A 72,089-nucleotide genomic window follows, 5' to 3' on the forward strand; every position below is an offset into this window, starting at 1 on the left:
GGTGACATCTCTTTATGAGTGAAAAATGTTAAACAACATACAATCAATCAATCAGTCAGTCAATAAAATGTGACGTCAATGGAAGACTGAAAAAATGTAAATTTATAAATGAAGTCTTTCGACAAGACATGGAGAGGGTTTTTTTTGCATTTAAATAGAATCTGTACATATGAAAGCATCGTTTTGTCTTTTTGTTGCATTAATTTGGGACTCTCGGCTCTCCCAGACCAAAATACTATCCAAAATAGCAAGGTTCACATATTCAAATATTTATCTGCCTGTACATACATGTACCTACACCAGTTTTCCATAAAAAATTGAGATCATCGCAATTCATACTGCATACATTCTGGCTTTTTTTTCCACAAAGAAAGAATAGAAAAGTCTCATACATTTATAATACGTGATATTGTCCATTGTTATCCGTTATATACAACTATTGAAGCGATGCGTTTCTATCACTGTGATCGATACAGATTCTTCACCTACCTACCGGTTTATTGTTATGTCAGAGGAATACTCTCCTGTGTAATTTTTTGAAAATTCATAGCAACGTTGAAAATGCAATGTGAATGCTGATTGAAATGTTTAGGCATATTTACTTTCACATATGATGTCTGTTCTACTCCATTTCCCATTCCACAAGCATTTTACTTTGTTGTCCCCCTTCTCTGTGTAGCCGTCTACACACGAAAGCTCATGGGAGCTTCCGAAGTCCAATGCTATGTTTGATCGGAAAGGCTTGATACCACTAGAGATGATTAAATCTTTCGGATGGCAGTCTGAAAAAAAAAAAAAAAACAATTATGATGATCATATTTTATATCCAGTATTCTGTTTGTATTTGATAGTTATACAAAAGATCCAAAAACATAACTTTTCTTTGCATCAATATTTAATAAAGCTATTATTTTATAAATATTACATGTATTTTGAAATCCAAAGATTCATTTTAATATCGAGATCCTTATAACTTTGTATATGTGACAATATCTACTTCAATAATTTTGCAGGCATCTCAAATTAAAGTAAATGAAGAAAAGTGAAGAAAAAAAAACTCACGAGAAACGTTGCAAATGCTTTCTCCAAAGGCTTTCCTTTCACATTTTTCATTCAATGCACATTTCGTATCTTTGCAAATACCCACCAAATCCTATCCATATAATGATAAAACAAAAATCTTTTATGGTTTTAACATATCGCTGACTTCTTTTGATTTTTTTTTTTTTGATAACTTGCGAGAGATTATGGCCATGGAGATACGTAATTTTACATGTACTTAGGGGTGATGCTATATTTTATTGCTTATTAGATACCAATGGAATAAATAGATGTTTCGGCTTCAAAATCTACGATATAATAGAAAAATCATGAAATTTATATGTACAGTAACAAGATAAAAGAAAAAAAAAACTATATTGTTGATGCTTTAACTTATTGTGTTTGGTTACTCTTAGTTAAGTCTTTCGACATTGTGTAATCTTGACGAATGCATATATTGTACATACAAAGTATGCATGTGTTCATCCAGGGATTGTGGTTACTTACTCATGAACAGCATTTAAACAAGTAATGAGTATATTCAGAGTTTTACATGGGCCGATTAACGTGCACTTGGCAGCCCCGCTATAGTTAAATTCCTTTGCACCATTAGTTAAAAAACTAGGTGCTGTCACAATTGAGTAATACCCGCACTTTGGTGTTTACCGCTTTCTGCACTCTTGTTCATTATTGGATAGAATTCTATAATTTTGTGTAAATTCTATAAGTTACACAAAATATAGACATGTATTGTCAAATCGAGCATAAGATGCTCATTTGAACGTGGGGCCCATGGGCCTCTTATGTAAGCATTCCATACACTAAATTCATTACCAGTGAGAAATTACAGAAATTAATGTTGTTAATTCTGTTAAAAAGAGAGCTTTAGACAGAAGACTGTTAAAAAATTAAAAAAGAAATTGTTTGTGAAACATTCATGCCCCTAAATGGCCACAAATTGCGAAGGTAAAAGTTTCTTAAATGCAAATTAAAATCCAAGATTAAAAATGTTGGTACCCAAATAAAGGAATACACCTGTTAAATATGAAAGCCCTAGCACCAACGGCTCAAAAGTTATTGCCAAGGTTATGTTTTTCAAAAGTAGGCCAAACTCGAAAGTGAAGGTCAAGGGGTCAAAATTAAATGTGCCCTAAGGAAGGTCTTTTACAAGAAATACACATGTGAAATATGAAAGCACTTGCACCATCCATTCAAATGTTATGGTTAATGTTAAAGTTTTCAAAAACAGTCCAAACTCAAAGGTAGAGAACAAAAGGTCAAATATGTTGGTTTGGTACCCAAGGGATGGTCTTGTCACAAGAATACACATGTGAAGAAGGGTAAGTTCTGACCCCCAGGATGAAAATGAAAATTCCGAAACCTTATATATTGCACATTTACTGGACATCGCCAATCATCTTCCAAAAGATGATTTGGCTACTGGGTAAAATGTAGGAGGAGTTAAGGGAGCCATGTTGTTGTAGAAAAAACATCTTTTTTTTTACCCCCATTTTGTCCAAGGATAAAATTGAAAATTCCAAGACGTTATTCCACAGGACACCATCTATTATATTCCAAAAGAATACTTGGCTACTGCTTAAAATAAGAAAAGGAGTTTGGGGAAGAAAAAAGTGTGACAGACGGGCGGACAAGGGTAACAACAGTATACCCGAACTTTCTTTAGAAAGTGCACGTTTAATCAGCGCAAGTGTACCGCTATAGTGAAATATTAGCGCCACAGTAAGATTGTCGTCGATAAATGATCTCAAATTGAACATCCAAATTATGTACTTTTTTCTGTTTCTAATGAAAATCGTTAATTTACTTTAAAAAACGACCATTGTTTCGATTGCACAATCATTTATCCAATAAACCCTTTTGGACTTTACGCATGAATAAAAAGAAACTACCCATTTAAAAAAAAAATTGATGTCTTTCACCTATTCCCATTTTTTTTTTAAAATCTCAATTCCACCTATTCCCTCTTCAAATTAACAATAGGTGTTTTGATAGCTTTAAAATTTGTTTTCATAGCAATTTGGTTGATTGCATCTGACCTTTTATTAAATTGTATTTTGTTCACTTAAGACAACAAATAGATTAATTAAATTTAAGCATTTTAGAAATTAAAATAAATGGATTTCGGAATTTTATAAAATTAAATACTTGGGTTTTTTTTTTAATTTTTGGTCGATGAATAAAGAATTCGATTTTTTGCGGCATTAAAAGCGACCCTCCCTTTCTTTGGATTAACTCTTAGTAAGATACGGGGAATTAGAAGGCGTATACATGTATGTCTTTCGCATCGAAAAATACTCATACTGTAACGATTTACAAATGATTACTAATTGGGTTCGCTTAGGTTTCCTTCCTAAGAATCACGCTTAAAATGTAAAATCAAAACAAACTTCAATAATATTAATGACACTAAAAGAACAACTGACTGAAATCCACTATATATACTTTTTCCTTGTTCCTATCTGGATAATGATTGTCAAAGTAAACAGAAACGAACTATAACAACGAATAGCCTATAATCAAATCAACCAAAGATGCCAACCTAACTACATATTTATTAACTGATCCCTGAAGCTGCAGACTGAGTGGTTTAACCAACTAGCTAGTCACCAGGACACTATATTACTTTTGTTACAGACACAAGCTAAATTCACCGAGACATTATACTAGTCACAAAGACACTAGGGAACTAGGTCCCTGAGCTGAGTGGTCTAACTAACAATTCTGTTGTTTCCCAACACAGCCCAGGAACCCAACCCAAGTCACCTAACTCCAACAATGAGTTACCAAAAGTAAACAAACGCTAGATTGATCCCTGTATTTATACTATTTTACATCTGCTCAGTAAGTACTGATTTGTTAATAATTCTAAACATTTAGTTGGCTGAAATATCAACTTTGAATGGCTACATATGTACATACAAACTAATTCGATTGGATGATTCAAAACCCATTTCAATCCACTATACTAATTCTATTTCATTACAATACTTTATATATTTAATTTACGAATACTAGCAAATATTACACGCGCTTGGAGACCTGATGGACTTGATTCGACTCGGAGATACTTTATACATTTACTTGCAGGTGCCCCTGCCCCATGGTATATTTGAGAATGACGCTAGCGAGAAACAATAACATGCTATATATGCAAAGCACTTAAAACGGTATTTCGAAAGATGTAGACAAATATCTTCTTTAAGTAAAAGTGGGTCCCATACCTACGTTGTGATTGCTACGTATTCACTTGAGTCATTTTAAACAATTTAACTGTTTCAAATCAGATTTGAGTCCAATATTCAAATTATTTAAAGCGAGATTTTTTTTATTATACCTTCACATATCAATATAATATTTATGTCAGTAGTTTGATATAACATTAACGAGGAAAACTCTTTAAAGATAATTAAAATAATCCACACACTTATTGATAGCTATTTTTAACTTCCTACCTGCATTATCTCTTAATTTCTTTGAAACTTTCATTATAGAGTTGTTTTATGAAAAGAAGAAGAAATTTTACAAACAAGTTTATCAGCCTTTCGAACAAGTTTGAAAAATATTAATACTCTAAACAGTCATTTTCCCCCTTTTCCTTCTTAACGACTAATCAGATCCCGACACCTACACTGTAAATACTTGTACTCTTTTTTGTTTCCAGCGGGACAATACCGCCGGTATTTTTTTTTTTTATTTTATTTTATTAAGAAATAAATCTTTGAAACAAAAATTGGAAATGGCAGTTTTTGAAGAAAATTCTGACCCGTGAAGTTCATTTTAAATTAATTTTCAAGGACACAATTTTAAGAACAGTGGAGATTCTCTTTATCAAAAGCACAAAATAAATCAAGATATTTTGCTATGTGACTATCTTACATTTCAGTTAATCATACATTATTGAAACTGATTGAAGCTTCCAATTCTAATACATTGCGTGATATATACCGTACATTATGTCTGAATAAAAATTGTTTTACATTAAATTGATCGCTCTAAATAACTTCAAGAAAAATAGCAAAGGAAGCGCAACACATTTTTGTTTATAATAAATTTAAAAAAAATTAAAGAATTATATGTTCAAACCATAGGCCAGGTTTCCCTCAGACTGAATATCCAACCTGAATCCTCGCTCAGTTGTGCGTCTGTGTTGCTGTTATTTTTGTAATTTAGTTCGCAAAATATTGCAGCTCTTCTGTAGTTAAATGATAAACAACCCGGGCGAATTAAACATTCCTCAGCACAATCCAACGGACTGATCTGTGTAATGGTGGTCAGTAGTCCTCCAATAAGTCGCTTACCCCACTGCAAATTATCATATCCGCTTTTAAGGGATCCAAATGTTAAACCAAAATAAATAACTATAATAGCGTTGCGGCAGAATCTGAACATAATACCAAATAAAATTTCAGAAAATACTGAAATATGCAGCTATAATTTTTAATCTAAAGTGTATATAGGGCTGTGTAAATGACGATAACAACAACTGTGTTAGATCATGATAAAAAAGTGCCACAATTTGATAATATGACCAAATTTAACGAAACACCTGTCAATAAGTTAATATTTAATGGAAGTAATGACTGTTCTGTCGGTTAACAAATAAACAGAAATAGGGATGACAGATACTTTTGAATTTTTAATGTGCAATATTATTTTTCTTGGAAAAAATGGCATTAAAACCTAATATACAAAAGACGAAAAGTATCTGTATGCATGATTAAAGGTACTAGCCTCATACTTTGGATAAGACATATCCCTTATTTCTGTTTACTCAAACATTCCATAGGTTTAGATCACTAAAACTTTCGAACGTGCACTTATGCAAGCTTTTCAGGATTTTTCATAAGATGAATTTAGCTATATTCTTTAGTTAAAATTTAGAAATTTCATTTTCAAGAGATTCTCAGTAATGCGCGATGAATGATATACGGTATCCGAAACACCCTTGACTTTCACTTCCTATCCCGGGTGCTTGGCGAAGGAGTAGTCACTACCTATGCTTACGTCATAGGTTTGACGCAACAAGCCGAACAAGAATCGAACCCGGGCTTCCCGATCACGAAGCGAGTGTCCTACCACTAGGCTATTTGAAATTCTTTTCAAAGTGCGTTAAATTGGGACAAATGCAACGCATTTTGATTTTTTTTTCAAAGTGCGTGAGACATCTCTATGTGAGTGAAAATTCTCGAAAGGGACATAAAACAACATACAATCAATCAAAGTGCGTTTAGAGTGTACATCAACATTTTTACCATGGAGACACTTAACGCATTTTGAAAGAATATGACACGTATAACATGAAAATTCTGGACTTAGACTTTAGTAAAAGACAGCCTTATATTTTGTTATATATCTTTCGAAAATCTTATGAAATGATCTACCCTCATCGAAAACGAGGAGAAAATGGGTAGAAGGTCAATCAGCCCAACTCTTAATCTTTCCTACCCAAATATATGTTTTTGCACTGATTTACTTCCTCTCAATAAACTTGAGTTAACGTAAAATAGATGAAAATATTGAGATCAGCTTTCCTAAAAAAAAATAATAATAATGCACCCTATTATGTTAAAGAAGAGAGGCTCAGGAGCCATATCGCTAATCTAAGCAACGATAGCCAACTGACTGTACTTTGGCGAAGATATCTTTACAAAATCAAATACATTACAAATAAAAAAAAATTGTATAAAATGCATAAATATTCTTTTGAATACTTTTTAATACTAATCAAATAACTGTAAAAAAAAAGAAAAAAAAAAAGAGGAGGGGGGGGGGGGCTATCATACTGTGCGGGAATATACAATCCTTTCATACTTCTAAATATCAAATCAATCGAAAAATCATGATGCTCTCTTTTCCCTAAAAAAAAAATACTAAGCTTTAAGTCACTTACCGACCCCTATCTACGGTAGCTGAACTTATTGCAGACTGAAAAAAAATTGAAAAAAAAAAACAAAAACTAACAAACAAACGAAATTTTAACAAAGTATTGGATTAGCTTAAAAAAATCTGTTAAAACAATTTCAATTTGCTACAACTACATGTAATTAAAAAATATGTTTTAACATTTTAACTTTGACTTCGCTAGCATTGTAATAAGAAAAAGAATGTTTGTTACACAAAATTAATGTATTTTTAACAATTTTAACATCAGGATAAATTTGATATGATGACAAAATTGTTAATCTAAGATTTTTAGGGGTGCCAAGTGACGTCATTACATATTTCACGGGTCACCGGCATAGCGCAGTGGTAAGAGCGTTTCTCTAGAGTCGCAGCGTAAACAGTTGATCCTTACTTAACGGGTTCGAATCCCACTGCGGAACGGGGAAACTGGTCCTTTGGATGAGACCGTATAAATCGAGGTCCCATGTCGCAGTAGGTGCTGGCACAAAAAGATCCTTCACTGCTCAAATGCCATAAGTGCTGAGTACAGGTGTAAATTTGCAGCCCTCCGGCAGCAAGTGATGGCGTCTCAATATAAGTAGAAATTCTCGAAGGGACGTTAAACAACTCATTGCATATTTCTCGGAGTATTTCTCTCTATGATTAATCAAAAATTAAAAAGGTGAAGATAATGAAAAGTGATCCATCTCAAAAAAATCTAAAATAATACAATTTTGTGAAGAGGGCCTAAAGCACAGAGCCCTGGAAATTTCATAGGTTGGATCAGGTGCCTAGGAGGAGTAAGCATCCCCTGATGACGGGTCATACCCACCCTATGTATTGATCAGGTTGAAGGAACATTTGTAGTCAAATTCAGTATAAAAACAAAGTCCTAACAATCGGTATGAAAAAAGCCGAAATACGACCAAATGATAGGTTATATTTGCTAACAAGGTCATTTTAACGACCATAAAATTTACGAAATGCTGACTTCAAACGAGGTTGTTAAAATTCCTGTAACATCAACTTATCTGTCAGTAGCCTGCCTAGATTTAAAAAATGATTGTACTTGGAGCATGCTCTTGAATATCAAATAAGTCGGGAGATGTAAACACCATATACAGGTAATAGCATGATATAACTACATTAATATGGAAAGTTGACGATGGAAAAGTTGAAAACATCTCATTTGTCATACAATTTAGTTGATAGTTGGACCTTATTGTCTATAGTCAGTACAACATCCAAATATTAACCAGATGTGGTAGAGTCCGTGGTGTATTTTATTTCAAGTTCACTGGAATATATCGAATCGAAATATGAATGATGTACCTATTGCTAATTTATAATACATCGTCAATAAATCTAAAGGTTGAGTTGAAGGCCACAGCAAGTGTTTTCCTCTTCTCATGTAGAAATTTTTGAAGAAATTCTGCTTCACAGGAATATAAAAACAGATCGGCTAATAAAGAAGCACAATTATTGCCCATCGGTTTTCCAGCAGTTTGTTGGAAGACCTGGTCTCTAAACGCTACATAAATGTTGTCAATGAGGAACTCCAGCATCCTTTTAATATCAACTTCAGAGTACGTGTGTGTAGAATCCGATTGATTTTTAACAAGGTAAATTTGTTGATGACTTGATGACCAATCACAAGATAGTAAAATTACTGACTTTAATTTTGTGATTTTCACCACTTCTAGAATATTCTTTAGCACAGTACGTCTGAAGTTTCTCCTTAGCAGCAGTTGATAAATAGTTGTTTAAATACAATTTTGTACTGCATGATTTTTAAAAATCATAGAAAAATTATATTGTTATATTTTACCAAACGAGAACTAAATGAAGAGTATCACTTAAAGAGGCTGGGGGGTTGTGGCCATTTTTAGACTATATTGATCTCCTTTAGAAGAAGAGCTCCATATGAAGATACAGAAAATGATCAAATTTTAAAACTAAAATTTTTGAAATTTTTCTTTGCCAAATGATAGTTGACAGCTTAAGATATCATATCTAAAAAATTAAGTTAAATCTGGTGGTTAATTTATGGTTAATTTGTTGACCCCCCAGCCTCCTTAACAGCAACTTTTTTTACATTAGACACAAGTATCAAAATTTAATCACTGTCATTTGTGATTAAGTTGTTATTTCAAACCATTTGAATATTGAATCAATATTCTATATCAATCATTCATAGAGTTGGAAGCTGGTAAATGGTGGGTTTTGTGTCATATCAAATAAAAAATAAAATCGAATTCCATTACGCGGAATATGTTTGATACATGTAACATAATAGCATTGATTTTTTTCTCATAAAAAGAAATTACTTTTAAAATTCTGCTACAAATATGACATTCTCAATGGAAGTGTTTAAAGCAGCTCACCTTTTTCTCTCTACTTGTAAAGTAATGGGAGGTTCACTTTATAATAATAAGATATCGACAAAAGCACTAAACAAGTTCATTCAGCTTTGTTAAAGCGAAGTTGAGATCATCTGTAACGGAGGTAACTTTCTGTTTAACTACATCTATATAGATAGAACAGATCACAGCATCAAGGGTCGCCCGCGTGGTGCAGTGGTTAGAGCGTTCGCTCTAGAGTCGCGGAGTAAGGAGTTGATCCTTACGTGGCTGGTTCGAATCCCACTGTGAGACGTGGAGACCGGTCCTTCGGATGAGAATATAAACTGAGGTCCCGTGTCTCAGTAGGTGCTGGCACTAAAAAGATCCCTCACTGCTCAGTTGCCCTGAGTGCCCAGTATAAGTCAAAATTTGCAGCTCTCCAGAATGTGTTGCACTTCTCCATTTGATGGAATAAGCCATTTGTAAGGGACATGATTACTTGTGTCATGACTTCAATCTCTACCACGAGTAATTAAGGAACTGTAACCGCCACCAATGGAGTGCCAAGAACCATGGCAGCACCTCAACCCAAATGGACACCGTCGACCAGTACCTGCACATTCACCAATACAAACATAACACAAGTAAATTACTTGTCAAATACAAATCAATGCAAAGAGCATGCAAAGAAACCAAACAAATATCAATTTCCATCGAAATTTAGCTATTCAAGCTATAATGCTTTTAACAATTAAATACCAAAATGCACGAGCTATCGTAATCAACAATTCCTAAAATTATGGACACTTGTCTTCCCCGTTCCGTTGTTTAGATTTATCGTATTGCTTACCTCTTAGGCTGTTAAACTTTTTTGGCTTTTTATTGCCGTTACACTATTAAATAACTCCAGCAATCACACGTTGCTATGCTTGATCAAATTAATTTCGAGATTTTGATAAGTTTAAATATCTTCGTAAATGTTTGTTACAGTCTTACCCGGTATTAAAAATTTGGACTGAATCAGGACTAGTAATTCTAATAAGGAGACATTGTTGAAAACTGAATTTTTGCAAGTTGATTAATTGTTCTAATAATATGGGAATTTAGAGAACAAGATAGGACAAGTAATGATGGATGGCCCCCAAAGGCTGAGTGCACTTAAGCTATGAGAGCTGGGTCCCAGTGTTTTGCGCAAAATAAAATTCCAAAGTTCATAAACTTCATGTTTTATAGGTATTAAACAATGTCTTAAGAGCAGGTTTTGGTATATTATACTACATGAAAGTATTAAATAATGCCGAGCGACACTAGCTTTTGAGACGGGGGTCTAACAGTTTTGTCACATTTCTATTGTTATTCATATGCATACAAGTTTTCAACGACATTGTTTACATCGAGCCGCAACTTGTCCATTGGTCTCATTTGCACAGAATGTGTATTTTGATTTAAACTTCAACATATCCAAAGGACAATGTTGGACAAATTGCGGCTCATATCTAATTTTTTGAAAAAGTCTCCAAACTACGGTCGAATTAGCCACTAAATTAACAGTTCACCGAGTGTCAACGATTGATATTATAATCACTTTACTCACGTGAAATTCCACTGTTCGATACGCTAAGGCTTTCATTGAGCATTTCATTGTGTTTGTTATTGAAAGTTTCTATTGTGACAGTATCTATCGTACTTCCAACTTCAAACTATGGAAGATTTTTGCGCAAATTTTAATAGGGTTTGAAGATTATATGTCTCTTATTTTACTTTGTATTTTTCATTACGGGTGTTTTGAAAGAATTCTGGTATTGACAGTGTGATTAGTAAGTACATGTACAGGCTCATGTCGCCTCTGTATAATGGTCTGCAGGACGAGACATCTTCCCCATCCCTAAACACTAGAATCATTTATTATTTGTGCACCATAAAACTACACAATCTCTCTCTTCTCCATTTAAATTCGCAGTGCGAAAAAAAATCATATATGTGCTAATGTTTACATTCCACATCCATGCGATTTAAATGACTCCGCCTATTTGCGGATACCTTAAATTCGTAAGTGGTCCCGTTCAAATTTCCGGAATTTAAGGTTTGTATATGTTCTTTTCAATGACATTGTCTGTAATTATAGAAATATGTATGACAAAAAAATTCAAGGAATAAATATCAAAAGAATATGCTTGCACAATAATCATAGATTAATTAAGCTATATATTGTAATGTAAAGCTTAAAATGGGTAGCCGAAAAGGTTCCAAATGACGTACTAAAGTGCACTCATTCTTTCTTAATTAGTAAATAACATGCAAACAAAAAATTCATTTATTTTTCTGAAGGTTAGGAACAAGTACTTATTTAAAAACATATTGGATTTCTTATCCTCTGTTTGTAAATCAAATTTCAGTTGACTTAAAATCTGTATCATCGCTCGCTGAAAATAGTCAGAAAACAGGGTATTTCCAACATTCTTGCGTTCGAAAAAATAAGAGCGACTAAAAGTACCACAAAGATATTCCGTCACTTGTGGGCTTTAGATGTGTACTTTCTTCGTGTAAAATATCTTTATGGTACTCTTAGTCGCTCATGTTTAAATTTTAACAAAACCGAAAAATGTGTGGAAATTTATAAAATCAGTCTGGCTCGATCGGCGTCACTTTTTCCGGATGATCAACGTTACCAACGTTACGGGTTTGCAGATATGACTTGCATTTAGCAGCTATAGGCTATTTGATAAGTACATGTATATATGCAGAGTGTATGTCACTTTTAAAAAAATATCATTAGATTTGCATATATCTGTAAATTTACTAAATTTTCTGCAGTGTTACTGTTTATGAAGTTTCCCCTTCAAATGTGTACTACGTATACTCTAGTCTACTCTACGGTAACCGCGTAACGTAAACTGACAGATGAAAATATAAGGCTAAGGTGTAGCCTAATCGTTTCATACCATAGTCATATTTCGTAAAAAAATATGATCTAATAATCAATTGTCGGATAGTTATTATGTTATAAGAAATCACTGATATTTTTATTTTAGCTTGCAAATTATCGTTGTAAATTTTATGCGTTTAACCGACGACTGTCGCCTGCTGTGGTACTTACCAGAATATACAATGTAGCAGCAGATCAGCACTCAACAATTCATTACCCAGAATTTTATTGTAAGAACTATCATTTTTCATCTTTAATGAAATAATAACGACTAATCCCTGTTAATTTGGATTAAACCTCCCTAAAATCTTTCTATCTATTTTTAGATCAGTGGAAAAACCCACTTTCATTGTTTACATACATAGTATTATATTGAGACAGAGAGAAAGAGGTACAATTGCTACAATCTAATTTTTAAGGTGTTAATCACCTTCTTAATTTAACTTGTTTTTTTATTTGATTTTTGATTTTTTTAGGGAAACATCGCACTTGTGTACTTAATGAAGACTCAACTGACTGAAAATGCAAGGTAGGTGGCTGCATATACAAGCTACTTAACTAGTATATGTATAGGAAAAGTATATAAGAACATTATTATTTTTTTTTTTTTTTTTTGCTTGTAGCGTCCATGAGCACTTTTTTTTCACCTCAGATCAGAAAAAGTCAATATTCCAGAGACTGATCATATCAATTTGGTTAGATTAAAATCTTTTGAATTCTGATTTTAAATGTTCGTCGAGAATCTTTAAAATTAGATAAAAACTTAGCATTTACTACCTTGAGTTTGTACAAGAATATATCTATTGTAATTTTTATCAGAAAAAGTATAATACTGAAATTGAATCACCTGTATGATAGTCTTTATAACTGTAAAGTGTGTGTTCTGGCTTTTTTTTTTTAGTAAATAGGCATATATATGTATAGGTGGATGCTAAACAGAGAGAAAAAAAGCAAGGAGACCTGTTATTAGCATTTTCAATAATTTATCTTTCTTCAGCATAGCTATCTATTTACTCAGGTTTAAAGAATGTGGGAAAAATGATGCAGATGTATTAATTATTACTACATTTAATTTTTGTTTACGAATACAAGAGTACACTTTTAAAAATAATTTAAAATAAAAGTACAACTATCAATTGTTATTTTTTCTTAAACTGATCAGATGTGAAACTTTAATTAGTGATCACTGTCCAAGAGTTTCATATGAGTCTCAAGCAAGGCTTAATTATATTTGTAGTGAAAATTCAGCAGTATCACTCTACATGGGTGACGTAAAGAGTAAAGACCAATGTGTTTCTTGATCAGATGTTCCCACCTCCCTATGGCATAGGTGGGTGGGTCAAAAGCTGTCAAAATCTTCAAAAATCTTCTTCTTTACTCTTTAATGTCAATTAATCATATTGTTGGCATGATAATAATATGCATTGAGCCCTCTACCAAAATTGTAAATAATTGTTGTCCAATTCATTGCATGGTCAGGGGCTCTTGTGTTAAATATGGTGGGGTTCAATTGATCCTATAGTCAGTGAAAATGCATAAAGTACTTAAAATCTTCTATCCATCTGCATACTTAGCAGATAAACTAAATGCATGGAGTTCCTCTACCTATAAGTTGTTAAATTCATGGAATGCAATCATCCTCAGTTAATGCAGGTACAGATTTGTTCAAATCATGGCCCTCATGGATAGGTTGGGGTTACAGTAGGCGGTCATTATTAAGAACATATAGGAAAACATATCTTCTAAAATCTTTCTCCAAGAAAATATGGGCCATGATTTAATAGGATAAAATGCAAGCATCCTCAAGTAGTGCAGATTCAAGTTAATTTGTTCAGGGACCATTTACACCCATGTTAGTAATATTATTACTGAAGCTTTCTTGGATGTGTTACTGAAGCTTTCCCAGGGGCTAGGGTGGGGCCACAATATGTGGTAGAAATTTTTCACATGAATAAAAGTGGTTTTTTATGTCCCCGTAATCAAAGATTTGGGGGCATATAGTTTTTGTCCTGTTCGTCTGTCTGTAAAAACTTTTACCTTGCCCATAACTTTTGATTGATTGGAACTATGGCTTTCATATTTCACATGTGTATTCCTTGTGATAAGACCATTCTTTGGGTATCAACATATTTGATCTCTTGACCTTGGAATTTGACCTACTTTTGCAACGTTTTGCCAAACTTTAACCTTGGCAATAACTTTTGAAAAGTTGGTGCTAGGGCTTTCATACTTCACGCCTGTATTACTTGTGATTAGACCTTTCTTTGGGAATAAATTTTACTTTTAGACCTTGATCTTGCACTTTGAACGACTTTGAAAAACTTTAATCTTAGCAATAACTTTTGAAAGGTGAGTACTAAGGCTTTCATATTTCACAGGTGTATTCCTTCAAGACCTTCCATTGGATACCAACAATTTTGACCTTGACTTTGGAGTTTGACATACTTATGAAAAACGTAATCCTTGGTCATAACTTTTGAACAGTTGGCACTAGGGCTTTCATATATCACAGGTCTATTCCTTGTAACAGGGCATTCCCTTGGATACCAACAGTTATGACTCTTTGACCTTGACCTTGGAGATTGACCTACTTTTAAAATAAACTATAACTTTGACTTTAATTTTGAACGGATGGTGCTAGCTAGGGCTTTCATATTTCAGTTACATTCTCCGAGACAAGACCTTTCTTTGGGTAACAACAATTTTTTTTATCTCGAGACCTTGACCTTTGAGTTTGATGCATTTGAAAAACTTTAACCTTCCCCATAAGCTGACAAATGGGAGCACTAGTATTTCACAAACACATCTTGTTTTATATTGTGGTGTATGAAAGGAGGGCCAAGGGGACTTGGGGGGGTTGGCATTTTGGCCCATAGGCCTCCTGTATAAATATGTTTTTAGCTCACTTGAGCTGAAAGCTCAAGTGAGCTTTTCTGATCACCCATTGTCCGTCGTCCGTCCATCTGTCTGTCTGTCCGTCCATCCGTCTGTAAACTTTTCACACTTTCAACTTCTTCTCAAGAACCACTGAGCCAATTTTAACCAAAAACATCCTTGGGTGAAGGGAAAGTTAAATTGTTAAAATGAAGGGCCAAGCCCCCTTACAAGAGGAGATAATCAAGAAAAGGTAAAAATAGGGTGGGGTCATTAAAAAATCTTCTTCTCAAGAACCACTTGGACAGAAAAGCTGAAACTTAGGTGGAAGCATCCTGGGGTAGTGTAATTTCTAAATTGTTAAAATCATGACCCCCGGGGGTAGGTGGGGCCACAATAAGGAATCGAAGTTTTACATTGAAATATATACGAAAAATCTTTAAGAATCTTCTTCTAAAGAACCACTGGGCCTGAAAAGCTGAAACTTATGTGAAAGCATCTTGGGGTAGTGTAGATTCTAAATTGTTAAAAACATGACCCCCGGGGTTGGTAGGGGACACAATAGGGAATCCATTATTTACATTGAAATATATATGAAAAATCTTTAAGAATCTTCTTCTAAAGAACCACTGGGCCAGAAAAGCTGAAACTTATATGGAAGTATCCTGGGGTAGTGTAGATTTTAAATTGTTTAAATCATGATCCCCTGGGATAGGATGGGACCACAATTGGTGTATCACATGGGGGAAAGTCTAGTGAAGAACAACAGGGCCAAACTTACTGAGGTGAGTGTTGCGGCCATGGGTCTCTTTTATGTAAACATAGTTATTTAGAATTATCCATATGAAAACATAATTTTCCAAAATATTAAGTGTGTCTCCAATATCTGATTACAGATGCCAAAAGAATACAAGTGCTTTTTATGTGGAAAATATCACATAAAGATCAGACGTCCAATTAGGCAGTCTCTTTAAGAAAATATGCTTCAACACTCTCAGGACGAGATCCTGGGAATGATGACATTATCTGCAATAACTGCAGAAAGGATTATTATAATTCACTGAAGAAACATTCATCTGCCTCCTTAACATTAGATAATGACAGTGACAGTGATTTTTGCTTGTCTGAAGGTGAACATTTAGACAACAGCTTTAAAGAATGCAGTCCAAAAAATATTCATTTGAACATCCCTTCTACACATTCCTCACACAAATTCTGTGTAGTATGTAAGAAGAAGAGCAGTCAACGTGTAAAATGAATGCCAGAACACAAGCTTTTATACACAGTGGAATTTTCATCAAATCGTCAGCTCGATGTTGTTCGTCACATTTAGAGGGAAAAAATCTGCTGCAAAGCTCTCTGACAAAATTACAAGCAAAGTATGCCAAGTCATTCTTCAATCGCACTGATTTATTTAATCTGTTGGAAAATGTTCGCCTAACTTTGAAAAAATCATCTATTTTGGACTTTGACAATCCCAACCACTTATCTACTGAAGAATATTATAATCTAACAGGCTTAACAAAAGAACAGTTTCAAGATTTGTCGTGCTATGCAACATCAATTCGCCCATCGGCAGTGCGTTCAGTAAGAACATGTTTGGCCATTTTGATGACAAAATTACGAACTGGACTACCTAACCATATCCTTGGAACCATATTTTCTTTAAAGAAATGTCAGATTCAAAGGAGTATACATAGTGCCAGAATGTCTCTCAAGGATTTTGTCTCTCAGAATGTTGGATTTGACCACATTAGTCATGAAGACTTTGTAAATAAGCACACAACTCCTATTGCCAAAAAACTATTTTGTGACAATGAAGATAATACTGCAATCATAGTCTTAAATGGGACCTACATTTTTATACAAAAAAGTTCTGATTACAAGTTTCAGCGTCAGTCCTACAATCTTTATAAACATAGGCCACTTGTGAAGCCCATGGTTGAGGTGGGGACAGACGGATACATTTTATCAGTCCAAGGCCCTTACTTGTCAAATGCAAGAAATAATGATGCAGCTATAACGAAGCATATGGTGACTGTAAACTCTGAGGGAATGAATGATTGGCTTCAGAACAATGATTTGTGTATTGTAGACAGGGGCTTTCGTGATGTAGTTCAGTTTCTTGAAGAAAAAGGTCTATCTGTTCAAATTCCAGTATATTTGAGGAAAGGTTCCAATAGCATACTACTGAAGATGCAAACACCAGTCAACTCATTACAAAGATTAGGTGGATAGTTGAAAGCATTAATGGAAAATTGAAACAGTGGCGGTTTTTTTTGATAAAGTAGTACCAAACCATTATATCCCGCATCTTGGAGAGTTTCTGCGAATAGTAGCCGCAATTTGCAACAGGTACCATTCTCCACCTGCTAGTAAGCAATGTGATATCCAGCTTGCTGAAGAAATGTTGGAGAAGAGTAGGCAAGGAAACCTTGTGCAAACCATAGTAGAAAATGAGGCGTTGTTGAAAAAGAGAACCATTTACACAGAGATAGCTCATCTTACATTTTAAATGATTTTTCAGTGTTGACAGAAGACAAACTGAGAGAGATAACACTTGGGGTTTACCAGCTTAAACAGGCACCACTTTATGCAAAAGAACAAATTAATAATGAAAATGAACACCAGCTTCAAGTGTGCAAAATAAAAGAAAACCTTCTAAACCTTCTGAAGATACGAATTCAATCTCGCCACTGTAGCAATGTTTTGCACACATCTTTCATACAATACACTACAGATGGACAGATAAGTGGATGGTATTGTACCTGTAAGGTAGGTGCCAGGGTGGTAGGCTGCTGTGCACACGTTGCCAGCATTATCTGGTACCTAGGGTACCAGCGATTCCAGCAGCATAGTTCAGAAAGGTTTAATTTCTGTGACTCTGTATTAGATGCTTATGATATTTCTGACTCTGAGTGCAGTTCATCTGTAGAGGAGTAGCTAAGTTCATATATTATTGACATGTACGCAGCACTGTTAAGGCGTACTTCGAAGAAATCAACAGAATATAAACGTGTATAAATACATACCTTTTTAAAATGAATTTTAATTTTGTAAAGGTACTATTTTATCTTATGACTTTAACATTCTTTGAAATAACATTGTATACCTCGCTCTGTACTGAATTTGGTTTGGTCACGTTATTTGAAAGTCACGTGATAAATGCATGTAATGTGTACTGTATGTAGGTCACAAACAAATTTCAATATCGCAAGGGCATGCCCTAGTTAAAATTAAAAATTAAAGTAATAGATTGTTTCTACATAACTTGTAGTTTATGAAAAGTGCTGCTGCTTTAAATAGAATTCGCATTTTATTAGTTTAAATTTTATGTTATCTTGCTAATGTCGAAATATGTGTGACCTTTACCAAGCATTTTATGTATTTATTAAGTTATGCTATCGATTTCAGGAAAGCAGCAGCACTTTTCAAGTTAAGGAATATGTCCATTATATGTATTTAAAAAATAGTCAAGATCTATTAAGTGTATGCCCTTGCGAAAAGGCGATTTAATGAGGCACCTCGGCGTGAAACATGGACACCCTGTAGACAAAAACACGGTAGAATTAATTCTATACATTCTCTCGATAGTTTTTAAATAATGACACTAAACAAATGTTTCAGATTTGTATTAATGGTCTACCTAAGATTTTCAAATAATATTCTGTTTAATAATAAAATGCATTTTTCACTGTTAAAAAATTACTTGATCCGCCTCTCACTGCACATAAAATGCGTCAAACTTTACCATGATGACGTCATGTCGACAAGTGCATTGCGATCAGTGACTTGTTTATATCTTGCTGTGTGGGATTTAACTAGCGACAAAAATGAATGAAGTGGTTAGTTTTGATGCAGTTCAGTACTCTTATGCAGTTTAGATTCGCAAATTATTTCACTGTCTGTTATTGTAAGGAATTGCTATATTTGTGTGATGTCACAGTAAACTTTTCCCGTATAAATTAGGCCCCGCCCCCTTTATGCAGCCTTAACAGAGCTGCGTACCATATATCTGTATCAATTGTACATTCTGATTTAAACATTTATCAAATATTTTATTCATAACATCAAGATCTGTTAGAGATATTGCAGTTGATAATTAAGGTACTTGTCATATGCATATGGCCCACATTCTCATCCTCAAATGCCATAACATAGACAGTTTTTTATATTCATACTAAGACTATTTTATCAAGTTAAATCAAACTTGCTTTGAACCATTTATTGACATGTACTTCTGTTTATATATAATATACTGAATTTGTAAAAAAAAAAAAAGGTGGTGACCTATACAATTTTTGTGATAATTAATTATATCTAACTATATAAAGTGGAAATTAATGCTATTTTTCTACTTTTACACATAAAATATCTGAGGATGGAGGCACCTTAAAATTTATAAGAAAAAAAAAAGAGTGCTTAAAATGACCTAATTCTAAATAATAGAGTTGTGAATTGTCATTTGACATCTTTCCTGCAAAAAGTATACATGTATGTGTAAATGGACAATGGAAAGTTTTTTTTCCTCTTTTTTTCTTTTTTTTTTCTTTTTTTGCTGTTGTCAAACTGTTACTGAATTTTGTTTGTACCACATGCTATGTTGTCTTTAGAAAAACATTGAATTTTTCCGAACAAACAATTGCAGTTACATAAAATTGCCATTGTAATCACCAAGATTTTAATTCTATCTCTTATCAACTCTTTTTCAGTCTTTAACTGTTCATATGTACAGTTTAGTCATTGTAGAAACAGGTGTAGAAACAGAAATATTTGTACATATTCTGATGCTCATGGTTTCAATGTAGTTGAAACATGTGATAGATATTATGAGTATACTGACATTGAACGGTTCTTAATTGTTGTTAAGTATATATATATATATATATATATATATATATATATATATATATATATATATATATATATATATATATATATATATATATATATATATATATATATATATATATATTAAATCATTCTGTTGCTCAAAATGAATTCAGGTTGATTTCTTAAATATTAAGAAATCTGGAGTATATTCTGTGTAGATATATATGTATATGTACATGGTTGTGTTTTAGTTGCTAAGGATTTATTTGGTACCCATTGAGATGAAATGCTGTAGTTAAGCTAAATATCAAATGTAAATGCACCCATATTGAAATAACTTATAATATAAAACTTATATTCTGATATTCATTACAATGAGTTCAATTATGTATACAAATCTAGTTTCAATATCCATGTGTAGTGAGGCCGTTGCTAGGGACCTATTTGGTTACCTCAGCTATAAAATTGGGTATTTTGCTATTTATTTAGGAAAATGTCCATGAATTCATCATTTTTATTGTGATGTGTATAAAATTGATCGTTCTTTATCTCATTTTAATGAATAAATGATGGTAATAGTGACTTAAAATTCAAATCATGGTTGTTGTGTTTTATGTGTTGTTAGGCAACAGAGGGGGCCAGAAATGGCTCTAGACCTATCTTGTTCTTTCCTCTTTTATAGTGTCAGTATGAAGATCAAAACACAAAGGAAAGTTGTAGGCGTTACTCTTATCCTAGTGAGATACCTGACCAATATAAAGTTCACATATCTCTGTTAATCTAGCTGCCTTTCACCGTTTTTTATTATAATGCCCTAACTAAATATCGAAATGAAATTGTTTAAATAATGATATACAAATTTGATTCCTGACCTTATCATAGTATTTCAAAAACGGCAAGAACATTTAAAATATGTTCCATAAGCTTGTTTATAAAAAAAAGTCAAACACTTGTCAGAGCTTCTGAGACACAATATATTGACTGACTTTCAAACACCCGGTGACAATTAGCTTGATTAACTTTATTCAAAAATATTCAATTTTGGTTGCAAAGCGTCATTTAATTGGATAAAAATATTTATTTCATATAACCTGTGTTGCCTACGTCACGATGACGTGTAAATCCGCTTGACGTTACTTTTAAAATATGTTCAATTTGAAGGCATTTTTGAAGAGTAAATTGTCCTATTTTGTACACCTGATGAAAAGTTGAATTATGAGGAAAAAATTCAATACGTACCCTAATTATACTGGTATAACATGGATTGGAACAGTTTCCTCTTTTTTATAAACCGCTTCCCGGTTTGTAAATCGAAAACTGCCCCAACCCAGGCTATTAAATTCATTCCTTAATTCATCAATTTTCAATATTTCACATATTTCACAACCGTAAAAATTTACAAATGTGTATTTTTACAGGTCTACTACTTTCTTTATTTTTTTCTCACTTCTGAATAACTGAAGACAGAAGAATAGATGGTTTTCATATTGCCCATCAGCCGTTTACAGCGATATTTAAACATCCATCTTACACATCTTATGCCCATGCTAACAAAATGTAAAAGTGTTCTCTTTCATATATCTGACCAACATTCTTACATGGTTTTTGACATATTTTATAATATATATGAAAATTTGACGACAGTTTTAAGATCGGGCTTACCTAAAATTTGGCCCTGTTAAAATAAGAAGTTAAAGGTTTTCATTATTAACAAAATAAAAATTTAAAACTTGAATAAATGTTGCGTTCCAAAACTTGTAGCTATATTAGCTGTATATTTTATAAATAACCACTAGAGGTAAGAAAAAAAAATTCCATATAGTTGTAACATTTGGAGTAAATGTACTTGCGCATTTTGTCGCCCGCGTGGCGCAGTGATAGAGCGTCTGCTCTAGAGTCGCGAAACAAGGAATTGATCCTTACATCGCGGGTTCGAATTCCACTGTGGGATGTGGAGACCGGTCTTTCGGATGAGACCGTATAAACCGAGGTCCCGTGTCGCAGTAGGTGCTGGCACGATAAAGATCCCTCACTGCTCAATGGCCGTAAATGCCGAGCATAGAACAAAATTTGCAGCTCTCCACCGGCAAGTGATGGCGTCTCCATATGAGTGAAAAATTCTAGAGAGGGGCGTTAAACAACATACAAACAAAACTTGCGCATTTTTATCAAATATGGAATTCCAATTAGCATGCCTTCTTACCAATTTCATCAGTTTTCTTCTCTTGCATAAAATTGAAATCTCAAATCATTTTAATTTTTTTTTTCAAAAATAGGGCGTAGGTGTAAATGTAAGCGTGGTAATAAGATGATGTATATATTGTAAACATGCATAAGTAAGTTCTGAAATATAAATGCAATAGTCCTATCCAGCTGATAAGCGGAATCATAAATACGTAAAGCTATTTAGAACAGGGTCTTTATAGAAATTATATATCTGTTTTATTCATATTTAAGCATATACGTGAATTAATAGATAAAAAGCAGAGCAAAAGGTGTTAAAATTTGATGTTCTCTAATGTGTACGATGACAGTTTACATGTATATGTATATTTTTACCAATCCGCTTTTTTTTAAAGCATAGAAAAAAATCAAAATAAATACAACCATACCGGTTTTATTTTCAAGAGGAGCTATACACAACATTGGCGTGATAGACCTCCACCACATAGACCTCTCAGATATCTGCCACTGCAGTAGTTCGATTTATTTTGGCAGGTACCACGTGCCCTCCAGCATTGTACATCTGCTCCTGTTAACAATTAAAAAAAATTATAAAGAAATGATGTACATAAGTTAAAAGTTTTATCATTGTCTTCTTATTTCTAGTGTAGTACTTCTATGAATGATCAAGCAAGTAATCTCCAATTCAAAAATTGAAGTACTATTTGAAACACTAAAACCATTTTACGATTGCTATTATTTATTTGCAGTATTACGTGATCAAACCTTTTAAAGGTTGATATTTTTCGAATTCATACAGTGTAAAGAGATTTAATTATTTTTCCATCATCGTGGTTTTTAATGATAAATTCAATGCAGTTTTATATGAAAACAGCTATTCCATAGCGACAAATTGATATCTTAAGTACATTTTGTTAAAATGATGTATTTTGGGTTTTATTTAGAGAAAGTTTTTTTTTTTGGTATTTGTCTCCGTGTTCAAAAATTATTGTAATATTTGCTTACCACGAACACAACATTGTCTATTTGTGGCTCCAGCACAGTATCCTGGTTTATATTGAAAACAAGGTTCATATGTATATTGACATCTACCATTCATGGACCAGCATCGAGAGTCACCCCCTTAAGTGAAAAAAATATTTAAATTGATTGTTTGCCATTAAAGATTTTTTTTGTAACAAGAAAAATTCAACATAAAAATTCATGAAGTCAACTGTATTCAAGTACATTCATTGTTAAGGTTTTGCCTTCTTAAATGATTAACAATATTTAATATATTTCTCAGTATTTCTTTTTATTTTATAGATAGATAAATAGGTTAGAAATATTATGAAGATTAACATATTTATGTTTGAAATAGGCATACATGCCTTTACGGAGTACCAAAAATCAATACTTCTCATATAATCAAGTAACTTATAATCAAGTAACTTCTAAACATATAATGAAACAAGTTAAAGATGCGTATCGTTTGCATCTAACTTAACTGAATTTTTGCTTTCTTTGGAAGAATGGAAACTGATTAATGCTCAGTTTTGATAATATTAAATGAAAATGTTAAAAAGATTAATCGAGACAAGGTATTTATATGACCATTCAAGTGAGTAAAGTTGGTCATTTGATATCGGCTCATACCTTTATCATTTCGAACTCATGAGTCATGACCTCTGGAAATTCCAGAGGTGGGATCAGGTGCTCAGAAGGAGTAAGCATCCTCTATCGACATTGAGCCCTATGTATAGATCAGGTAGACGGAACATTCCGTAGTCAAATTCAGTAATAAAAACAAAGGCCTTACAATTGGTATGAAACAGCTATTGGCTATCATACAGCCATAAAATCTATGAAATGCTGCCTTCAAACAAGGTTGTTGAAATCCCTGTAACATCAACTTAACTGTCAGTAGCCTACCTCGGTTTAAAAAGTGATCGTACTCGGAGCATGCTCGTGAGTATCAAATAAGCTGGGAGATGTATAAGAGCCATTCTCTGTAATGACTTGAACTTTTACATGTATATAGGAGCTGTGGCATGCATAGTCTCAGAATTTCTCCAAACTCTCTATGATAAAAGTCTTTGATACCGTAAACTCAAATCAGGCAAAAATTGGTTGCTACGTGTCATGGTTACCATAGCAACATGTCCTAACGTTTGAAAAATGGCATTTTTCAATATGTTCAGAGTCCCCCAGTTAACGTTTGCAGCAAAGCAAACAAGTGGCAATGACTGTTTCTGAAAGTTGAAGGCCTGATGTCTTAAATGCACGATAAACATGTTTGGTAAATCAACTATTACATACGTTACTATGGAAACAAAGTATTCAAAAGTAATAATTTTGTTCATTTAATTTTATAAAGTCATATACTTAAGAATAAAAACAATTATAGGTTGAAATGCAAGCAAATAATAGACAAGAGGTCCTTGTATCATATACCAAGGACGAAATATGATATTTCTTATAGGTTGGCAACGGTTGCTATGGTTTATTTACCTCGAAAGGATTTTAAATTTACTCTCTTAGTGTTTCAATCTTATCCTATCTTTTTAAAAAGCATATTACTATATAACTGATGATCAATTTTTAAAGGCATTGGTGTTACCCTAATTTTCACATTTCAAAAAATTCAAACTCAATTCTTTAAATAGAGCGTTGCTATGGAAATTAGCCGGAAAAATATGCATAAAAATCTGAAAAATATTCTGTTTCCTTGGATACGCACCCTTGTAAGTAGATTCCCAAAAACTTTTATGATTGATACATATGAACAACTAACCTGACTTTGAATTTTGACTACCACCCAATCTCTAACTGGATGCAAAAAGCTGGCACATAGGGTTTAATATTGATATAAAATTAACAAAATTGAACACTTTCCCTTCTTGGTAACCATAGCAACAGTGTTATATTTTTCAACAAACTTTATCAATATATGATATTCAACTTTAGTTCTACCAGTTAAGTAGTATTCAAGGTGAGTCAAATAATATGTTTCTTGATTAAAAGGTAAGTAAATTCCTAAAGGAGCAAAAAATATCACTTTAAACGACTGATACGTTGTTTCCATGGTTACAATGCAAAGTAACATTTAATCCCAATTTTTCTTATGTTGTCGGTGTTGCAAGGTTCCAAGGATGCATATGTGTTAGTCATGAATTTTATTGTTTTTCCTGAAGATAGTAGCATTAACCCAATCATTGCAACAAATTTGCATGGTTACGCTGTGTTACCATGGCAACCATGAAAGTTATTTTTAGAATAATATTGCCAATACCTAATTACATAAGGTCAAATATTTTTTATTGTTTTTCTTAGGTTGTTGATTGACTTTGATCATGTAACATCTATCATTGGTGAATATTGAGCGTTTTTCAGCATTTTTCAGCATCTAAAATGTATTACAAATGTACCCATGGTTACCACTTACTAAGATATAAATTCTAAATAGTTTCTTTATAGCATAAGTGGCAACAAGGTGTCATGTTTTTGGGAGAATGGTTTGTTTGTTTTTCTTAGTCTTTATTAAGGTGTAATAAAGATTCAAAGAAGCTGAAAATCTCAATTTTTTCAACTTTTCTGGCTGTTACCATGGCAACCAAGACACATAGCAGCGAAATTTTATTTAATATATGTTTCTGGTGTCAAGTTGTAATAATGGGCAAAGTTTCATCAAAATCGGTGACCATGCGTGGCAAAGAAGTTTAAGTGGTTACAGAGAATCGCTAATAAGCACCATATGCAGGTGATGTTGGGATATTGCTACATAACTGATGATAGAAAAGTTGAAGTCATCTCGTTTTTCATATAATTTAGTAGTTAGTTTGACTTTATCGTCTATAGTCAGTGAAACATCCAAATATGAAACAGATGTGGTAGACTCTGTAGTGTCTTTTCTTTCAAGTTCACTTGGATAAATCGAATCGACATATGAATGAAAGTAACTATTGTTATTTGATAATACGTCGTCGATATAACTTAATGTCGAGTGGAAGTTCACACCAAGTGTTTTTTTTTTTTTTCTTCTCAAAAAGAACTTATTGAATAATTTCTGCTTCAAAGGAATATATAGATAGGTCGACCTATAAAGGAGCACAATAAGTGCCCATCGAAATTTCAACAGTGTGTTGGAAAACGTGGTCAGTTTTTGAAGAAAATTCTTACCCATGAAGTTCATTTTAAATTAATTTCCAAGGACACAATTTTAAGAACAGTGGAGTTTCTCTTTATCAAAAGCACAAAATAAATCAAGATATTTTGCTATGTGACTATCTTACATTTCATGCAATTAATCATACATTATTGAAGCTTCCAATTCTAATACATTGCGTGATATATACCGTACATTATGTCTGAATAAAAATTGTTTTACATTAAATTGATCGCTCTAAATAACTTCAAGAAAAATAGCAAAGGAAGCGCAACACATTTTTGTTTATAATAAATTTAAAAAAAATTAAAGAATTATATGTTCAAACCATAGGCCAGGTTTCCCTCAGACTGAATATCCAACCTGAATCCTCGCTCAGTTGTGCGTCTGTGTTGCTGTTATTTTTGTAATTTAGTTCGCAAAATATTGCAGATTTTCTGTAGTTAAATGATAAACAACCCGGGCGAATTAAACATTCCTCCGCACAATCCAACGGACTGATCTGTGTAATGGTGGTCAGTAGTCCTCCAATAAGTCGCTTACCCCACTGCAATTATCATATCCGCTTTTAAGGGATCCAAATGTTAAACCAAAATAAATAACTATAATAGCGTTGCGGCAGAATCTGAACATTGCAGCTAGGTTAAGGACGCCCATGAAATATTCGCCTTAGTATATTCAGAGAAAATGAATACAATTTTAATTTTTTTCTTAACAGCATTAGTTTTGATGAATGTGAACTATGGTGTTTGCACTTGTATATATCGGGTCTCGGCTGAGTTCAGCCAAAGCGACATCGCTTACATCAGCTGTTTGTCACGTAACAGGTTTAAAATTAGAAAATACGTGTACCACTACAAAGATCGTAAAAGTTCAACGATATACGGGTATCTTTCCGCTATAAAATTTATTCTGTTTTGTTTGAGACAAATTTCTTAACATGAAAAGTGCTGGGAGCAACTTTCTCATGCTCGGGAATTGTGTAAAATTTAGCCGTCTTTCTATAAACTCCAGACAAAGATGTAATACGCACTGGAATAATGTTAAATTACGGAACATATAAGCAATGTACAACTAGCTCCCAGCACTTTTCAGAATAGTAGGAATAATAGTTACACGTATTTAAAAATTCAGAATTTATAGTGAAGCGGATATTGTTGAACTTTTGATATTTTCGAGGGGCTGGACCCCTCATTCTAGCACGTTACATGTACTGTACAAATGTGCTCCCTACGGCTATATTTAAAGTCTACACATTATCAATTAGTTTGGCAATAAAATGTGGATTAATATATTTTAGAATATGTCTTTATTTTGATCCACATAATCTTGTTTCGTATTTATTTTTATTTTTTCAAACTATGATAAAAGCTTGATCCACGCCTAAGTACAGAGAAACTGCGTGTCAAACTAAGAAATGACGTCATATCAGTAAGTACAGCGAGATCAAGCTGGCTTTCATTCTACATACTCACAGTGCTATTTTGGCAAGATAAGTTGCACATCCATTTATCTTTATAATTTTTATGAGAAACAGAAGTATTTTAGTGTGTTTCGAAAAGAACATATAATATTTATTCATCAAGATTCAGATGAATTGTTTTAACGTGACGTCATAATAGCTTTCCCGAACCTCTGCATAGGCTGACGTAGATATGGGAGTCCTTAACCTAGCTGCGATAATACCAAATAAAATTTCAGAAAATACTGAAATATGCAGCTATAATTTTTAATCTAAAGTGTATATAGGGCTGTGTAAATGACGATAACAACAACTGTGTTAGATCATGATAAAAAAAAAGTGCCAAAATTTGATAATATGACTAAATTTAACGAAACACCTGTCAATAAGTTAATATTTAATGGAGGTAATGACTGTTCTGTCGGTTAACAAATAAACAGAAATAGGGATGACAGATATTTTTGAATTTTTAATGTGCAATATCATTTTTCTTGGAAAAAATGGCATTAAAACCTAATATACAAAAGACGAAAAGTATCTGTATGCATGATTAAAGGTACTAGCCTCATACTTTGGATAAGACATATCCCTTATTTCTGTTTACTCAAACATTCCATAGGTTTAGATCACTAAAACTTTCGAACGTGCACTTATGCAAGCTTTTCAGGATTTTTCATAAGATGAATTTAGCTATATTCTTTAGTTAAAATTTAGAAATTTCAGTTTCAAGGGATTCTCAGTAATGCGCGATGAATGATAGACGGTATCCGAAACACCCTTGACTTTCACTTCCTATCCCGGGTGCTCGGCGAAGGAGCAGTCACTACCTATGCTTACGTCATAGGTTTGACGCAACAAGCCGAACAAGAATCGAACCCGGGCCTCCCGATCACGAAGCGAGTGCCCTACCACTAGGCTATTTGAAATTCTTTTCAAAGTGCGTTAAATTGGGACAAATGCAACGCATTTTGATTTTTTTTTCAAAGTGCGTGAGACATCTCTATATGAGTGAAAATTCTCGAAAGGGACATAAAACAACATACAATCAATCAAAGTGCGTTTAGAGTGTACATCAACATTTTTTACCATGGAGACACTTAACGCATTTTGAAAGAATATGTATAACATGAAAATTCTGGACTTAGACTTTAGTAAAAGACAGCCTTATATTTTGTTATATATCTTTCGAAAATCTTATGAAATGATCTACCCTCATCGAAAACGAAGAGAAGATGGGTAGAAGGTCAATCAGCCCAACTCTTAATCTTTCCTACCCAAATATATGTTTTTGCATTGATTTACTTTCTCTCAATAAACTTGAGTTAACGTAAAATAGATGAAAATATTGAGATCAGCTTTCCTAAAAAAAATAATAATAATAATAATGCACCCTATTATATTAAAGAAGAGAGGCTCAGGAGCCATATCGCTAATCTAAGCAACGATAGCCAACTGACTGTACTTTGGCGAAGATATCTTTACAAAATCAAATACAGTACAAATTAAAAAAAATTGTATAAAATGCAAAAATATTCTTTTGAATATTTTTTAATACTAATCAAATAAATGTAAAAAAAAAAAAAAAAAAAAAAAAAAAAAAAAAGAGAGAGAAAGGGGAGGGGGGGGGGGCTATCATGTGCGGGAATACACAATCCTTTCATACTTCTAAATATCAAATCAATCGAAAAATCATGATACTATCTTTTCCCTAAAAAAAATCGATGCTTTAAGTCACTTACCGACCCCTATCTACGGTAGCTGAACTTATTGCAGACTGAAAAAAATTGAAAAAAAAAACAAAAAACGAACAAACAAACGAAATTTTAATAAAGTATTGGATTAGCTTTAAAAAATCTGTTAAAACAATTTCAATTTGCTACAACTACATGTAATTAAAAAAAATGTTTTAACATTTTAACTTTGACTTCGATAGCATTGTAATACGAAAAAGAATGTTTGATACACAAAATTAATGTATTTTTAACAATTTTAACGTCAGGATAAATTTGATATGATGACAAAATTGTTAATCTAAGATTTTTAGGGGTGCCAAGTGACGTCATTACATATTTCACGGGTCACCCGCATAGCGCAGTGGTAAGAGCGTTTCTCTAGAGTCGCAGCGTAAACAGTTGATCCTTACTTAACGGGTTCGAATCCCACTGCGGAACGGGGAAACCGGTCCTTTGGATGAGACCGTATAAACCGAGGTCCCATGTCGCAGTAGGTGCTGGCACAAAAAAGATCCTTCACTGCTCAAATGCCATAAGTGCTGAGTACAGGTGTAAATTTGCAGCCCTCCGGCGGCAAGTGATGGCGTCTCAATATAAGAAGAAATTCTCGAAGAGACGTTAAACAACTCATTGCATATTTCTCGGAGTATTTCTCTCTATGATTAATCAAAAATTAGAAAGGTGAAGATAATGAAAAGTGATCCATCTCAAAAAATCTAAAATAATACAATTTTGTGAAGAGGGCCTAAAGCACAGAGCCCTGGAAATTTCATAGGTTTGATCAGGTGCCTAGGAGGAGTAAGCATCCCCTGATGACGGGTCATACCCACCCTATGTATTGATCAGGTTGAAGGAACATTTGTAGTCAAATTCAGTATAAAAACAAAGTCCTAACAATCGGTATGAAAAAAGTTAGCCGAAATACGACCAAATGATAGGTTATATTTGCTAACAAGGTCATTTTAACGACCATAAAATTTACGAAATGCTGACTTTAAACGAGGTTGTTAAAATTACTGTAACATCAACTTATCTGTCATTAGCCTGCCTAGATTTAAAAATGATCGTACTTGGGACATGCTCTTGAATATCAAATAAGTCGGGAGATGTAAACACCATACACAGGTTATAGCAGGATATAACTACATAAATAAGGAAAGTTGATGATGGAAAAGTTGAAAACATCTCATTTGTCATACAATTTAGTTGATAGTTGGACCTTATTGTCTATAGTCAATACAACATCCAAATATTAACCAGATGTGGTAGAGTCCGTGGTGTATTTTATTTCAAGTTCACTGGAATATATCGAATCGAAATATGAATGATGTACCTATTGCTAATTTATAATACATCGTCAATAAATCTAAAGGTTGAGTTGAAGGCCACAGCAAGTGTTTTCCTCTTCTCATGTAGAAATTTTTGAAGAAATTCTGCTTCACAGGAATATAAAAACAGATCGGCTAATAAAGAAGCACAATTATTGCCCATCGGTTTTCCAGCAGTTTGTTGGAAGACCTGGTCTCTAAACGCTACATAAATGTTGTCAATGAGGAACTCCAGCATCCTTTTAATATCAACTTCAGAGTACGTGTGTGTAGAATCCGATTGATTTTAACAAGGTAAATTTGTTGATGACTTGATGACCAATCACAAGATAGTAAAATTACTGACTTTAATTTTGTGATTTTCACCACTTCTAGAATATTCTTTAGCACAGTACGTCTGAAGTTTCTCCTTAGCAGCAGTTGAAAAATAGTTGTTTAAATACAATTTTGTACTGCATGATTTTTAAAAATCATAGAAAAATTATATTGTTATATTTTACCAAACGAGAACTAAATGAAGAGTATCAGCAACTTTTTTTTTTTTACATTAGACACAAGTATCAAAATTTAATCACTGTCATTTGTGATTAAGTTGTTATTTCAAACCATTTGAATATTGAATCAATATTCTATATCAATCATTCATAGAGTTGGAAGCTGGTAAATGGTGGGTTTTGTGTCATATCAAATAAAAAATAAAATCGAATTCCATTACGCGGAATATGTTTGATACATGTAACATAATAGCATTGATTTTTTTCTCATAAAAAGAAATTACTTTTAAAATTCTGCTACAAATATGACATTCTCAATGGAAGTGTTTAAAGCAGTTCACCTTTTTCTCTCTACTTGTAAAGTAATGGGAGGTTCACTTTATAATAATAAGATATCGACAATAGCACTAAACAAGTTCATTCAGCTTTGTTAAAGCAAAGTTGAGATCATCTGTAACGGAGGTAGCTTTCTGTTTAACTACATGTATATGTATAGATAGAACAGATCACAGCGTCAAGGGTAGCCCGCGTGGCGCAGTGGTTAGAACGTTCGCTCTAGAGTCGCGGAGTAAGGAGTTGATCCTTACGTGGCTGGTTCGAATCCCACTGTGGGACGTGGAGACCGATCCTTCGGATGAGACCGTATAAACTGAGGTCCTGGCACTATAAAGGTCCCTCACTGCTCAGTTGCCCTGAGTGCCCAGTATAAGTCAAAATTTGCAGCTCTCCAGAATGTCTTGCACTTCTCCATTTGACGGAATACGCCATTTTTTAAGGGCCACTATTACGTATGTCATGACTTCAATCTCTACCACGAGTAATTAAGGAACCGTAACCGCCACCAATGGAGTGCCAAGAACCATGGTGATAGCGGCAGCACCTCAACCCAAATGGACTTCGTCGACCAGTACCTGCACATTCACCAATACAAACATAACACAAGTAAATTACTTGTCAAATACAAATCAATGCAAAGAGCATGCAAAGAAACCAAACAAATATCAATTTCCATCGAAATTCAGCTATTCAAGCTATAATGCTTTTAACAATTAAATACCAAAATGCACGAGCTATCGTAATCAACAATTCCTAAAATTATGGACACTTGTCTTCCCCGTTCCGTTGTTTAGATTTATCGTATTGCTTACCTCTTAGACTGTTAAACTTTTTTAGCTTTTTATTGCTGTTACACTTTTAAATAACTCCAGCAATCACACGTTGCTATGCTTGACCAAATTAATTTCGAGCTTTCGATAATTTTAAATATCTTCGTAAATGTTTGTTACAGTCTTACCCGGTATTAAAAATTTGGACTGAATCAGGACTAGTAATTCTAATAAGGAGACATTGTTGAAAACTGAATTTTTGCAAGTTGATTAATTGTTCTAATAATATGGGAATTTAAATTTCCTCTTTTATAGTGTCAGTATGAAGATCAAAACACACAGGAAAGTTGTAGGTGTTACTCTTATCCTAGTGAGATACCTGACCAATATAAAGTTCACATATCTCTGTTAATCTGCCTTTCACCGTTTTTTTATTATAATGCCCTAACTAAATATCGAAATGAAATTGTTTAAATAATGATATACAAATTTGATTCCTGACCTTATCATAGTATTTCAAAAACGGCAAGAACATCTAAAATATGTTCCATAAGCTTGTTTATAAAAAAGTCAAACACTTGTCAGAGCTTCTGAGACACGATATATTGACTTTCAAACACCCAGTGACAATTAGCATGATTAACTTTATTCAAAAATATTCAATTTTTGGTTGCAACGCGTCATTTAATTGGATAAAAATATTTATATCATAAAACCTGTGTTGCCTACGTCACGATGACGTGTCAATCCGCTTGACGTTACTTTTAAAATATGTTCAATTTGAAGGCATTTTTAAAGACTAAATTGTCCTATTTTGTACACCTGATGACGGAAAGTTGAATTATGAGGTACCCTAGTTATACCGGTATAACATGGATTGGAACAGTTTCCTCTTTTTTATAAGCCGCTTCCCGGTTTGTAAATCGAAAACTGCCCCAACCCAGGCTATTAAATTCATTCCTTAATTCACCAATTTTCAATATTTCACATATTTCACAACCGTAAAAATGTACAAATGTGTATTTATACAGGTCTTCTACTTTCTTTAATTTTTTCTCACTTCTGAATAACTGAAGACAGAAGAATAGATGGTTTTCATATTGCCCATCAGCCGTTTACAGCGATATTTAAACATCCATCTTACACATCTTATGCCCATGCTAACAAAATGTAAAAGTGTTCTCTTTCATATATATCTGACCAATATTCTTACATGATTTTAGACATATTTTATAATATATATGAAAATTTGACGACAGTTTTAAGATCGGGCTTACCTAAAATTTGGCCTTGTTAAAATAAGTGATTAATGGTTTTCATTATTATCAAAATAAAACTTGAATAAATATTGCGTCCAAAACTTGTAGCTATATAAGCTGTATATTTTATAAATAACCACTAGAGGTAAGAAATAAAAATTCCATATAGTTGCAATATTTGGAGTAAATGTACTTGCGCATTTTGTCGCCCGCGTGGAGCAGTGATAGAGCGTCTGCTCTAGAGTTGCGAAGCAAGGAGTTGATCCTTACGTCGCGGGTTCGAATCCCACTGTGGGACGTGGAGACCGGTCCTTCGGATGAGACCGTATAAACCGAGGTCCCGTGTCGCAGTAGGTGCTGGCACGATAAAGATCCCTCACTGCTCAATGGCCGTAAGGGCCGAGCATAGCACAAAATTTGCAGCTCTCCACCGGCAAGTGATGGCGTCTCCATATGAGTGAAAAATTCTCGAGAGGGACGTTAAACAACATACAAACAAAACTTGCGCATTTTTATCCAATTCTAATTCCAATTAGCATGCCTTCTTACCAATTTCATCAGTTTTTTTCTCTTGCATAAAATTGAAATCTCAAATCATTTTAATTTTTTTTTCAAAAATAGGGCATAGGTGTAAAGGTAGGCGTGGTAATAAGATGATGTATATATTGTAAACATGCATAAGTAAGTTCTGAAATATAAATGCAACAGTCCTATTCAGCTGATAAGCGTAATCATAAATAACTAAAGCTACATAGAGCAGGGTCTTTATAGAAATTATATACTGTTTTATTCATATTTAAGCATCTACGTAAATTAATAGATAAAAAGCAGAGCAAAAGGTGTTAAAATTTGATGTTCTCTAATGTGTACGATGACAGTTTACATGTATATGTATATACAGTACCAACCAGACCCAAACTGACACCAAAGCAGTCCCAGATAGCAGTCCCCGGGACTGCTTTGGGACTGCTGTGGGACTGCTCTGGGACCACTGTGGGACTGCTCTGGGACCGCTATGGGACTGCCCTGGGACTGCTGTGGGACTGCTCTAGAAAGCAGACCCAGCAGTCCCAGCAGTCCCTGGGACTGCTTTGTTCACTCATGCGTGAAAAAGGTTCTGAGTGACATGATAGCTCCGCCCCTTGTGTATTCTGAATTTGCAGCTCCTTGTTGTTGTTGTGTTTACTTTCTGCAGAGAGGTGTTTAAGAAAAAAGCAAATATAAAAAAAAAAACAAGTATTGATTTCTTACAAAAATTAAATAAATAGAGATAACTATACATGTAATTACTAAATGTCTTCAGAGGGCTGTAAATTTACACAATTGTAGTCTAGAATTAATTTTAAGAAAATAAAAGTAGTTAAAAAGAGAAGTCAGGGGATGATTTTTATACCTTAAATTAAACTTCAATACAGGTGTTTGAAAAAAAATATCTAGGCCTATTTAATAAATTAATGCTGTCAAATTACATATGTACTCAAAGTTTGCATTAGCACTATTTAAAAACAAACAAACAAACAAACAAACTTGTCATTTCAGTAAGATACATGTATTCAGAGGAACGTACTGTACTGGATTTTTTTTCTTAACGAGGTTCGCTGTTGAGCTTTTGAGCAGATTTCTATTTTAACCTATATTTAAAAAAATCTGCGTAATGTTTTAATTCTTACAATAAATCTGGATTCTACAATGCCAAATAAACTATATTCAGTTAAAACTCCATGATTAAATTCCCTAATAAAAGCATTAAGTGAGGAACTATATTTTGTGGCGGAAGGTTTTTTAGAAGAAAATGATCAATATTTCTCTTTCGAAGTATTTAAAGTATGTTAAGTTTGGATTCCTATTTTTACATGCAGTCTGCACACAGAATTATTTTGAGCAGTGAACTGATTTATACTGGTCCTAAATTATATATTTAATAAACTGTCATGAATTCAATCATCATATTTGATAAATAAATCAAATATATTGTGAAAATCAAGAGAAAAAATAGCCCTAATTTAAGCTCAAAATTAGCACTATTTTAGTAATATCTAAAAATTAACATCACAGACCCCCACTTTTAACTTTCTTTTCTGAATATACAAGATACTTTTAATCATTCTTCTTAAATTCAGTAAAATGTCATTACTTTTAAATTAGTTTTTTGCTTGTTAAATTTGTAATGCTAGCAAAATGAAATTTTTTGAGTGCAAAAAGGTCAAATAATTGAACGTGCGGAGTAATTTAAAAAAAATTTTTCGTTGTCAAAAATTTTAATGGGTCTATTCAAGATGAAATAAAACTGTGTTTGTTCCCATAACTTATTTGAATAAAAAATATCGGAGGAAAAATTTAAAAAAATTGATTTATGTGTAAGACGTTTTTACAGTGCAAAAAGGTCAAACTAAATGCTCTGTAGCGCCAAAAAAAGCGCGTTGACGCCAATTTTTTGTTTTGATTTTTAATTAAGCTACGTGTATAAATTCTAAAAATATACTTGATAAAAAATTCTCATTACTTTTGATGTCAGGATCCAACCTCCTTAATTGAAAAAGCTAATACCATGCTTAAAAAAAGAGCACTCCATGCTATTTTTTACCACCCTCAAATAAAACTTGATAATTTATTTAATGACCATGAAATAAAATTATTCCACCATTCTACTGTCACATGAACAATGTGAACAATTATTCCGGGATTTATATATGAATTAGTTTTTAATTTATAAACAAGTCATTAAAAGAGTACATTTATTTAAGAAATAACCATTTGAAAATATCGGGAATTGTGACTTGTTTCTTATTTCTTTTGTTTGTGTTTAACTGGCCGGTTAATACAGTGGGATTGTATAAAATGGTGTCAACACCTGAGGTTTCAATCGCCTTTGGGCATAATTAGCAGAAAGTAAATGCATGTTATTTGGGTATCAGTGTTACACACACGCTGGTCAACATTGACACTAATTTCAATCTATGTCATGCAAAAAATCTTAGTTTTAATAATTGTGTATAAATTTATTTCGGGATTAATTAATTTTGAACATAATCTGAGGGTTCCATTTGCATGATTTACAGATGTACACTCGAACATTTATATAATAAAACACTTAAAACTGAGAATCTAAAGATAATTAAATTGGCAAGTCATTGAAAATAATCGTGACTGAAATATAATACTCGGCAATGTTTAACAAAGAATTTTTCAAAAGCTCCAATACTTAAGAAAAATGCATTCAGAGTATAGTATGGGAATCGGCCTTGCTCTATAATTATCATTATCTATTTAAAGCTAATTCTGGTATAAAATAAACAATTCAAGTTTAATTTTCTATATAAAAAATAAATAAATATGAAAACCAATATCAATCACAAAAAATGAAGAAATTGGTTTATTTTGGTTAAAAATTAATATACCAAATAATTGTGTTTAAATATTCATGTTATTAATAGGTGTGAACGTCTTCTTCATTCAATAATTATAAATTGTTTCTATACGCGTACTGTGATTTTCTTAACAGTTCAGAAATGACTGTTGCGTAAGAATTGTAAATATTTCTTGATACTACTCAGAAAGAATTGCTCATCAATTTCAACTGCCTTTTATATAATTACATTGTTTATTGGTAATCTCATTCTGAGTAAGCTCCGCCCATTAAATTAATTAACCCCGCCCACTGGGACTGCTGGGACTGCTTTCTGGGACTGCTGGGACTGCTTTCTGGGACCGCTGGGACTGCTTTCTGGGACCGCTGGGACTGCTGTGGGACTGCTCTGGGACCGCTCTGGGACTGCTCTGGGACTGCTTTAGCAGTCCCCGGGACTGCTCTGGGACTGCTTTGTGTCAGGCTGGTACTGTATTTACCAATCCGCTTTTTCTTTAAAGCATAGAAAAAAATCAAAATGAATACAACCACACCGGTTTTATTTTCAAGATAAGAGGAGCTATACACAACATTGGCGTGATAGACCTCCACCACATAGACCTCTCAGATATCTGCCACTGCAGAAGTTCGATTTATTTTGGCAGGTACCACGTGCCCTCCAGCATTGTACATCCGCTCCTGTTAACAATTACAAAAAAATTATTAAAGAAGTGATGTACATAAGTTAAAAGTTTCCTCATTGTCTTCTTATTTCTAGTGTAGTACTTCTATGAATGATCAAGCAAGTAATCTCCAATTCAAAAATTGAAGTACTGTTTGAAACACTAAAAAAATTTTACGATTGCTATTATTTATTTCTAGTATTACGTGATCAAACCTTTTAAAGGTTGATGTTTTTCGAATTCATACAGTGTAAAGAGATTTAATTATTTTTCAATCATCTTGGTTTTTAATGATAAATTCAATGCAGTTTTATATGAAAACAGCTTTTCCATAGCGACAAATTGATATCTTAAGAACATTTTATTAAAATGATGTATTTTGGGTTTAATTTAGAGAAAGTTTTTTTGGTATTTTTCTCCGTTTTCAAAAAATATTGTAATATTTGCTTACCACGAACACAACATTGTCTGTTAGTGGCTCCAGCACAGTATCCTGGTTTATATTGGAAACAAGGTTCATATGTATATTGACATCTACCATTCATAGACCAGCATCGAGAGTCACCCCCTTTAGTGACAAAAATATTTAAATCGATTGATTAAAGATTTTTTTTCTAACAAGGAAAATTATGACTATAAAAAAAAATTCAACATAGAAATTCATGAAGTCAACTGTACTCAAGTACATTCATTGTTAAGGTTTTGCCTTCTTAAATAAGTAACAATACTTAATATATTTCTCAGTATTTCTTTTTATTTGATAGATAGATAAATAGGTTAGAAATATTATGAAGATTATCATATTTATGTTTGAAATAGGCATACATGCCTTTACGGAGTACCAAAAATCAATACATCTCATATAATCAAGTAACTACTAAACATATAATGAAACAGGTTAAAGATGCGTATCGTTTGCATCTAACTTGACTGAATTTTTGCTTTCTTTGGAAGAATGGAAACTGATTAATGCTCAGTTTTGATAATATTAAATGAAAATAATAAAATGGTTAATCGAGACAAGGTATTTAAATGACCATTCAAGTGAGTACAGTTGGTCATCTGATATCGACTCATACCTTTATCATTTCGAACTCTTGAGTCGTGACCCCTGGAAATTCCAGAGGTGGGATCAGGTGCACAGGAGGAGTAAGCATCCCCTGTCGACCGTGAGCCCTATGTATAGATCAGGTAGACGGAACATTGCGTAGTCAAATTCAATAATAAAAACAAAGGCCTTACAATTGGTATGAAACAGCTATCAGCTATCATACGGCCATAAAATCTACGAAATGCTGCCTTCAAACGAGGCTGTTGAAATCCCTGTAACATCAACTTAACTGTCAGTAGCCTACCTCGGTTTAAAAAGTGATCGTACTCGGAGCATGCTCGTGAGTATCAAATAAGCTGGGAGATGTATAAGCATCATATGCAGGTGATGGTGGGATATTGCTACATCATTGAGGAAATTTGATGATGGAAAAGTTGAAGTCATCTCGTTTTTCATATAATTTAGTTGTAAGTTTGACTTTATCGTTTATAGTCAGTGAAACATCCAGATATGAAACCGATGTGGTAGACTCTGTACGTAGTGTCTTTTCTTTCAAGTTCACTTGGATAAATCGAATCGACATATGAATGAAAGTAGCTATTGTTATTTGATAATACGTCGTCGATATAACTTAATGTCGAGTGGAAGTGCACAGCAAGTGTTTTTTTTTTCTTCTCAAGAAGAGGTTTTTGAATAAATTCTGCTTCAAAGGAATATATAAATAGGTCGACCTATACAGGAGCACAATAAGTGCCCATCGAAATTTCAACAGTGTGTTGGAAAACGTGGTCACCGAAGACTACATAAATGTAGTCAAAGAGGAACTCCAGCATCCTTTAAAATCAACTTCAGAGCACTTATGTGTAGAATCAGAGTGATTTTAAGAAAGGAATTTTGTTGATGACCAGTCACAAGTTACGAAAATTTTTGACATGAAACGCATGAAATATTTTAAAAGTAAAACTTAATATGGACAATCCTATTATGTAAAAATTTGGACAATAATAATTTGAATTGATAACCCCCTTTTTGTTATGGAATAGGAACACCTGCAAAGGGTAAAAACAATAAGATATTTTTTTAGGTTTATTGCGATTTTGTATAGTTTAAAATTAAACGGCTTAGTGATACTTTAATTTCTATTCCTTCTTTTTGAGACAGGGACGTTTGTCTATGTCACTTGAGCAAATGTCCTGTTCGCACGGAGAGTTAAATTGGAATGTTCTTTGTTTAACATCCCTCTCGAGAATTTTTCACTCATATTGAGTCGCCACCACTTGCCGATGGGGGCTGCAAATTTAGACCTATACACGGCATTCAGGGCCATTTAGCAATGAGGTTTTTTTGTGTGCCAACATCTACTGTAAAACGGGATCTCGGTTTAAACGTCTCATACTAAGGACAGGTCTCCACATCCCAGATTGGGATTCGGGCCAGCGTCGTAAGGATTAGCTCTTTACACCCTGACCAAACTTTCTAGACACTGCCTGATTACTTCGGGCTGCACTGGAATTGTAATTATTTATTAGAAGAGAAGAATCTTTTTCTCATTTGTATTAGAATAATAATAATTTTACCTACATCATTGTTGCCAGTAAACATGTTACAGTAAATATGTCTAGACTTTTTAATATTCAGAAGAAATACCTGCTCAAATACGTAATTTTGCTTCTGTAGGGATTTTTTATAAACTGACTAATATTCAAATTTTCTCCATCATCTGTTTGATATAATATTTATATCTTTAGTGACTAGTTCCGTCTACTATCATCTCTAGCACAATCTTCAATCTTGAAACAAGGGAAGAAATAAGGAAAAATTTGAATTGTATTCGGTAGAAGTGTTCTTGCTTTTGAAAAAAAAGTGAACATTTCATTCATGTTTCACATGTTTATTTTTAGTGTTGTGTTGATGAACGGGGATCCTGTGATATATAAAAAAAATAAAAAGTTTTTTTCTCAAAATTGTGCTTTGATAATCCAAATTTGTGTGTGTGTTTTTTTAATATGGCCTGGATATACATTTGATATACAATTTTGTATTATTTTACGAATTTCTATAAATTTCCTCTCTCCAATGATCTCTACAAGATTTTAAAACATAATTTATGTGCATTGTACCTAAAGGAAAAGGGAATTCTTTTGTGAAATAAGGAAAAAGATCCAGGAACCATAAATTTGTATTTCTTTCAAAAATATATGGTGAAAAAAGCCGATACATTGTCGCTTAAAAGCCTAAATTAAAGAGCACAATGGAATACTTTTCCGGCATAGGACTTTGACAAAACTATCAGTTTTAATTGATCCTAGCATTTAGAGTATTTTTCAAAAACACATTCAAGTCCTTTGTCGATTAATTTTATCTACTGAATTTTCAAACATTTAAAATAAATATATATTTTAGTTCTGATGCACTGAGAGCACTGAGAGCAAAAGCAAATCTCTTTCTCAATGCTTGATTTTTAATACATTTGCATCTAATTATACCATAAAAATACGCCTTGAATGGTATAAATTGGTCACCTTTTATTGTCAAGGAGAATTTGCAACTAAATAGCATTTCAGGATCAAATGAGCTTGTCTGATCTAAACTGTCCGTCCCCAGTCTGTCCGTCTGTCTGTCATGTAAAGTGTGTTGTCTTTATACTTTCATCAATTCTCAATTTCCTCAGAGGCAATTTTAAACACATTTGTTTCAAAGTACTCTTAAGTTTAAAAAATTCAGATTTGATCATATTAGGGGCTATGCATTTTTTTAAAGGTAAATGATTAAGAATTAGTGAAGATTTCGATGTATCTCGTTGTATCATTCAACAAGCAACTGAGTCAAGATATATAAAACATATCAATATAAAAGTATCTTTACAAAGTTATCATTTAGTTTTTTAAATAACCCCTTGAGGTAGGGTATGGTTATAGCTGGAGATTAAGCTGTCAAAAAAGAATATGTATTGAAAAACTTTGAAAATATTCTTCTCATAAAAAGCAGAGCTTTTATTAAAGATATTAAGGAAGCTCTAAACACTGACGAAAAATGTTTATTTGACTTTGGGAAGTTTTAACGATAACAGAATAAGTGTTGTTGCTTATTATGCATTTCTCATTACATTTGAGCAAGTTTCGTTCTGTTTGTTGCAAATATTAAAAAAGACTTTAGCCTGTTGTCATCGAAAAATTTGACCACGGAGCGAGGAACTTTATTTTTTTATGGTAAGATATTAAGCAACATTATTTTTTGGATTGCCGGCGTGGTTTCCTTATCCTCTATTGTTAGATTACTAAAAACAAATAAAGGAACATTACGCCGGAGCCCATTCTGAATGTCATATTTTAACTCATACGTTGGGGCTTTTACTCAACTACATCGTGCCGTTTTTGTTAAACAAGAAAAACACATTCTATTTCAGATGTCAAAAACCATTTTCTAAAAACATTTTAAATATAAAAATATGCTAAATAGGGAATTTTATATTTTTCATAGTACAAGTACATATAATGAAATATAAAGATAACAAACATTATTCAATCTCGAAAGTCCAATGAAACGATACAAATTTGGAGTAGAGCAAACACGGACCTCAAAATTTAGAGGTGGGATCAGGTGCCATGGATGAATGAACATTCTCTGCCGTTACACCCGTCGTGTGCTACTTGTCATGATCGAAAAAAAAACAAAACGAAAAAGTCCGTAGACAGTTCAGTGTATATATAATGGCCTAACAATTAGTATAATAAACGTCAGTCAGCATTTGACTTAGTGATAGGTTATAATTTTTTTCTTCAAATGGAAGCAGAGTATCTTACCTTTTACCGTAAGAAGACCAGGGTTGTTGACCAAAAGAATGACCAAAAGGAGCATTACAACTGACTCGATTTTGAATGCCATATCTGAACCCAAACGCTAAATTAACTTGAGTAAACACCGAGTTGCCGTATTTTCTATTTATACATTCGGCACTATTTGATGAACTTGATTTTGAAATTCTGCCCAAAAAAATTACCCTACAGGATAACAGGATAACTTGCAGCTGTCACGTAAGGAAGAGATAGATGATATTATTTTACAGGTTTTGCTATGATTGATGAAAATGTTGATTTCGCAGATTTGGTTTATTATACATCATGAAGTCATACAGTGCCGTTAGACATAATTGAATCCGTATGTTTCCATTATCACATAATTATTGGATATATATCACAAAACAAAACACTAGCAATTAAGAAAAATAGTATTATTTTATTTTGTGTTCAATATTTTCTCTAACTCTTCCGCATATTCGGCAGATATTTTCTAAAATTTGATAAGAGTAGATTATGTTGTATTCTCTATTGAGAAGTTGATGGCTCGTTTTAATACTCCCCCTCAACTTCTCTACGAAAGGCCTCATAAAAGCAGTTCAGAAATTGACTAAATGAAGAACCAAAACCGGGTCCCACTTCGATCGGTGTTTTAGGATTGATGCATTATCATAGGCATATTTTGGATGCACAGATGTTGTTTTGCAATGGAAATGCGATTAAAAATGCCGATTCTGCTGACTTAAAAAACATTCATCACGGTAGAACACTTACTTGCGATATTTGTGTCACCGGATTCCTTCATTCATTCAAAACTGCGTTTGAACCCGGTTGACCTCTAAGAAAGTCTAAAACTTTTTATCCGGATAAATTGTATTAAATGTTTCAGTGTAAAATAGTTATCCGGAGAAATAGTTTTAGACTTTTTTAGAGGTCAAACGCAGTTTTGAATGAATGAAGGAATCCGGTGACACAGATATCGCAAGTAAGTGTTCTACCGTGATGAATGTTTTTTAAGTCAGCAGAATCGGCATTTTTAATCGCATTTCCATTGCAAAACAACATCTGTGCATCCAAAATATGCCTATGATAATGCATCAATCCTAAAACACCGATCGAAGTGGGACCCGGTTTTGGTTCTTCATTTAGTCAATTTCTGAACTGCTTTTATGAGGCCTTTCGTAGAGAAGTTGAGGGGGAGTATTAAAACGAGCCATCAACTTCTCAATAGAGAATAATTATGTTGCAGCATATATGGTATACCCCACTTAATACTCCTTAAATCTATTTTTTGAATTTATTGACTGTTAAAATAATATGCAGTTTATTATCTTACGTACTCAGTATTGAGATGAATATGTCTTTTAATTTCAATTTAAAAGTAGACATTTAAGGGAATACAGCAGAATAAAGCATTATTTGTTGCTTTGTTAATTCTATGGAACACACAAACTACAGTAAATAAATTAAAGGACATTGGATATATCTAGTAATCCACAAAAGCATCTTATCTTTTACTACAAGTAGTAAGTGGAGAATCAACAGTAGCATACAATCTGTAAACAAAGTCACAAAACATCGACTTGTAAGAAGTTACACAAATCATCATATCCACTGGGACAATGAAATGTATGGAGATAACGAACAGTATTCAAGATCAAAAGTCCATTAAACAATATAAATTTTTGGAGCAGAGCAAACACGGGCCTCTAAAACATTAGTGCCATGGAGGAGTGAGCATCCCCTGCCGACCGGTCACATCCTAGAACATACGCAGACTATAATATTCAATCATATCCTTTTTAATTATATTTTATTCGACTAAAATCCCATCTTGCATCATTGTTTGACATTGTTTTGTAAATCAGGTCCAAGAAAATATAGCTCAACATGAGACGACAACTTCTGCTTTTTTTGAAATCCCAAAATCGAGGAAAAAATTACACTATAATTGCTTGCCTATTTACAAAAAAATATGCAATAAAGAGGAAGAGGCTATAGTGCCCCTAAATGGCCCCATCAAGATTTGCAGTGATAATTGTCCATAGACATATAGAGGATTTGTAATTTTCAGAAATATTTATATTTTTGCCGTGCGGTGCACGTGTTGCTTTTATGACGTCATCAAACTTGCTATGTTGAATTAGTGGCGATTATAGACCTCTATAATATACACTGTGGTTTTTCCATACAAAATGTTAAATTCATTGTCTAAATTATACATGTACTTTATTGTGAACCTTTTTTCATAAAAAAGATGCTAATGTCTGATAATTTAATTCATGCACAGGTTGCATGTACAGCAAATATTTTTATAAAAACATTGCTTAAGGATTCTCTACGCACTGCAAATTATCCGTTTTTATGCAATTTAGATGGTCTAACTGCCCTTAGATCTAAAGATTAATTGAAATGTACAGTGTATTAATAACTCAAATTGTAATCAAGGCAACATTAACATTATTTTTAGGCTTAGATATTGCAGTAAATTAATTTCATTTGCATTAATTTTCAATATTTAAGTTAACTATTGCAAAAGTTATTACTGTTTATCAATACTTTAATGTTTTCCTGCAAGTATAACTATACGTACTTATTTTGAAACAAAAAAAAATTTTATCAAAATAATTTTCTGAACGTTCAAAAAGTATTTTTTAGTGCATAGAAATTCCTTAAGAGTTGATACCAAGTATTCTGCATATACGCTTAAACGGAAAACACTTTCAGACAAGTTTCAAAATCAAGTAATTGTCATTCTTCAACACGGTCGTCATCTTCATCACTGCCATCACTATCGTCAATCTTCTCTGGTTCCGGAATATCTTTAGCATCCTGCAAATACTCTGTCCAGTCATTTATGTGGCAGAACGGTTGCGATAGATGTCGTGCATAAGCCAAATACCACATTACTGATGTTATGTAAGCGCACATACCAACTACCCTTGACCCAGTTCTACACTGGCAATACCATGAAAGTACTCGGTATTCATCATACATTATCCATAGCAAGTACGATTTTGACGTAACATGTCGACTCTGAAGCTTTGCGCATAATAGTTGTGAATCTTGGTTACAAACCATCACTTCAAATTCCGACTTTTCATTAAAATGTTCTTGAGCATAGGATTTTACAAGGTGAACTTGGTAAACGCCGATTGCTAATGATCTTAATTCTTCCTCTGTCATCACCGGAAAATGGATGTCAGACGAATCCAGTCTTTTCCAGACCCCTCTTACTCTGTCAAGCTTCTCCTTTTCAATTCTTACTTGCGGCTCATTGTTTTGTTTCGCCAGAAATAACATTTTGCAACCGATTGCCTCATCATCATCTCTATTTCCAGTGCTGAGTGCCGGTAAATACATGTTACATATTGCTGCAACAATGGATATGTCATCTCTGACAAAGGGAATCAAACTATTTGGAAGGACTTTATCAAAATATTTCCATGACTTAAGCCTTGCGTTGGCCGATTCTACAACACATCTTATTTTTGTGATGAGGCTTGAAGTGTTACTTTGTTCTGTCGCTAACTGCCTTTGGCCCTTTGTTAAGAATGCTGGCATTTCACTTCTTATACCAACTTCGTCGAGAAAGTCAACTGAATCCCGAAACCCTCTATCGATCACAAAAACGTCGCCCTCTTTTAGCCAGTTCTTAATTTCCTCGGTGTCATGTGCAAATACATGTTTCAGTATGTTTGCATCATTGTTTTGATAGTCTGAGAGATAAGGACCAAGTGTACTGACAAAGTATCCAGTCGTGGTCACGATCACCATTGGCTTGATCAAAGGGCGATGTTTATGTAGAGTGTAGGATCGGCGTTGAAATTGAAAGTTGGAGCTCTTCTGTATGTAGATGTATGTCTCGTCTAAGACGAGAATGGCAGGATATAAACCCTGACCAAAGACGAGTGTGATTGGTAATGACTTCATCCCTCGTTACGTGCTGAAATCCAATATTTTAAGGTGCAAAAGTTTGCAGCAGATTTTTTCTGATGGACTTGATTGCGCGTCTTACTGAGTCTTTCGAAATCTGTAGCAGAGGTGCTAGTACTTTATTTGACATTCCTGTTTTTAGCTTGGTAAGATATATTCCAAGACACGTGCTTGTACTTCTAACTTGCGTGTCTCTAACAGAGGTTAAATAAGTCAGAAGGTTGTCAAAAGAAGCTTTGTCTAAGGCCTGTAAGATTTTTTAAATCTGCATCTCCGAAAGTGGAATCAAAATCTATTCCTTTTGCTTGTCTTTTTAGTAGGGCTTCACGAACTCTACTCAAAAGACTCATTATGTCAGTTCTGTTGAAATCTGTGCTTTGTTGAAAGTGGCTCATAAGATTTAGCGCTTCATCAGTAATTGCATCATCAGTAATATGTACTGGGCAACACCTTGCACCATAAGGTATAATTATGTTTTTATACAAAAAGCAATTAAACCGAACATTTGATGAAACAACTACTAATTTTGGGCCTCGTCTTCTACAAATGCAGCAAATTGAATGACCGCCTCCTGTTGATGCAAGTGGAAGAGTTATATTCCTTGGAGAAAAAGCAGATGGTTCAGAATAAATGAGTTTGGGTGGTCTTTGAGGTTTAATTTGTTGGCTTGAATTCGTATAGTATTGGCATCTGCATTTTCCACATAATACATCGTTTTCATGGATGTTAACCATGAAGTTTTTCTGAAGATACTTTCTTAAATGTTTATTGTTGTCGCCAGATAAAAATCGTCTTTCTGCGGGTTTAGTTCTTTTTTCACAAAGAATACAGGGGAAAGATCTCCTTGATTCTGTCATTCTACAAAGAAATATATGTACAATACCGGTATATATTTTATCAAATACAACTTATGATTTGGGGAAAAAATAAAATATTTTAATGTACTATATGATAGGAAAATAGTTAGGAACTTCGTGTTTTCTATGGAGTAATTATTCGTACGAACAACGTAATTAAATATCGAGTTGATTGAACGTACGAACTACATACATGTATACTAAGTTGTACACACGACACATTTTAATAAAGCACACACACCCCAACCCCCCGCGCACACCTCCTGGATCGGTGCTCAAATTTCTTAACAGCATGAATTCTTTTCAAATGTTGTTGCTGAGGATGTATGGATCATAAAAGTGATTTGATAAAACTTGCTTCTACATAATTCTTTTGTGCTTTATAGGCAATGGAGATTTCTTCTTGCCAGGTAACAAATGATACAAAGTTTGATATTCTATCCCATTCCCAATATATACGATCATTCGCACCCCCCCCCCAAAAAAAAAAACCAAAAAAACAAAACCTACATTACTCGCATCACTGGGTGATTTACAAAAAAAATCTTCATAAAATATGGTGGTTGTTTTGAGCTATAAATGGTATTAAGGGAGCCGAATGGTTTTTATTGTGTGAAAACTACTATAAAGAAACTCTTTAATTTTATACCATATGTACCTTACATTGACTTCAGTATACATGCCAAGTTTAGTGAAAATCTACCGTCTGGTTATTTTTAAGGGACCATCTCAAGATACAGGTACATTTACTATAGGATTATATAGGAAAATACCATTTTTTCGCACTTCGGAGCAAATTATACAAATGCTACTATAGACATTTTGCTTAAATTATATTATTTGATGGGTAATACAATATTGTACATTTTATGCAAGAAACAATAAATTCTACCGTCTGGTTTCCAGAGGGGGCATCTCAAAATGTCAAAATTCATGATATTTTCCTGTTTTTATGGAGTACTACAAAACATGACAGATACCACAGATTTATATAAAAAATAACAAAAATGATTGTGAGATACTCAATTTCCTATGTTTAAAATTTCAAGAGCATCTATTTTATACTTTTTATTTTATGACATAATTAATGACCCCTCTTTAAGAACTTCGGTTGTTCATAACGTCAAAAACACACTATTACGACGTCTATCTACCCATCATTTGAAAAATCGTTTTAAAAAAATCAGTTATTTAAAAATATAATTAGATTTTTTTACCTGAGATTTCCTAATTTTGTTAATTTTCATAAATTATTTAAAAATAGTTGCTTTAAAAGAGTAAGTACGCTTTATTTTACTATGATGCGCGAAGTATTGCGCAATGAAAACCCCAGTCGGCCCCCTTAAATTGTTAATTTTGCATAATCGCATTTCTCAAGTGTAATTTGAATATATAACCTTTTACAACGGTTGATGAACATGTCCTATTTCTCGACTTATGCAATGATGTGGGCTATCAAAAATATTCTGTTTTTCATTTTTGTGACTTGAAACTCAAAGCACTTGATTTTATTCCATGAGTACTTATACGTTGACGGCATATATCCGTGGCTTTCATCAGAGACATACACATGTAAATAAAAAAAAATGTGTTCCTGTTATCATTATTATAAAATAAATATACTCAACTGGATATCATCATTAGCAATTTTTTTTTTTTTTGAGCTTAATGAGTTTTACCCTTGCATTGATGGATTTTTTTTTTGACATAAGTTTTCCGATAGCAGATACATTTACCTCATATCATTTGTGTGCAGGGAAGCATAAGGGGCCAGGTAAGTAGATCGATGGAATAAGTACATGTACTTACAAATAATTGCGTGCCGATATCAATAGAATTATAAAATACCTTAGCCCCATCACGAAATAAATGCTTGAAATGTGTCTTGGTATTAAATAAATAGACCCAACCTTTTGAGTTTGAAATATTATTTTGCTGGTAATGACACCCCCCCCCCTCCCACACACACAGACACACACCCTCACACACACACACACACCTTATTTTTTACATGTATATATCATTAGGATAAGAGTGTTTAGCTTTTAATTGCTTCCTACCTATTACAACACTGTGTACCCCCGCTACATTTCCGTCTTGGTGATAAAACAAGCGTAAGGAATATTTGATCCGCCTCTAATATTACCTGCCAACTATGTGACGTCATCTTTGACACACGTCATCTACTATAAATCTGATGTAATCACAGGCACTTGGGGGATGGACCAACAAAATTTCCCCTAGATGCCAGTGATTAAATCGAAATATTTACAAATCGGTGGCACTTAAAAATGAAATGAAAATATGAAAAGGAAGAAGAATGTGTAACAAATTAATTGATGTGTGCATATTCCATGTTTTATTATGCTTTCGATAAATAATCACGCGAAGTTTAAGCGACTGGTGAGGTGGATGACGAGAAAAGAGTTGCAAGCCTTCTCTCTTTTTATGTATCAGTCGAAAATGATATATTTAAAAACAGCTCATTGAGACAAACTAATTTCATTATCGATAACATATAGTGCATATTAGAATACAAAAATAGGGAAAAGGTGTGTTAAAGAAAAAAAAATGAAAAGGGGGGGGGGGGAGTCCCTCCCCCAAGTGCCTGTAAATGTAATGTGTGTTTTGGTTTTCTGCACTTATAAATTTTTTTTCGAAGACAAAATGCAGTTTTGTATTAGTAACGAAAAAGAAACATTGCTTCGATCCCTATTGTTTATTCATTCTATAACGTTAGGTAGTAGCCTACTTATCGGTGTCGATACATCATCTCATGTACATTGTGTTGTCAAATCACCATCAAAGAATAAAAATTGTAGGGGGAGATGGACAAGCATCGATAATCAGTATGATTGAATATAGATTAATCGTATTACGTATTTACGGGCATATATTTACGATATATTTACGATTTATCAATAATATTATCGAATATTTACTGAACAGACGACAAGGTATCTTCATCAATTTCATGTAAAATTATTTGTGAGATAAGGTACAATCAATGTGTAACCCGTTTATTAAAACGGCAAACTCTAATTATATTATAACATTTTATAATTATTACCTTTCGTATGATCAAGGTTTTTCTTTCATTTGGTACCAAAACATCTTGGGGCTGTTTTCACTTGGCACAAAGCGGAAGCATTCGTTGTTATGTATATAGCGTAGGTAGCAACAACTCGGCACTCGTTATATTCAGCCCCCCCCCCCCCCTTTCTGTCAGGCTTTACGAAGGATATTTAGATAAATTTTATACCTTAAATACACTTAAAAATCTTACTCATATCTAAACGAAAGAGAAAGGCTTTTGAATTAGACAGATATTTATAGATGTATTGTTTCGTAAGAACAGAAAATATTACTAATCGCCGTACAAGATTTGTTATAATTTATACTCTCCGCACGCATCCACCAAAAAGATATTTGGCTCAATAAATTTTAATACTATGATAAATAAATGACAGAAGTTTTAAGTTGGTGGGTGCATGCGGAGGTACTGAAATATCAAAGAAATTGTAGGAAAATCAGTTGTTTTGGGGATTTTGCGGGAATTATCATCAGTCTGATTAGTATTGGTGACGTCATTAGTGCACTATATTTAAATTTCTAAATATTTTAGTGAAAAACAGTTTCCAAACATTAAGAATATAAACAGTTTTTATAATGTTGGTGACTTCAAAAATTCGTGAATTTTGGGGCCATTTTAGGGCATTGCAGCCTCTTCCTCTTATGCTGATCAAAATTACCTTAGAAATATGTTATCTTCATGTATGCCATTCGGTGTTTTTTTAAGACATTTCACACCCGATTTAGAATTTACCCCCTACTGTCAATCAAATTTTTGTGGATTAAGGAAAAAATAGTGGTTCATGGGGCTTTTTTTTCGTGGTTGAAGAAATGTACTGGTATACATTTGAAAGTTTACATTTCCTGGAGGAGATGTTTTCCTAGATCTTTTCATACCATGAAAACATCGAAAAATAAATCCCCAGGTAAAATTAGTAATTTCACAATATTTACTTTGTTGAGGTGATTTTACTACTCTTGATGTAAGAGGTCTTGATAACTTTCCGAAAAAAAAAACAGAAGTTGTATCTTAAGTCGAAGTATCTTTTTGGGGATTTTATAAGGATAAAAAACTATTTACACTGAAAATAATCAGAATATATTACATAAAATGTTTCTTGGCATTGTTTACAAATCGTGTGCTACTTTCAATTCTTCCCTTGTCAACAAGCACAAACGGTCACTATTCCATTACGCTTACTACAGGGTTTTGTAAAAAAAAAAAAAACAAAAAAAAAAAAAAAACCCAACAATGTCAATCTGCAAGCATTGAAAAATTAATTTAGAAATTGTTCCGTTTTAAATCAATTTTTGGAATTGAAGTTAAAAATATATGCACTCTACAGTATTCAAGTGTGTAAACTCTTTTGAACAGTTTGAATTTGTTTTGTCTATTTATTGTTGTTTCACGTCCCTCTCAAGAATTTTTCACTCATATGGAGACGCCACCACTTGCCGGTGGAGACCTATACTCGGCACTCAGGGCCATTGAGGAGTGAGGAATCTTTTTCGTGCCAGCACCTCTCGCTAAACAGGCTCCGCATGGAATGATTAAAAAAATTGGAAAAAAAAATTATGAAATTTCTATCGAAGAATTTTCAGAATTTTACCTCATTTCAATATGATTTTGCAGTAAACTAAAGTTTAGTGTCGTTGCAAAGTTAGACCAAATTATTTTAAGTTTACTATATTTATGATAGCTTGAGGGGGACGAATTAAATCTGCATATTTTTTTCTGTGGCTTCGTGATCACAATTGCATGATATCAGCTGTTACAGTTACAAATGAAAAAAGGAGCGCTTTTAATAGTATCCATCAATGCAGTTTAACCTTTGAAAACAACCTGATATTTTCCGACGAGGAGGATGTCCTCAGGCTGGTTCAGTAGTTGCAAAACAAAAATATTTAGAATTTTGCAATCATTGTCTATTAAATATAACTTAACGTCGTATTATTAAAACCGTTCTTCAAAGATATATTACCCTGAGAGAATCCTTTTTCATGCTGAAATATAAAAATTACAAATGCCTTATGAACATAAGCTTTTCGCATGGGCATTCATTTAATGGATCTTGACCACTCTTTAAATATACATAAATAAACTTAAACAATTTTAAAAAGTCCTGCTGTTTTCATGAAATCACGAACGTTACCTAAGAATTACACAATATCTTAGGTAAAGGTCAGTATTTGTCAACTTGTGTCACTTGAAATTCAAAATGATAAAATACTAATTCTACATTAATATAAAGCAGTCGCATTTTCCAGAAACTACATATACAACATATCAGAAAAAAGTTCATCATTTTAAATTTAAAAAATATTTTAACATTCTAGAATACTTTCAGAAATTGTAGAGTGATTTTTTTTTATTTAAGATTAATAACAACTTCTGAAGATTTCTTTGGAAGTAAACATGTTTACACAACTGAACTGTGTGTATGTAAATTTTACTTCATCTCACTTCAACAAAATTTTAAGACTTGGTAGAGTAATATCACATAATGTTCTGTCATCGTGATCGGTAAGAATGCTTGCAGATTATTTAAAAATTATTTTTGAATTTTTCAAGTCTTGAACTTTTATATCTGAGCATTATTGCACTTTGGAGTAAAAAGCTGTTAGGGCTTTTGGATGAGACCTTGAACCACCAAGGTCCCACGTCATAACAGTCGTTTGTACGCTTAACGGATCTATGGCGCATATTTCGGAGCAAAATCGAAATTCCAAGCCTTAACAGGCATCTAACTTGAGTAAAATAATTTCAAAAGAAAAGTGAAACCTAAACAATCAATGGATGAAGCGTAATTTCTTTGAGAAGTTCATTATTTTTTGCGAAAGAAGAAACATTTTATATGTGAAATTAGAGTAGAATTACACACTTTATAAAAAGTGTCGGTCTTGGAATAAATAATAAAAAGCTAATCAAAGAGCTAGGTTCACGTTATGCATAAAATGGCCCTGTCCTTAGATCAATTAATTGACTATCACCCTCTGTCCAATCTCATATATCAAAATAAAGAAGAGACTTAGTCCTTTTATTTCCTATAACAGAATTTCTTTTTGAGAAACAAGATATGGGAAACAGGCTTTGTGAAAATGCAATGTTCTTGAATTTTGCAGAAAACAGGCGTATTTGACTACCTCCTGCAAAGAATTAAAATATGAGCACAGCCCTCGATCCAAAAATTAAAACATGTTGTATGATCTTCTTAAACAGATCTTTAATTATGTAATTGCATAATTTGGATCAGAGGTTGTGCTCTATATGAAATGTTGAACTTGGCCATTTTTAAATAAATATACGGGAAATGATAAAAATGACGCATTTCATGACTTCAAAATGCATTGACTAGAGAGAAAATTATGTCATGCTTAATAGAATCATGGTAAACAAGGGTCCAATGAATATATGGAAATAACGAACTGTATTCAAGCTCAAAAATCCATTAATTAATACAGAATAAGAGCAGAGCAAACACGGACCTTCAAAACATCAGAATTGGGATCAGGTGCCATGGAGGGGTGAGCATTCCCCGCCGACCGGTCACACCTGCCGTGCGCTCCCTGCTACGATCGGGAAACAACGGAAAAATCCGTCGACAACTCAGAGTGTAAATAATGGCGCAACAATTAGCATGAAAAACGCGAGTCTGCATTTGACTCAATGATAAATTGTATTTGCTGACAAGGTCATTGTATCGACCATAGAATTCGAACTTACGAAATGATGACTTTAAACGAGACTGCTGATATTCTTCTTTCATCAACCTGCCCGCCAACAACTCATCTCGCTTCAGAGACCGGACACACGCAGATCACACTCTTGTGTATGGAATCAACTTAAGATATAAACCCCGTATGTAGGTGATGAAGGTATATTGCTGCATAATTATAAGTAAGGGAAGTTGACGATTGAAAAGTTAAAGTCATCACGTTTATATCATAAAGCTTGGTTGTTAGATTACCATTAACGTCTTTTTCAAGTAAAATATTCAAATATGAAACAGATGTGTCAGATTTTGTGGTATCTTGGGTTCTTTGTTACCCAGAGAGAAGGGAAGTATATTGAGTGGCAAACACTTATATGTGGGTATAACTGTCTTATGACAGCATCTAGTTCTTTTTTCAAGATATTTTCATAGTTATGTTTAGTTCAATTTTTGTGTCATGAAACCTTTTGTCGTTAAAGAAAACGTAAGTAAGTAAGCACATTATATCGAGCATTTCATGACTAAAATAATCCAGTTAAATGTGACAAAGTGTATCAACTAGTAGATAGGCATATTTAATTGTCATATGGCAAAACTTCTGTTTTATGTCCTCATGTAGAAGATGGACATTTAGTTGTACAAAACTGATCGTCCAATACGTTCTATTTCCATTAGTGAAATCTTCAAAATTAGAGGCGCGTTTGGTCGTCTGACTGGGACAGCATGGCGTGGCGGATAATACAAAACATGCCAATCTCAATCCAATTTTAAATATTAAATGTATTTGTCATTCCAATTAAAGAATAGAAGAACTAAAAGACATATGTAAGAGAGCGAGAACCCTAAATTTATCATCCATTAATAAAAAAAATACGACATTTCCGAGGCATGTGTATTGTATTTAGATGTAACATACGATAAATAGATACATACGATCAACAATAGATATGAATTGATATCGTTGTCATTCCTACTCTTGATGTATATAAAGTCCACAACAATAAAATATTTCATTTACATTTTCTTAGGAACTGTTCATCGACATTCAACATATTGTTTACATGTTTATGTTACGTTTGATCCCAGAAATCCCTCGAGATTTGTACTTTTTCCGACTTTTTCACAAAAGAGCGCACTAACAAGTATATCTCTTCCATGATAGTGGAAATAGAACGTATTTTAAAAAAAGTTCTGTTATCAGATTTCTAATTAATTTTTCAGTATTTTAGGTACATTTCGACTTCTGTGTCTGCAGTATCTTTTCATATTTGGACGATAATGGTTATCTAATAACTAAACTGCATGGGAAACTTGATGACGAGCTTCCATCGTCTACTTCCTTTATTTATGTAATTAACTCCCCCATTGGCCATTGTACCTGATCCCACCTCTGATGTTTTTAGAAGTCCGTGTTTGCTGTGCTTAATAACGTAACAAGCTGATGTGCTGACTAAAAAAATTACGCTTTGATCTAAAATGTCAGATTTAACCTTTCTTTTTGTGACTGGTTTGACAGCGAGCCTCTATCTACCAGAGTCCAAGGTAGTGTTTGATTTTTATGCACAAATTTATATTTATTGTCTCAATGATGATTGTCGAGACCAATCACTGATTTTTAAACTTCTGTATATGTGTTCCATGATGATTTTCATTCAAAGAATTTTTTGTTAAAAATCTATTAATTTTTAAGGAAATTAATGTGAATCAATGGATCATATGAAATCAAAAGTCTTTAATGTAAATGTTGAAGATCTGAACATTAAATTTTAATCCAAATATATCAGTGAATAAAGAAGTTAGCAGAAGTATTTTTTTAAAAAGAAATTTAACCAAATAAGATCATGCAGTTAATACAGATTGGAGGAGAAACAATCAGTACAAATAATCAAACAACATCATATGGAATGCTGGAGTTTTGTTCGATTTTACATTGTTTCCAAAAATCATTATACTTCCCTTTCTTTCATAAACCAAGGAAAAACGCAGGTTTATCTAAACAGTTGGAATATAGCTGAAATGATGTTTTGAAAGTCTGCATCTCTATCCTTGACAATTTTAATCTTTGTTGCAGTGTGCGCTAATTAGTTCCTTTTTTCAGATTATTTTATTTGAATATTTGTCATTGATATTTTCTGAAGATGAATTTTGAGCATTGATATCTGATTTTCAATCATCTTTGTTCTTTGATATTCTCAAATTTCCTCTGCTGTAGCCTCATGTCGGCCAAATCCCTGTCAAATCGGAGGTTAGTGTATACCGCTGAGCAACGCTGTCTGTTGATTATGTCCAGTCAAATATGAGGGTGCTCATTGTGAAAGTAAGTTTTTGTAAACTATGACAAGAACTATGTTTTCTCTCCTTTCATAGATATTATGGTTATCTGTTTTCAATTGCCTTTGAGAAACTCTCTATAGTGCTCAGTAGAAGATCCATAAAGATGTAAGTACCAGTGCGCTTGTTTAGTTTAGAAACTGTGTATGTGTACATGTAGCAGTATGTAGTGACAAAGCAAAAAGAACTGGAGAGCTTAAGCTAAACTTCTCCTGACCTGAAACAATCGTGATTCAAGCCAAAATTAAAAAAATTGGCGTAACACAAAAAAACTAGATATTACTCAAAACATGCTACCAACTTGGAAAATGAAAGTTATTTTATTCTTCATTTATAAGTTAAACTTCGATTGTCCTTAGTGGCCACACCCAATTCGCGGGGATAATGATTTTAAGAAACTGTAATCTACGCTACCTGTGGATGCTTAGTCATAATTTTGACTGATCATGGCTGTTCTTCATTAGAAGATTTTTTAAAAGATGTCTTCTATGTATTCCTATGGAAAACTTTGACCTCATTTTAGCCCCACCTATCCCCAGGGGGACATGATTTGAACAAATTTGAATCCAAACTAACTGACGAAACTTCAAATTAATATGATTAATCAATGGCTTCCCTATTCTAGAGGAAAATAATTCTAAAGTTTCTTCCTATTTATATCCAAGTAAAACTTTACTCGCCTATATTTATCCCATCCTACCCCTGGGTGTCATGGTTTGAACAACTTTGAGGATATTTCCATATCTTTGTAACTGATTTTGGCCTTGCTTACCTTGAGAAGAAGATTTTAAAGATTTTTTCCCATTTATATAAAAAAAAAACTTTGATAGCCCAAAGTGGCCCCACCAAACCTTTGGGAGTCAAGATTTGAACAAATTTGAATCTAAACCACCTATGGATGTTTCCTTACAAATATGACTGATCATAGCTTTGCTATTCTTGGGAAGATTTTTGAAGATTTTTCTTATATATACCTTGTAAAACTTTGATCGCCTATTAATAGTGGCCCCACCCTATAATCATGATTTAATAAACTTGAATTAACACTATGTCAAGAAGCTTTCACATAAATTGCATTTTTTCTGGGCCATTAGTTCTTGAGATGATTTTTAAATAACCCTCTCAATTTTCACTTTTCTTAATTATCTTCCCTTGGAAGAGGATTTAGCCCTTTGCATGTATTTGAACAAACTTGAATTCTCTTTAAGAAGGATACGCTGTGCTAAGTTTGGTAGACATTTTCCCTGGGGTTCTGGAGAAGAGAATGAAATTATAAAAAGTTTACGACAACGACAGACAACGGACAAATTTTCATCAGAAAAGCTCGCTTGAGCCTTCGGCTCAGGTGAGCTAAAAAGTCTAGTCTCTGTGAAATAAACCCTGCCAACATTTCCTTTTCCTTTGTATTCCTAACCTATTAGTGGATCATAATTTAAGGTTTGATCCTTGGGTGTTTTCTATTAGTTGGAGTTCCATCGCATTTTGGAGTCTCTCTCTCTCTCTCTCTCTCTCTCTCTCTCTCTCTCTCTCTCTCTCTATATATATATATATATATATATATATATATATACTTTTTACGCTGGATCGATATCATGGAAGCTTTTGAACAGGTGTTACTTTAAGAAAAAAAATTACATATTTTGCAGACTCAAAAACTGATTGTAACAATTTTCTATTTTTCAGATGGAGCAAATGATAATATATCATTTACAATTGCAAAAAACCAAAACTTCACTTCATCAGAAGTTTGAGAGAAATAACAATAGATTTTCTTTTTAAATCATTCAAATGTTCCATTGAACTTTCTTTAATCTTTATTTTCTAAAACTTAATTATATAAATCTGGAGCTCTCAACATTTTATTAGCCAGTTTATACAGTTCATTTATGTTTAGATGATACTTCTACAGCAATGTTTAGAGTATCCTCCCCCGCACAAGTTCGCGCCATCATAACCACCAAGACAGAGTTCTCGGAAACGGCTCGCTCGATTTTCATGAAACTTAAAGGTCTGATAGAACATCAAAAAGTCCAGATATATGTTTTTTTTGTTTTGATGACGTCACTTCCGATTCCGAGCTTTCCGCGATTTAGTAATTTTCGAGGGGAATTTTGTCCAGCAGTTTTTTTCAAAATCGCTTCTAGACAGAAACGTGACATTTTTCGGCGATGATAAAGCAACATGAGTAGATGTGACAGACGCATTTCTCTTTCTCCGGAAGTGCCGCACTTCGACGCTCGCTAAGGCCTGAAAAAAAGGGATTTTTAAATTTCTAACACCTTTTCTACAATATCTTTTTACCTGTAAATATTTTGTTTAAACATATAAAACAAAAGTTGTGTAGGGTGTTACGACCTTTCAAAGGATATCAACAATAAGAGGCTGGCCCCTAAAATTAGGGGGCTAGAAGGGCCAAAAGTGTTTTCCTGATATCTCAAAAAGTATTGAGAATTTGTATAGCATCATAGAAGCAAAGTTGTTCAAAATGACAAGTAGCAGCTGAGGGGATCATTAAAAGTCGTCAAAATGACGTCACTTCCGGTGAAATTTAGACGGAAGACTTATTTGTTGCTTTGCAAAAAGCTCGTCTAGTTATTAAGGTCTTTCGTCTTCAGCGGAAGACCTTCTTGTCATTCCTAGGTTTCCTTTTCCATAGTTATTTTTTTTTTCTTATCGATTTTGTGCACGCAAGTTCTCGGAAACTGATCGCTCGATTTGCATGAAACTTTCAGGTATGATAGTACATCAAAAAATCTAGACACATTCTTTTTGTTTTGATGACGTCACTTCCGGTTTCGAGATTTCTGCATTTTAATGAATTTCAGAGGGTAAGTTTGTCCGCGAGTTCTATCAAAAACGGCTTAAGATAGAAACCTGAGATTTTCAGCGATGATAGAACAATATATGTAGATGTGACAAACGTATTTCATTTTCACCGGAATTGCTGCAGGCCGACGTTCGCTATAGCCCGAAAAAAAGGAATATCGAGAATTTCAAAATTTCTAACACTTTTTCTACAATATCTCTTTACCTGTAAATATTTTGTTAAAACTTGTAAAATAAAAGTAGTGCAGAATTACAAGATCTTTCAAAGGATAACATGGAAATGGGGCTGGTCCCTAAAATAAGGGGTCTAGAGGGGCAGAAAGTTTTTTCTCAATAACTCAAAAGTATTGAGAATTTGTAATACATCAAAGAAGAAAAGATGTTTAAAATCATAAGTAGCAGCTAGCGAGATTGTCAGAAGACGTCGAATGACGTCACTTCCGGCCAAACAGGAAGTAGTCAACATTGCTTATTTTTACAGATTTTGGCATGGAATAGAATAATGAATCCTGCAGAGGACGTCCGACCGTATTTCCTATTGAGTACTGTCATTTTTAACCACTTCAAGTTAAACCGGAATTAGCCAGAAATGACTTATTTTTGCAGATATTGACATAGAATGAAATGATTAACATCATCCAAGATTTCCGACTTCATTTTTTTTTTGTCCATTAGCATCACTTCCGGTTAAACTGGAAGTAGTCATAAATTGCTTAAAATTACGTATATCAGTGAAGATTTCAATTATTATATGAAAGACAGATTGACATCATTTTTGGTTGTATCCTTCTTCATAATGAATGCTTACCTTCGTTTACCGATCTTACAGGCAGTGATACTGAAAAACGGACGGAAGACATACTCGTTGCTTTGCAACGAGCTTTGCTCTAGTTTTCATTATTATTATTATTTTGCTGCTGCATGCACAGAAAAATACAGATAATTTAATTTTCAAGAATGTCATAGAAACGCAGACGTGGTTAAATTCTTACATGTAGATACATTTACTTAAAACATACATAAGTTACCCCATTAAAATATAGATACAATCTTCTCAATCAGTTAATCAGCGTAATCATAAAAACGTATGTAGAGCAGCGTTTCTAAGTAAGTTAGGTATTTGTTTTAATAATATTTTAGCGTCTACCTGAATTAATAGATAAAAAGCAGAGCAAAACACGCTCGAACATGATTACTTCTAAAACAAAGTTCTGTAAACAGTATATGATATTATATTCTTTTTACCAATCAGCATTTTCTTAAATGCGTTATTAAAAACTCAAATCTTTCTGACTTTATTCTTTAGACTAGGGGAATTTTACACAACATTGGCGCGATGGATATCCGCCACATAGACTTTTCAGAAAACTGCCACCTCTGCAGGGAAAAGAAATATCTCGGCACATACCACCTCTATTCCAGCATTGTCTGTCCGCTCCTAATAACAAGAAATTAAATATCTAAATTATGTTTTCGGCATTTTTTTTATTTCTAGCGTATGAATGACAAAGCATATAATCTCCAATTTAAAAAAGTATGTGCATGTAGTGATTTGTTTGAAACATTTATACTATTTAACAAAGCACTTTTTTTTTATTTCCTCCAATATGACATGATCAAACTTGTTGAAGAGGGGTATTTGACGGTGTAAAGAACTTTTATTATTATTATTATTATTGATATGGTGATTTTTTTAAAATGGCAAAATTCATTTTTGTTTTATGTATATACATGTATATATATGAAAACAGCTTTTCCATATAGATAATTTTAATATTTAATTAGTTTTTTGTTTCAATTTCGGGCTTATTAAAACATTTTTTATTTGTATTTGTCTCAGAGTTAAAAATGATTTTAGTATTTGCTTACCGCGTACACAACATTGTCTATTGGTTGGTCCAGCACAGTATCCCGGCTCATATCGTGAACAACTTTCCGATGTATCTTGGCATCTACCATTCATTGCCCAGCATGCAGAGTCGCCCCCTTAGGTGAAAAAAGTACGAGTGTTAAATCAATTTTCTACGTGCTGAGAACTTTTCCAACCGATAATAAGAAATATCAGAAAAACTTAAAATGTTAAAAAAAAGCCATGTTTTTAATTTTCTTTAGTTCCCTTGTTTACGTGGGAAGATCAAATTTTTCTGATTTAAAATCAAAGTTATATTAAAAAACATATTAACATAGTCATTTTCTGACGTCCAAATTTTAATTTTCATTTGATTGATTGATTGAATGTTGTTTCACATCCTGTTCGAGAACTCTTCACTCATATAGAGATGACAACATATACCGGTGAATGGCTACAAATTAAGACCTTTACTCCGCACTCAAGGCCATTAATCAGTGAGGGTTCTTTAACGTGCCAACGCCTACCGTGACACGGGGCTTCGGTTTTAAAGGTCTTATCCGAAGGACTTGCAACTTTCACTTCAAAGTGCCGAGCGCTTGGCGAAGGAACAGTTTCCATCTATTTTTTTATCAACCTTCCGATCACCGACGAACGCTCTACCGACTTAGCTACAGTGATAGCTATTTTTTTTTTCATTTGATATCAGGAATTCATTCAACAGTCTTCTGTTAGTTTAAATATTACTTGTATGAAATATGTGCTACATCTTCATCTATTCTGAAAGGGGGAGTTTCGATAAGGCTGTTTTTCGGCCCCTCAAGAAATATAATGAAATTGTGAAATGTTGTAGATTAAAGTGTTATCTTCCAAAAAATATGAAAAAAAATTATACTGCACATTATCTGGTCACGTGATAATTAAAAATTTACGTATACCCCCTTCCCTATATTTTTGGAGGGATCATATTTAAAGGGAGTAATGGAGTTTATTTAACGTCAAAATCATAAATGAAATATTACAAATGTGAATAAAGACATCAAATAACCATTTCAGTGCCGATAGTGGACTATTATTGCTAATGCAGTGCTTACAGAATGCGTGAATAAATAGCCAAATGATAAAAAAAAAAAAAATACATTGAGTGCATGTCTTCTATTCATTCTTGAACTTAAACTATATTCATACGCATATAAAGAGGTGCATTATGTTTTCAGCAAAAATGAGACAATCCAGGCAAGCGAGGACCTACATGTAATTCCTCGCGCTTCCCAACTTCCTTATGTTGTTTCACCAACTCTAGTCACTATTTGATTTGCTAGACCATAGCCGCAATTTAAAATAGATTTGTATATACCAAATGTATGTGTTCAATCATATCCTGCAGAAACTTACAAATCAACATCCAGTCTTAAAAGTAATCTACGTTCCCTACATGTAGACCACACAGAATTATATGTGAACCTTCTCCAACAGATTGAAGCGATTCTATTCAAAGAATGGCTATAACCTTATCCATGATAAAGAACGTTAATGAATGGACTGATTCTTAAACTTCTCTTTAGTTCAGTCAGTCATTGGAAAATGTAAGATCCGGCATCTGTTACAATTCTGGTAATGTGTAACCCTAAATGCACCATCGGTGTTTATTTCTTCAAGATAGGGATTATAGTTACATGAAAATGAGACATGCTCCAAAATATATACCCTGAGTATTCATCAAGAAAATGAAAGTCAGATCTAGCATCTGAAGCAAGTCTGACAGTGTGCATCCGAAGATGCATCATGAAGCACGTCCTCTCAACAAGTGCTTATAGCTGCACTGCTCCATAAACATTAACCTGCTTTAAAAACATTAACCTGGACATTCTTTAACTGAAAATGCAGCATCTGAAACCCGACAGATGACATGAAAACACACTAGATCAGGCGACTCTGATGATATGAAAAAATTGATTAAAAACTTTTAATAACCTATACGCCTATAACGATAGTATTACAAAAGCTCCCCCAACTTCGTGTAGGTGAGCTAAATATATGACGTTAACGTTATACTCGGGCGACGAAATAAGTATGGAAATAACGATAGGATACGATTTTGTTTTCTTATGTCAATATTTTCGAGAGTTCTCTTTGGTTTAGAAAAAATATGCTACTTTTGGCTTTGTATTTTTACACGGCGTCAGATCAAGTAACCAGGAGCTTTTAATTTTAGATATGCAAATTTTAGACAATTTTCAATTTTTGGATATGAAGTGCACACGCGACACTTATCATATTTTAAGATATTAGTGTGCAGAGTATATCTAATTACTGAACAAAACTAGGTGAGTGTCCCTCATGCACTTCATATTCTAACCATCGATTTATAAATACCACCCTCTTATATTTTCCCATTAGCCTAATGTTAAAGCATTTGAAGGTACATCTAAGAATGTGCCAACTACGGCGTGAATTTATCTCATATAAACTCTTGAAATATAAATAACAAAAATTAACATATATATCTTGAATTTTAAACCAATTTTGAAAAAAATAAAGCGAATTTTATTTTTATGAAAATAAGTGGGCCGATAAGCAGCCTTATCGAAACTCCCCCTGTTGAGTCACGTTTTGTCCGCCGTCACATTATGTCCGCCGTCACGAAATGTCCGCTTCTTTTTCAGAAAAATCGTCACGTTATGTCCGCCGTCACGAAATGTCCGCCTTTTTTCCAAAAAAATCGTCACACTATGTCCGCCGCCACGAAATGTCCGCCTTTTGTCCGAAAAAATCGTCACACTATGTCCGCCGTCATGAAATGTCCGCCTTTCTTCCGAAAAAATTGTCATATTATGTACGCCAACTCCTGCTATAGCCATTGAAATATAGAAAGAAATTATAGGTCAGTAAATCATCTCTCTCTCTCTCCCTCTCTCTCTCTCTCTCTATTTATAGATTCAAATGATTGAGAACAGATATATACAGTACCAACCAGACCCAACCTGACACCCAAGCAGTCCCAGAAAGCAGTCCCCGGGACTGCTTTGGGACTGCTGTGGGACTGCTCTGGGACTGCTGTGGGACTGCTCTGGGACCGCCGTGGGACTGCTCTGGGACTGCTGTTGGACTGCTCTAGAAAGCAGACCCAGCAGTCCCAGCAGTCCCTTGGACTGCTTTCTGGGAATGCTTTGTTCACCCATGCGTGAAAATGATTCTGAGTGACAAGAAAGCCCCGCCCCTTGTGTATTCTGAATTTGCAGGTTTCATTTTGTACAGTAGTTTTGTTAACTTTCAGCAGAGAAGTTGTAAAAGAAAATAAATCAACAAGAATTTTCCAAAAAATTAACAAATACTGTTAGCTACTGAAAGACACGTGTATACATGTACGTCAACCGCCGATTTCGCACCATTGCAGTGTAAAATCAATTAGAAAAATTAATTAATTGCTGGTAATAATAAAAAAAATTGTTTTGCCAGTTTAAAAAACAGAAGTCAGAAAAAGATTTTTTTAAATCCGTATGTTTAACGTAAATGCAGGTTTTTGAAACTAAATGATTTATATAATTAATAAAAGCTGTTAAATTATGTACTTAGAGTTTACATTATTCTATGTCCTAAAGGAGGACACAATTACGGCATTAAAGTTTTTTTTTTTTTTTTAATTCAAAGCTATATACACATGTATATGCTGCACTGAAAAGTAATTATTTTTAGATGTAAAGGTAGCTATCACGGAAAAAAAATCAATGCCGTTTTTTTTTACAGCTTCAAAATAAAACCTAATAATTAATTCAAATAAGAACAGTCTTTTTCTATGAAATAATCTCCCGTCATAAAACAACGTGAGCAAGTATTCGTTGATTTTTCTCCCGGGTCCCGGATTTATTTTTAACTTATAAAAAAGTTTTAATAAATATATAAAATTATTTTTAAAATGAATATGGTTAAAAATATCGAAACGTCATATATCGGGCATGAATAGCAGACAGTTCACGGGTGTTATTTGGGTATCAGTGTTACACGTCACTGACCATACTGGACAACAATGATATTTATTTCGTTCTTCAAACTGCAAAACTCTTGTTTTAATATACATTGTATAAATGTATTTCAGGATTAGTTAATTTCTTGAATATCTGAGATATAGCCACATGCCTGAATTACATGTACATGCACATTAATGTACGGGCTCAGGAAATATTTCTAGTGAAATTGTTTTACGTTACGTAAAGATTCTTACAATAATTATATCGACAAGTCAATGAAAATGATAGCCAGAATATATTTGTAAGCAAAATTTGATAAAGAATTAACTGTCATCAAATTCATGTTACACATGATTTTTTTCTGAAGTTTCAACATCAATGAAAAACATAATACGGAGTGATACGGGAATCGGCCTTGATCTATGTATTTCAAAGTCATTGAATTCTAGTCTAAAAATAAGCCATTCATTTTATTAAGCACATAATTAATTTTCTGGAAAAAAAAATATATGCAGTAACCATTGTCAATAAATAAAATTTAATAAACAATGGTTTAATTTGGTTTCAAATAAATATATTACAGATGTAATTACAGTTTGAGTGTGAAAGACTCTTTTTTTAATATAATTATTTTTTTCTTATATATACTGCAGTTAATTATTCAGAAATAATTGTCACATAAGAATTGTAAATATGCTGTAAATGTAACATATCTAACACTTTTTTTTAAGAAGTGCATCATTAAATTTCAGCGGCCTTTATATTACTGACATTGTTTGTGGTTACACTGTGTAATCTGTTATGACTAAGCTCCGCCCATTAAATTATAAACCCCGCCTACTGGGACAGCTGGGACTGCTTTTTGGACTGCTGGGACTGCTTTCTGGGACCGCTGGGACCGCTGTGGGACTGCTGTGGGACTGCTCTGGGACTGCTTTAGCAGTCCCAGAGCAGTCCCAGAAAGCAGTCTCCGGGACTGCTCTGGGACTGCCCGGGACTGCTCTGCTATCTGTTAGGTTGGGTCTGGTTGGTACTGTACAAATTAGTCTTTCCTAAATTTTTTAGCCATGAAATGTGAAGGAATACGTAGCAAAAAGTAGCTAATTAGTCAAAAAAATGCTTATACGAAAAAAAAAATAAAAAGAATTCTTTGCATGTTGTGTAATCTATTTTTATCAAAGTGCACTTACTACTCCATGGCATCAATTTCCGTTGAGATGTTCTGGGTGGTCCATGTTTACTCCCCTTAGAATTTGTATTTTTTCATGGGATTTTTGTTTAATTCAAATACTTAAAGGACTTTAGCCTTTTGCCGTAGAAAATTTGGCCTAGGAGCGAAGAACTTTATTTTTTGTCATGGCAAGATATTACCCAAAATTCTTTTCTGCAAATGGAGGCAGGATTTTCTTATCCTCTACTATTAGAAGACAATTGGTGATAAAAAAAAAAGAACTTAAAGGAAAATTACAATGGAGTCGTTCCTGAATTTCATATCTCAACTCATACGTTGGGGTTATTATTGTACTTCATCATGCCGTTTTCTTAAAAAAAAAAAAAACGAAAACAAATTCAGATGCCAAAGACCATTTCCTGAAAACATTTTGAATATGATACATGTGTAATATGGTATATAATATAAGAAGTAGTATATTTCTCTTAATACATGTACATATGAAAGATTTTTTCTTTCTTTTTTTCTGCTTTCAAGCAGAATATCTTACCTTCTACTATAAAAAGACCAGGGTTGTTGACCAGAAGAATAAGCAGAAGGAACATTACAACAGACTCGTTCTTGAACGCCATATTTGAACTCATACGCTGAATTAACTTCATCACATTGCTGGATTTTCTAATTATATATTCGGAACTATGGTGACCTTGATGTAGAAATTCTGCATTAAACATTTACTAACAGGTTAATTCACAGCTGTCACGTAAATTTATAGGAGCTTAGTGGTATTATTTCACAGTTTTTGCTATGAATTATAAACTGTTGATTTTGGTGTTTAGGTTTATTATTTTTCATGAGAAAAACAGTGGCGTAAGATATAACCGAATCTGTAGTGTATGTTTCCCTTATTACGTAATTATTTGATACAGGTGTATAGATATCATAAAAAAAAAAAACATTGGCAATAAAAAAATAATGTTTGATTTCGTGCTCAACACTTTTCTTTAACTCTTCCACTTACTCGTAAACAAAGTCAGGAAACATCTTACTTGATAAACGTTAAAAATATCCTCGCATGCATTGGAGCAAGTGATTTCCTAAACCTTATCTAGACTAAAATATTTTAATTATATATCTTTTCAAATAAGATTTAATCAAACTAAAATCCTATCTTGCTGCACTGCTATGAATACCCAGTACAAGAATATATAACTCGTTATAAGAAGACAATTTGTTTGCTTATTTTAAATTCAAAATTGAAAAACAAAAAAAATTCATTAATGCTTGTCCTTTTCCAAAAAAGAAAATGCGCAATAAATTATCCTGATCAAATTTCTTTAGAAATATGTTATATTCAAAAATGTCCTCAGGCATTTCGCTTCCAATTTAGAGTTTACTGCTTACTCTTGGCATAAGAGGTCTTGAAAACTTTCCGAAAAAACAGAACTTAAGTGGGGCATTTGGGGGGGGGGGGGGGTAGAATAAAAAACTATTTACACGGAATATAATTGAAATATTTTAAGTAAGGTGTTTCTGGTGTAGGTTACAAATTGTGTGCTACTTTCAGTTCTTCCCTTGTCAATAATCAATCGAATTCAAAACTACCCAAATGGTCACCATTCCATTATGCTTACTACGGGGGTTTTAAAAAACCTACCTAACAATATAATTCTGAACGCACCGAAAAATTAATTTAACGCTTTTTTCGCTTCAAATAAAATTTAGGGATTGAAGAAAAAAACAAAAAAAAAATAATAAAATAAAACAGGCAGTCTATGTTGCACAAATGTGTAATCTGAACACAAATGAAAAATATGTGCAGAATTAATTCCTCGCCTTCAAGCTATCATAGGTGTACTAGCTTGAGTGTGGTAAATTAAGTCTGCATATATTTTGCTGTTGTTCATGATCCGAATTACATGAAATCACCTGTTACAATTTCGAATGAAAAAAAGCGATCGCTTTAAATAGCATTATAACCTTTAAAAACAACCTGAAAACAACCTGATATTGTCAGACGGAGAGGATGTCCTCAAACTGGTTCACTTGTTGCAAAACGAAAAAAATAAGCAATGTTGATTAACTTAACGTCATAATACTGAAACCGTTCTTTACAGATTATTTTAAATTAAAATTTAATTAGGATATGCTCATGCCATATAAAAATGTGTACATGACATTCCATGCAGTATAAATTTTACACGTGTCACGTGATTGTCCGCTGACTAAACTAAATTTATTGGGGTATACATCATGTATTATCATTTCAATTTTGTATAAGTAGTGTGGTATTTTAACAGCTTTACAAAATTAAATTTAGTTTAATAAAAGAATTTATTTGTGCACGTCTATATTTAATTACATTGATGATATCTCATCTTTACAATGCATTTACCGGTCCTTTGGATGAGACCGTGTAAACCGAGGTCCCGTGTCGCAGTAGGTGCTGGCACGAAAAAGATTAGTCAATGCTCAATGGCCCTAAGTGCCGAGTAAAGGTAAAAAATTTGCAGCTCTCCACTAGCAAGTGATGGCGTCTCCATATGAGTGAAAAATCCGTGATCGGGAGGTCGCGAGTTCGAATCTCGGCCGCGACACCTAAGTCGATAAAAAATGGGTAGCAACTGTTCCTTCGCCATGCGCTCGGCACTTTGAAGTATAGTTGGTGGTCCTTCGGATGAGACTTTAAAAACCGAGGTCCCGTGTCACGACAGGCGTTGGCACGATAAAGATCCCTCACCGCTCAATGGCCCTGAGTGCCGAGTAAAGGTCAAAATTTGAAGCCCTTCATCGGTATATGGTGACGTCTCTATATAAGAGAAAAATTCTAGAATGGGACGTAAAACAAAATACAATCAATCAATCATTGTTTGAAAATATTGTAATGTATTCTAGAATAATTTGATAAATTGCAGAGTGAGTTATTTTATAGAAGATTATTAACAATTTCTGAAGATTTCTTTGGAAGTAAATATGTTTACAAAACAGATACAGGGTTTTGTAAATTTTATTTCATTCCTCTTCAACAAAATTTTAAGGCTTTGGTAGACTAACATCACAAAATGTTCTGTCATCCATAAGAATGCTTTCAAATTATTCAATTATTTGTAAATTCTTCAAGTCTTAACTTTTATATCTGATCCATTATTACACTTTGGAGTGAAAAGTTGTTTGGGCGTTTGGATGAAAACTTGAAACCCCAAGGTCATATGTCATAAGTCGTTCAAAGGTGAAGATAACGAACACTGATCGATCCAAAAAAATTGAAACAATACAGATATGTGAAGAAGAGGGCATAAAACAAAGACCCCGGGAAATTGGGCGCCTAGGAGGAGTAAGCATCCCTCCTGACCGGTCACATATGGTGTTCATCCTTCAAAATACCAATAATATTCACAATAAAATTTCTATAATGAAACCTAGAAATAATTATGCAGTTCATCGAAGATTTTTTTGTGATGTTGAAGTCTTTGGTAGACATTTAAAAAATTTCAATATATTATAAAGATGTTGTTTGAAGGGTTTTTTTTTCCATTAATATATTTTTCTGTTGTCCTGTGACCCCCCCCCCCCCCCCAATCACATTGGAAGAAGCACATATACCAGCTGTTACAGTTGCGACCGAAAATAACACAGCAAGTGCTTTAAATAATATCACGTCAGACAAAGAGGATATCCTGGTTCTCTTGTTGCAAAAGGATAAATTGTTCGATTTTAGCTATCAAAACCAACTGAACTCAATTTCATAGGAGTACTGAACAAACAAAATGATATATATCCCTGTTACGTATATTATATCTATCAAAATACATGACATAAGCAACAGGCAAATTCTGACCATTCAATTTCTGTATTATCCAATTATTTACTATTCCTAACCTGGTATACATGTATATCCCGTCATCCAAATTGCCAAAATAGTGTCGAATCTGTATTTTTTTTATTTACATTGTACCATAGGACTGGTGGTAAATTTAGATTTTGTTTTGATGTTGCTGTGGTGTATTTGCCAGAAGAGTCACAGTTTTTTTAAGTCACGCCCACTTTTTGGCATTAAGCCATACTGTGACAAGACCTTGACTGATGAATGCATGATGTTAATTTCCAGACCTTGGCAATGGCTGATGAATGAATTAAGTCAACATTTTTAATTTCAAAAATACTAACATTAGCTTGTCGATGTTCGCTTCATACATGTTTCTGTATGTTTTCTCCGCGTATCCTTAATCAGTAAATGATACGTCCTATCTCGAATTCTAGTCATTCTCTTTCCCGTCTCCAAATACATATAGCAATTTCACATCAGAAGTCCCCGCGTGTTTTTTTTTTTTTTTTTTTTTGGTGTTTTTTTTTTTTTTTTACTTCCAATACCATTTCAAACTTTCATTAAAATGTCAGAAATCATTTTATTTTTTTCTGTACGCCGATTGCCATAAAGAAAAATTTCAATGGCGATGTTTCCCATACCCCCCCCCCTTTAAAAAAAAACTATCTAGAAAGATAAATTTTCTCTCAGAGTTGACGGCCTGAATATAAAGCCTACAATCGCTACACCTGACAAAAATCATGTTTTCTGCGTCTTCAACATTCCAAAGGTACAAAATCTTAATACGTACCAATTACGATTTTTTTTATCAACGATTTGCAGTAGCAGTGCCGCAGCTAAATATGATCCTTGCAGATGGAGACAGCTATTTATACAGACTCCGGACCATGGCTTGACACCTCGTAGTAGGCAGTGCTAATTATCAACTTGCTTTTCTCTCATTGGTCCTCTGGTACAAGTAACTCGTGAATGAAAAACTGAGTGTATTTACCGCAAACCAATTAATATCTATAGTGTAACTATAACTTATCAAGGGCTTTGTATTATTCGAAGAATGGGATTCCCTAATAATTCAACGTTTTTGTAACAAGGTGTCCAGGTGGGAACATTTACAATGCTTGTAACACCGTGATGATGATAACGAGACAAATCGTTGTTTTCAACAAGCCGTCGCGCTAACACAACGTCACTCACCACTCCGTCGCGCTACTGTAACGCATAGCACGCAGTAACGCTAATACAAATTACGCCGTTAGCATGGTTAGGCTAATGCAACATTACTTATCACACTTTTGTACTGACACAAATTTACAGAAAACAAGATCGTGCTGAACAACGCAAAACACGTAAATGCAACTACTTGCATACACTGTACTTCACGCTTACAAACTGAAGTTTCCACAAATATTTATGTTCTGTAGAATTGTTAAGAAGTGTTTTGCATCTGTCGTAAAGGTACCGCTAACAACACGCAAACAAAATTAATTTTTCACAAATATTTATGCTACATTATGTACAACTGTTAAGAAGTGTTTCGAATCTGCTGTGAAGGTACCGAAAGGAGCTTTCAGCACGGAATTAATAGCTTATTCTTCCACAATTCCTTAAGTTTATGTAGTGCAGTTAAATTGCATAATGGAGAGATCGGTAAATGTTTCTGATTGAAAAATGCATTCAGTGTGTTTCTTTACAAAAATTTACCAATTTAAGACAAACATAGTATGGATATAACCTATATACATGTGTTGAGTACAATAATATTTAATTATCATAATGGTAAAAAATGATGTGGTAATCCCTTGGTTTAGAAAAGAAATACCTGCAGTAGGATGTCATCTATATTTCAATATTACAAAGCTAGGCATAATCAGCTTAAACTTCTAAATTTGATTAATAAAAATCTTCAACAACTTTTGTAGCTGATGAAAAATGAAACCTACTGATTAATTGTTAAAATCATTTTAGTAAGACAGCGCGCTAATGGGTTTTTTTCTGATCAGCTGCAATAATATCAGTAAAGAATAAACTATTTT

At 33.4% G+C, this 72,089-nt stretch overlaps 1 protein-coding gene across 2 annotated transcripts; it reads right to left on the reverse strand.

The window, feature by feature from the left end:
* Positions 1-22,551: 22,551 nt before the first annotated feature.
* Positions 22,552-42,613, reverse strand: LOC133189047 (uncharacterized). Of its 2 annotated transcripts, none has more exons than XM_061324489.1 (3): positions 42,514-42,613; positions 23,110-23,226; positions 22,552-22,672 (listed from the first exon to the last, which is right to left on the reverse strand). In XM_061324489.1, exons 1-3 carry the CDS (start codon positions 42,593-42,595, stop codon positions 22,554-22,556), a joined length of 318 nt encoding a protein of 105 aa, XP_061180473.1. In that variant the 5' UTR covers positions 42,596-42,613; the 3' UTR covers positions 22,552-22,553. The 2 variants fall into 2 exon arrangements, with proteins under 2 accessions (XP_061180473.1, XP_061180471.1); XM_061324487.1 differs by lacking the exons at positions 22,552-22,672; positions 23,110-23,226 and adding exons at positions 37,520-37,675; positions 38,111-38,227.
* Positions 42,614-72,089: the final 29,476 nt, after the last annotated feature.

This window comes from Saccostrea echinata, unplaced genomic scaffold (assembly GCF_033153115.1).
Source record: "Saccostrea echinata isolate AGI-Se365-2 ecotype Australia unplaced genomic scaffold, CSIRO_AGI_Sech_v1 ptg000016l, whole genome shotgun sequence".
Lineage (NCBI taxonomy): Eukaryota > Metazoa > Mollusca > Bivalvia > Ostreida > Ostreidae > Saccostrea > Saccostrea echinata.

Bases quoted from the DNA above. Each gene is read 5' to 3' on its own strand.
- LOC133189047 (XM_061324489.1), bottom strand. From the start codon at position 42,595: ATGGCATTCAAAATCGAGTCAGTTGTAATGCTCCTTTTGGTCATTCTT. The intron at 23,227-42,513 runs GTAAGATACTCT...TTTTCACTTAAG, and splicing joins TGGTCTTCTTACGGTAAAAG to GGGGTGACTCTCGATGCTGG. The intron at 22,673-23,109 runs GTAAGCAAATAT...AATTGTTAACAG, and splicing joins TAGACAATGTTGTGTTCGTG to GAGCAGATGTACAATGCTGG.